This window comes from Helianthus annuus, chromosome 4 (assembly GCF_002127325.2).
Source record: "Helianthus annuus cultivar XRQ/B chromosome 4, HanXRQr2.0-SUNRISE, whole genome shotgun sequence".
Lineage (NCBI taxonomy): Eukaryota > Viridiplantae > Streptophyta > Magnoliopsida > Asterales > Asteraceae > Helianthus > Helianthus annuus.
The window spans coordinates 53,708,571-53,769,518 of record NC_035436.2 but is presented as its reverse complement, the minus strand read 5'-3'; the positions used below and the strand labels follow the sequence as shown (position 1 = coordinate 53,769,518).

Below are 60,948 nucleotides of genomic sequence, written 5' to 3'. Positions count from 1 at the left end.
GGTGAGACTTGATAATGCTGGTGAATTTACATCACATGCTTTTAATGATTATTGCATGTCTGTGGGAATTGTTGTCGAACACCCTGTTGCTCATGTACACACACAAAATGGCTTAGCTGAATCATTGATCAAACGTTTACAGCTAATCGCTAGACCATTAATAATGAGAACAAAACTTCCTGTGTCAGTTTGGGGTCATGCAATTTTACATGCTAGATCACTGATTCGTGTGAGACCAAGTGCAAATCATAAGTACTCTCCATTACAACTCATTTCTGGCAATGAGCCAGACATTTCCCACTTTAAAATTTTTGGGTGTGCAGTTTATGTTCCAATTGCACCACCACAACGCACAAAAATGGGACCTCAAAGAAGGTTGGGAATATATGTTGGATATGAAACAGCCTCCATCATATGATATCTTGAACCTTTAACAGGTGACGTATTTAAAGCCCGTTTCGATGACTGCCATTTTAACGAGGCAATGTTCCCAGCATTAGGGGGAGAAAATAAAAAAACGAGAAAATGATGTCTCATGGTGTGTGCCTTCATTGTCTCATCTTGATCCAAGAACAAAACAATGTGAGACAGAGGTTCAAAAGATAATACACTTGCAAAACATTGCAAATCGATTGCCTGATGCTTTTACTGATACAAATAGAGTTACTAAATCTCATATACCAGCTGCTAATGCTCCAGCTCGAGTTGAGATCCCAAGTAAGGCAATAGATAATAAGATAGCTCATGAATCTCAAAAACGTTTAAAACGTGGAAGACCAATCGGTTCAAAGGATAAGAATCCACGAAAAAGAAAAGCACTTGTAAAAGAAATTGACCACAAAGAGAATGATCTTGATAAAACAGTAAATACCGAAACCTCTCATGAGAAAGATGTTGATGATACTAACAAAGAGATATCAATCAACTATGGTCATACACATATCATATGGAACCGATATGAAATGGAAAATATTGATGAGATATTTTCTTATTCTATAGCGAGTGACATCATGGGTGGAGATGATGATCCTGGACCAAAATCTATCAATGATTGTCAAAATAGACATGACTGGGATAAATGGAAAGGCGCTATGCAAGCTGAATTAGATTCACTCAACAAACGAAAGGTTTTTGGGTCTATTGTTGTTACACCTAAGGCTGTAAAGCCTGTAGGGTACAAATGGGTTTTCGTACGAAAACGAAATGAGAAAAATGAGGTTACAAGATATAAAGCGAGACTTGTAGCTCAAGGTTTTTCACAAAGGCCAGGGATTGACTATGAAGAAACATATTCTCCCGTTATGGATGCAATAACCTTTAGATACTTAATCAGCTTAGCAGTTTCTAAAAGGTTAGAAATGCGTCTTATGGATGTTGTTACAGCGTACTTGTATGGATCACTTGATAGTGACATCTATATGAAAGTTCCTGAAGGATTTAAACTTCCTGAAGCGTTAAGTTCAAAACCCAAAGAAATGTATTCGATCAAATTACAAAGATCTTTATATGGGTTGAAACAATCTGGAAGGATGTGGTACAATCGTTTGAGCGACTATTTGACTAGTAAAGGTTATATAAATAATCTTATCTGTCCATGTGTCTTTATTAAGAAGACAACATCAGGATATGTGATCATAGCTGTATATGTTGATGACCTAAATATAATTGGGACGAAAAAGGAAATTCATGAAGCAATTATTCTTTTAAAGAAAGAATTTGAAATGAAAGACCTTGGAAAAACCAAATATTGGCTTGGTTTACAAATTGAACATATGAGCAATGGCATACTTGTGCATCAAACGAATTATACTGAAAAGCTGTTGAAACATTTCAATATGGACAAGGCAAATCCTTTAAGCACTCCAATGGCCGTTAGGTCACTTAATGTCGAAAATGATCCATTTCGTCCTTGTGAGGACAACGAAGAAGTTCTCGGTCCAGAAGTACCATACCTCAGTGCAATTGGAGCACTTATGTATCTTACGAATTGTACGAGACCTGACATTTCTTTTGCAGTGAACTTGTTGGCAAGATTTAGTTCAGCTCCTACTAAAAGGCACTGGAATGGGATTAAACATATTTTTCGATATCTTCGAGGCACTGTTGATTTAGGCTTGTTTTATCCTAACGATTCAAAAGAAGGGTTAGTTGGTTATGCGGATGCAGGTTATTTATCTGATCCTCATAAAGCAAAATCTCAAACTGGATATGTATTTATGAACGGAGGAACCACGATTTCATGGCGTTCTCAGAAACAAACACTTGTCGCAACATCCTCAAATCATGCTGAAGTCATTGCACTACATGAAGCTTCAAGAGAATGTGTATGGCTAAGATCTATGTCACAACACATAGTGATTTCTTGTGGGCTAAAGAAAGATCGAAGTCCAACTCCTATCCATGAAGATAATGCCGCCTGTGTCTCTTAAATGAAAGAAGGGTATATCAAAAGTGATAGAACAAAACATATACCACCAAGATTCTTTGCATATACTCGGGACCTTATTAAAGACAATCAGGTGGAGATGAGATATGTCCAATCCAGCAATAATTCAGCCGATCTTTTCACAAAAGCACTACCTACAGCAACTTTCAGGAAACATGTTCATAACATTGGCATGCGTCATGTACGGAGAATGTGATTCTTTGCAAATTGCAAACTTGAGGGGGAGCTATAGACTGCACTCTTTTTCCCTTAGCTAATATTTTTTCCCACTGGGTTTTTCTTTAGCAAGGTTTTTAATGAGGCAGTACTTAAAGACCCCAAAGTTTGTAAAGTGTCATCCAAGGGGGAGTGTTATGAATATGGATGACATGATGCGCACAGTAAAAGCACACAGTAAAGGAAATAATTCGAACGAATTATAATTTATAGGCCCCACCAGTTTTGTTTTATTTCTTTTATTTTCTGTATAACGAATGTAATAGATTCGATAGAATACAGAATTGTGAAAAGAAGAAAGGAATACGGAGAAAGATATATTGAGAAAGTTTTAATCTCAATCTCTTTGTTTTATAACAATAAGTACTTTTTTACAAAATTATTATCATTTAATAATTTACATACCGAGGTTTAATCTATACACCCCCCAAATGTAGCAGTCGGGCTATCCAAGAATTATACATATTTTGACGTGATTCAAATATATTCTCCCAGCCAACTGCATCATTTTCTCTCATTAATTTCCAGAGGTTGTTTGTGCTGGCAATTGGATACTCTCCTTGCAATTCTACCATTATAAAATGGTTACCATTCACGTGTGCAATTGTAATTATTTTTTTTCTGGGAACTCGTGAGGGCCTCTCCAAAGCGAAAAACAAGTAGAACTGTTTCTTTTTTCTTGAGATAAAAAATGAACGATTACATTAAACTTGTTCGCAATCAAGAATCCTGCCTCTAGCATAATCATCCAGTGTTTTTCAGGTGCAACCCCCGATCCTGACCAAGCCAAGGACGTGAACACATCTTCGAATGAGCCTAAGAAAGCCTTAGTGTACTTATTTCTAAACTCGAGTAGCTCTTCCATCAGTGATCTCCGGATAAATAACCATTCATCTTCACCGTACCCGAGAGCAGAAGCTGTCGCCCGAAACCCACAATTTCCATCACCTAACACGTTATGTATGCGTGTAACATATGCATGGAAGATTTTTGGAATTAGATGAATATAGTTGTGTATCACCTTTGATGCTTGATCTTGGTTCAACCCCATGAAGTCATAGCCTGGCGCACTTGTAGAGTTGGCGAAAGAACTTTGTCCGACAATATCTTGGTTCAACCCCATGAAATCATATCCCGGTGTGTTTAAAGGGTTGGCAAAAAAACCTTGTTCGTCTGTATCTTGTGTCATGAACGGACTTGGTTCACTAGGAACTTGGCAGTTTACAAATGGACTGGCGTAGTAGCCCATATTATCATCATAGTCCTTGAATGGTTTTTTTCCGTAAATATCTTGATTTATGAACGGACTTGTTTCACCAGGCACTTGATAGTTCACGTCTGGACTGATGTAACCAACATAATCATGCTCTTGATAGTTCGTAAATGAACTATGCCTTGCAGGTTCTTGAGTGTAATCCTGCTCTTGATAGTTCGTAAATGAATTGTGCCTTGCAGGCTCTTGAGTGTAATCATGATCTTGGATTGGTTAATGCTTTTAACTTTTGTAGTAAACTTTTCTTTCCAGGCTTGGATCGATTATCGAAGGCTTTTTTAAAACTTTCCAACTCGACGTCACAAGTAATATCCTCACAATATACTGGTAACTCGAGTTTCCTCCAAAATTCATCGACCGAATCTAAAGGAATAGATTGACCTGCATTAAAGCATAAGTTGTCAGCTTTTAAATATTACCAAGCACATCGACCGAATCTTAGTTTAATACACTGACCTACTTTCTTATACTTTGAGATTTCACAAGCACATGGTAATCCATAACACTTACGAACTTGACAACGACAATGTGAACGCTTTAAATGATGCTCTGCTATTATTATATCAAGTGCTTCATGAGAAACAGAGCCATGTAATAGCTTCAACATTGGTAGATTGTGTTTATGCATTAGAATAGTTCTACTTTTTTCGAAGCTATCTTTAACTATTGTATATTGCGAGTTCACTACTTCATCAATGTGACGAACAATCTTATCTAAGGTACAATTTGCTGAATTCAAGAATTTTTTTAGCTTGGCATGTTGGCTTTCAGCTCTGTTAGTTGTCTGATTTCCGAAATGTAAGCATTCGTTAGTCCATACGGACACAAACATTTCTTTATACTTGTTTAACCAAGTACTATTCAAGTAATCCAAAACATCTGCAAAGATAATAATGATGATAACGATGGTAACAATAATACTAACAACAACAACAACAATAATAATAATACTAATAGGATTATAGTAATAATACAGACCTTGATGATGGATTAACATTGACTGAAGTTGCTTGTAATTTTGGAGGAATGATGTCCACGTTTGAGATTCAATGAGTGCATTCCACATTATATTGAAGATATTCCAATCATGGTCCGTGGTGAAAAATGATTTGCAGTTTCTAAATATACTTTGAGAAATGTGCCACCTACAAAGTAATCGGGTAGCATTCGGAAAAACTTTCTCGCATGCATTCATCAGAGCTAACTCCCTGTCCGTAACTATAACACGTGGTTGCATGCTCTCATCTAGAGTTGATTTTAAACAGTTTAATGCCCAAAGATATTTCTCCTCGGTTTCTGTACGCATAACTGCAAAAGTTATGGAGATTGTCTTGTTGGTAGAAGTTACACCAACAATTTCAAGAAAAGGCAATTTATACTTGTTCGTATTGTATGTGACATCCATAAGCAACACATGTGGAAAATCAAGGAAGTACTTGTATGATATTTTAGGAACAAAGAATAAGTCTTCCAACTTGTTTGAAACTCTATTGGTAGAAATTTCAAAAGTATACCCTTTTTCATTTAAAAGAGACATTAGCACCTCCATCAAAGATTTCCCTTTATGATCCGTTGCTCGAATTTTATCACGTGCGTTATATATGTTTTTAATTGTAGAGACATTATTTTCATCACGCTCCTTCATAACACCTAAAATATCTTTTGGGAACACACCCTTCCCCGTCAACTCTGCCACCAATTGGTGTTCATTAGGTGTCAATCGTTTGAAGATCGGGTGTCCCTCCATATATTCTCCGGGTGGATGATTATGTTCACCAGCTTTTACTTTTAATGTCCAAGAACCATTCTCTTTTGAAAATTTCCCTACCATTTCAAACGGGCAATTTATCTTTCTAGTGTCGGTCTCTCTACTTGAATCTTTAACTGATTTATACACACCACCACAATCACACATAAGTACAACTTTAGACACGTAGCCATCTTTCGCTTTCGATCTTTTAGTCACAATAGCGTAACCAAGACTACGTCCGGTGTTTCTAACCCATTCCATCAACTCTTCACGAGACTTGAACACCTAAAAGTGAACTAATATTAGTTACAAAATATTAGGTGAACAAGCTTTAGTAGTTACAAAATATATATTATCCAAATGGCGCATTTAAACTATACAGCATAATTATTTTCCAAACAAACTCATTTAAACTAAAACAAGACCCTTTACCTAGCTAGATTATATAACTAAGTTGAAACTTGAAACATGGGAATTAAAAACTATACCTGATCTGTTGAAAATCCAAACATCTCTTTAACTTTTCTGAATGCTATGATGAAGCATAAGTAGATCACTCTTTGAACAAGTAAATTTATGCAGCTCTTTGAATAGCTTTCTCAAGTATATCTTAAAGAAACTGAAGTGAATGCACCGATAATATGAGAATTATGAAACTGAAGTGAATGCACCTTTTTTAATCTAAGAATAAATAAATATATGATGTTTTTTTATAGTCAAACTAAATAACTACTACTTTAGTTGCATCACATATTTTTTGGTTTAAAATAACAAATCCAAGAAAATTTAAGGCCACACGGGTTGATGGACTTCGTAGCCAGCAGTATGTATATTTTTCATAGAAAAAAAGCAAATTTCAAATGCCTAATGCTCTTGGCCAATGAGGTTCCGCCATGTCATATGGGTAGCCCCGCCCAACGCCCAGGCTGAAACCCCCGCCCAAAGGGCCACGCCCAAACCCAAGCCCACCCGGGGTGGTGACGTGGGTGTTTGTACCCAATCCACGCCCCAACCTCGCCCCATACCCCATAGTCTAATTTTAGATTTAAGAAAAAAAGGTAAGAGGACAAAAGGGTGTTTTCCCATTCTTCAAATAGATGGCATTATTCAAAAGCAGACAAGAGATTGTAAGCAGGGCTTTCATTGGACCCCCAAGACAACATGTAATAATTCGAGATTTCTTCTGGGTTTCCAATCTTGCAAACACCCACTTCCTACAATTTCTTCTCTCTTTTCTTTCTTTATAAGGAAGTGAAACATTACCTGATGGAGAGAGTGCTCAGATGGGGAGATGGACAGAATGCTGGAGATTGAGACGGTGAGAATGGTGAGAGAGAAGGGGGTATAAGGAGATATTTTGATAAAGACCATTGTGATGGGGGAGTGACAAATGGATAAATGAGAACCACAAAAGTTTTTTTTATATAGGTTTTAATAATAATAATAATAATAATAATAATAATAATAATAATAATAATAATAATAATAATAATAATAATAATTCATTACTAATAACAAAAAGACCAAAAAAACAATAAAATATAATAAAAAAAGACAACAAAAAGACAAAAAGACTAAAAATAAAAAGCAAATGATTGATGGATGTGATATTTTTAATAGGGGGTGTAATTAGTAAATAGGGTGGTGTAAATAGTATCACCCGTAAATAATCATCAAAAATATACTACTGCATCTAAAAAATGACCATGCAGCAGATGGTGTGTGTGTGAGAGAGTGAAAGTATAGAGAGAGACAAGTAATACGGGGACGGATACGAAACTTGGTTATCATAGCTCCCCATTGATTAGAAGTCGAAAGAAGAACCCTGTAAAAGAACCAATTACCAAATTAGTTGGTTGATGATTAACTAGTTTTAACACATGTTATTTACTAAGACCGGAAGGTATGGGGGACGGCCTCAGGCCCATCCCCTTGCTGCCGCCCCAGTCACCCCACCCCTTGCTCCGTCACCGCTTCAGGCTCGTTGCCTCCGTTCGCCCACAGCCGCCCAAGCCGGGCCTCAACCCCTCACACACACCTATACATATATATACACATATATAAAGGGATTCATCCCCCACCCCCTAGTTCCATCCCCTTTATGCCCATTCTCACACCCGCTTACGTAGCGGTCAACGTGGCGGCCCATCCCCTTGGGGATGAGCCTTACCATACCTTCCAGCCTATGACTGTGGGGTGTGGGGCTTGGGGATGAGCCTCACCATACCTTCCAGCCTAAGACTGTGGGGTGTGGGGCTTGGGTTGGGGGAAAACGCCCAAGCCACCACCCCTTGGGGCTTGGGTTGGGGTGTGGCCCTTGAGGCTTGGGTTTGAAGCCGGGCGTGGGGTGGGCTTGGGTTTGATGTGGCGGCCTCCTATTCGCCTTGGGTTTTAAATTAAATATATATATATATATATATATATATATATATATATATATATATATATATATATATATATTAATAGCCTGCCAACCCACGCGGTGCACCCACGCCCCGCCATACCTCACGGACACGTCACTAGACAGTGGGAGGGTTCGAATTCCACGTGTCAACTCATGCCCCTAACCAAGCCCCACCATACCCCACGATCTAAAAGAAATCAACAAAAAGTATCTTCAAGCCTAAATAAATAGGCTGGCTGCTGTACCTATTTGAGGGACAGAAACTCAGAGAGGTGACTTGACATCCCAAGTGAAGCTCCTTGCTCTGGGCACAATCATCTATGTCCCATACTTCTACTATCCACACCTCATAATTTTTATGCTATGAGGTGTGGATGGAGCTTTATGGGGCTTTATCAAGTTCACCTAGGATCCACGTCACCTATTGAGTCTTCCTTTAATTTACATGGTGTGGATGGAGCCCCTATTAAACAAAATTAAAAAAAATTATTTGATTGGTCTAGAACTAGTGGACCCCACCTGAATATGTGCATATGAGCGCTACCGGGTGTTAACCTAATGGAGCCCCATCAATGGCGCCCCATATGGGTGTGGTGATAAAGCCCTTATGAGCGCTATAGCTGGTGATGTGACGGGGATGATGCCCCCACACCTCATAGCATTACTTCCCCTACATTAAAAGGAAATGGTGTCGAATTCACAAACGGGTAATTTGGTTTCTGAACTGGCCCAAATTCTATAATATCTATACTATATTATAATGCATTTACAAAAGCCATTTTAATATACCCAAAAGTTAAAAGTTTTTTTTTTGAATTTAATGAATAAAGTACAATCCTAAAATGAAGGTAAATAATCTTTTAAACATTAATTACACTTAATCCCCTATATTGATTATACTATAATCCCTCATCTTGAAAAAGTTCTGATTAATTAATTAGTAGTTACAATTTATTCTCCTTATAAAAAAACAAAATACATAATTTATTTTTTTTGGTATGTTAATATATATATATATATATATATATATATATATATATATATATATATATATATATATAGGGTAATGCAAGACAAAAAACCCTAAAATTCTTAGAAAACTCTGGAAACCCAAATCTCCCCCCATTTTTACCCAACCTCCCGACATTTTTTTTTTTGAAAAAAATTACACATGTAATATACATGTTTTAGAGTGTTTTGGGCCAAAAAAAAAACAAAAAAGCGCCGAATGGATTTTTTTAAAAAAAATAAACAAAATTCAGCGCCTAACACGTGTTAGACAAAAATGCTGAAAGTTGCTGAAATTTTATTTTTTTTTAAATTATGCCTTCGGCGCTTTTTTGATTTTTTTGGCCCAAAACTCTTAAAAACATGTATATTACATGTGTTATTTTTTTCAAAAAAAAAAAAAAGTCGGGAGGTTGGGTTTTCTAGGGTTTTTTATATAGATAGGGTTTTCTATCTAGCCCTACCCTATATATATATATATATATAGAGTATCATGAGAAAACTACATCTAAATGAGAAAACTAGAAAACTAACTAAAAAAGCCTAAAAAAAGCTAAAAAAACATACCAATTTTTTTTACAAATTTTTATAAAAACGTCGCTATTTTTTATATATAAAAAAAATTTCAAAATTTCTTTTTTTGTTGTACTGCACTTGTGCATTATATATATACTACACATGTGCATTATATCCGTATTAGTGCACATGTGCAATACAACAATTTTTTTTTAATTTTTACATACACAAAAAATAGCGATTTTTTATAAAAAAATTGTAAAAAAAAATTGGTATATTTTTTAGACTTTTTTAGTTAGTTTTTTGGTTTTCTCATTTAAATTAGTTTTCTCATGATCCATCCCCTATATATATATATATATATATATATATATATATATATATATATATATTAAATTACACCATAAAAACGAGCATTTTATTCTTTTTAATTTGAGTATAGCATTGCAATAATTTTCTTAATTAAAAATGATACGTTACGTTATTAATAGTGTCTAAGGATGAGCAATAACTGAAACGAAATCAAAACAGAAGAAACCGAACCAAAATCAATCAAAAATTAAATTAACCGAATACCGATTAAGCAACCGAAAACCTAATTAATCAAAAACTAATTATGGTTTTTTTGGTACTCTTGTTTACCGAAAATTAATCCAACCATTCAAATTTATTATATATTACGTCCTGCTTGTGGTATGCGCATATAATGTATATATGTGTGGGCGCTTGGGGGGCAAAAGTGAAAGTGCACTAATTTTAACTTTAATTTACTAATTTCGTGAAAATAATGTTAAAAGAGGGGGATGGTTAATCATGCATCATGTGGTGGCGTTGACAGCCGAAAGACAAGGGAGTACATGCACTAATTGGCCTTTGTCTTAATTGCCGAGTGTTATGTGCCTTATGTCCAAGGCTTGATACAAAACTACCATTGAGCCGGGGGTCTCTGGAAGCAGCCTCTCTATTCCTACGGGGTAGATGTGAGGCTGTCTATATCTTACCCTCCTCAGACCCTACCTTAGCTTTGCTATTGGTGGGATTTACTGAGTACGATGATGATGATATATACATATAGGGTGGGGTTCTAAAGTGAACACTAGTGTATCTATGAACTGAGTGAACAAATCCTGACCATTGATTTACATTATCAAATCGTAAAATATACTAGTGTATTTTCATCATCAAATCCTGATTTACACTTGTGTTTACATTTGTGTATTGATTATCAAGTGCTAGGATAAGTTCACTAGTGTTCCCAATCAAGGGAGTTATTGACACATGAACCTAACCCTATATATTTACCTTCAATTCATGTATTTCATATTTTATACCTTCATCTCATGTATTTATACATTCATTTCATGTATTTATACCTCTATTTCATGTATTTCTAAGCAAAACTGTTTGGTTTTGGCTTTTAACATAAACTAAATGAACTAAACCAAAGACCATCAATATAACTGAATACACAAACTAATTAACCCGAAAACCCATTGTTTAATAAAATAGGCTAACCGATAACTTTAGTTAATAGCTGAACGACCAAACCATGCCTACCCTGTCAGTGTCTATTTCCCCCGCCGCATTGTACAAGCCCCCTTCTAGTTATACATATTATATTATATTATATACTTATTAATAGAAACAAGCCATGAATAGTATTTTTCGATTGTTTCAATATTGTTTTTTTAAAGGTTTTCATTATTATATTGTTTTATTAGATTAATTGATTTACACACATATTTTTCTATAACTTTTAAGATACGATCAAAGTACCAGTTATCAAACAAGAAATCATACAAATGAATGTATACTGGTACTGATGTTGTTTAGTACGGTATGGTAGCGATACCATATTAATTAAACAAAAGCAAAAAACACTAAAAAAATATTGATATGGATACAGATGTTATACAATCGGTTTTGATTGAATTTGGTATGATAGCGACACAATATCCGTTTAAAGAATATACATCGTAATGTTGAAATAAAAAGAGAGGAACAATTGTTTTTGATTTTTTTCAATATTGTTTTTTCTAAGGTTTTATTATTTTATTGGTTTATTACTTTAATTGATTTAAGTATATCTTGTTCTCTCATATAACTTTTAAGATACGATCAAAGTACCTGTTATCAAACAGGAAACAATAAAACGGAATGTATACCGGTACCGATGATTTTCGGTACAATATGATAGCGATACAGCATCAGTTTATTTATTGAAAGCAAAAAAAAAAAAAAAACTAAAAATAAAAAAATATTGGTACCGATACAAATGTTGTTCAATTGATTTCGATTGGGCTTGGTACGATAGCGGCAGAATATCCGTTATCAAAAAAATATCGTAATGTTGAAATAAAATAAACATAAAATGAAAGCGAACCGAACAGATATCAATTGAACAACATATATGTTTTTTTTTCGATCGATGTAGTGCTTTCTCTTTCAATTACTATATCGAGTGCAGGTACTGTAATGAACCAAATTGATAGCGACTTAATCCCCGCCGCAAAGCGCGGGGAAATATCACTAGTTATACATATTATTTTGAACTTAGGATGAACAGTGACTTGTTTTTTTTAATACTTGATTGTTTAAATAATATTTAATTTTTCTTTCTAATAATATTTGAAATGTTATATCATAGTTTTTTTCATTCTATTGACTATCTTATTAGGTATGAAATACGTTTTCAACTCATTTTTTTTATCAATTTGTATTTTATTTGATGACTTGCCTTCGTTAGTTTAAAAATACTAAATATGTAGTGTTTGTTTTTATAAATTTTATTGAAAACGAGTTGTGTTCGAAATCAAGTATTTTTTTTGGTATCAAAGGCTTGATCAAGTATCGGTGTCATAATGGTACCATGATGAATAAAACAAATACTGACAAGGTCGATACCCATATCGGTATTATAGAAACCAGTATCGGTATATACTTTAAAACTACACCTTTAACCGAATTAGTTTTTATTTAATTTGATTTTCCTTCAATAACTCGCGTTCATTGTCTTTTTTGTAAAGCTGAATACATGACTACGTTTTTCTTGAAAAAGTTTTATTCAAAATAGTACTGTGTTGAACTACCAATATTCGTTCTTAATCTAAAAGGCGTACAGACATATCTTGATTTTAAACCGAGTGCAAGTCATATACCGATACGAATCGTTACCACCTCGAATCCCCTGCGTAACGAATCGAACCAATACGGATGACTTCCCGCCGCATAGCGCGGGCAAATCCCGCTAGTTATATTATATAGTGTTAGGATCAAATACTAACAGCTTGTTCAGCGCAAAGTGTTTGAGTAATTACGATACTAAAAATTGAACTAGAGCAATTAACTAATTATTGTTACGCTACTTTAAAACTTTAAAACTGTAGCGGAATAACAATTACTATAGTTTAATATTTAGTAGCAATAATTACTCTAGTACTTCGCATGTTAAAATCTATTTGTACAAGATCCCACCCTTGTAAATGTATACATATCCTTGTTTAGGCTTTTGTAAGAGAAATTCTTTTTGGAACTTTTGAACTTCAACATGTATTTTGAATACTATGGACATTGGTGAAATTCGTTTAACGGATTGAAAGCAAATTTGGTTCGGTTGGCTGAACATTTTCAAACCCATGGAAACCAGTGAAAACTGCAAACTACATGTGTATAAAAGAAGAAGAAAATTTAATATATCATGGGTTAATCTCCATCCAAAGAATGCTTAAAACTTACAGAGCTATATAACTTCCATCCGCGCTGATTGACATTACACAAGCATGCTTTCTAAGATCTTTGACCTCAATTATATTCCTCGTACTGATGTCCCAGATGACTGTGGCTGGTCGATAACCTGCATACATGAACATCCAGCTAAAGAAAACTGAATCATATTTCCCTTCATGGCTTATGCACATGTAAATATACCTACCTTCTTGGAGGGTGCAAAATAGGTATGGTTTTGTTTGATCCCTAGAAAATCGACATAGCTCAAATTTATAAGTCTGCATGGGAAAAAGCACAGAATTATTATGACTAGAACTAACTGGTGCCGTTTTTCTCTAGTTTTTTTTTTTTTTTTTTAATAATTATTACAACTTACTGAGCCTGGTCGAGTGACTGCACCACCATTAGCAGTACTGTCCCAAATCCTAAGAGAGCCATCGGTGTATGTTGAAGCCAAGTACCTTGAGTCTAGGCTGAAAGATTAAATTTGTAGGACAGGTAAGTTTCATTATATATCAAATGAAAAACTTGGGTACTAGGTTTCACATGATGATGATTCAAAAGTCACCCACCTGAAATCTATATCATTGACTGAGTTGCGAGCTTCCGATACATCTACTATGGTCTGCATGCCTGGCCACTCGTGTATTCTAAGACGCCCATCCTTCAATTACTTAATGAAATGATAAACATGCTTAGTGCCCACAAGAGAATTTTTTTAGCATAATCATTGTGAAAAATGCTTACCACCCCTCCAGTAGCAAATCTAGATCCGTCAGTCAGTGCTGAAGACTAGGCACTTTTTGTTAGATATATATGGATACATATATGTCCGGCATTTGCATATATGTATATAAATATAGATAAGCTAGATAGTTATTATTATTATTATTATTAAGTTATATTATAGGGCAGTTACAATATATATATATCCCTATGTATGTACGTATATATATCTCTGTATTATCACATTTGTAATTATCAATTCATTTTTATATGAACAATATCTTTTAGAAATCTGCAGAACCCCATTCAAGTTTCGAAAGATTTCCAACAAAGTGGTATCAGAGCCACAACATCCGATCCAAGAAACAGACATCCGTTTACGTTAACAGTTATACTTCTTTATCGAATTCAAGATCATGAATCGAACGCACACGCAAGGAATTCAAACACAGATCCCCAAACTGATTGACTGGACAAAATTATTATCATTGGCACATTCAAATGAAGGTATTGCTTGAATCACAAGAATTGTGGACGGTTGTCGATGAAGGATATCAAGAACCGGGACCGAATCCGTCTGAAGAAAGATCCGCTGCATATCGAGAATCAATTAAAAAAGATAAAAGGGCACTACACATCATATTTCAGTCTGTAATCGATACAGTATTCGAAAGAATTTCGCAGGCAAGTTCAGCGAAGGAAGCATGGGTTATTCTTCATAAATCATACAAGGGTGAAACACGCGTAAAAACTGTAAGACTCCAATCCCTCCGATGTGAATTTGATTCTTTAAATATGAAAGATGGTGAATCTGTTGAGGAATACTTCAACAGAACGATCCATATAGTGAATCAATTGCGGATGAATGAAGAAAAATTAGATGAACAGAGGATTGTAGAAAAAATCTTACGTAGTTTGACTAGGAATTATGAATCGGTTGTTATAACGATCGAAGAAACAAAGAATTTGGCAGAAGTATCCACCGAAGAGTTAATGGGGATACTTCAGTCACATGAATTAAGATTAAAAAGATATGAAGATAATCCGGTTGAACATGCATTTCAAATAACGAATGCAAGCCAAGACCGATCTAGGCAGTTGTTCAAGACTGAATCTGCAGGAAGGGGACGAAGCAAAAATAGGGGCAAGAATTTCAATATGAATTCGATAAGATGCTTTAACTGTCATAAACTTGGGCATACAACCAAGTTTTGTCAACAGAAGGATGAACGTGAGAGAATGGATAACGTATTAATTCATAAAGAAGATGAAGCCGATGAACAAGATGACACTATGTTCATGATATTCAATATGGAGGAGACAGTCAAAAGTGACTGTTGGTATCTTGACAGTGGCTGCAGTAACCACATGAGTGGTAACCGAGAATTCTTCTCTCACCTTGATGAATCATTAAAAAAGGAGGTGAGAACAGGAGATGATAAACGGTTGGAAGTATTAGGCAGCGGAGATGTCTCTATTACTATTAGAGGAAGAGAAAGGAAGATACCAGATGTATTTTATGTAAAGGGTTTGAAACATAACCTGTTAAGCGTAAGTCAACTCATAAGGAAAGGGTATGAAGTTACATTCAAAGAAGATAGATGCGTTATCAAAGATTCAAATAATGAATTTCATGGTATTGTCAAGATGACCAACAATAAGATGTTTCCATTACATCCCGAAAGCGATCTGCAATGTGCCATGAATATGACTATCTACGACTCCTCACATCTATGGCACAGACGCTATGGACATGTGAACATGGATACTCTGATTGACATGAAAAACAAGGAATTAGTATTTGGATTACCAAAGATGAAGAAGGACGATAGTGTATGTGAAGGATACATATCTGGAAAACATGCTAGGAAACCTTTTCAAAGGAAAATGACCTGGCAAGCAACTGAACCACTACAATTAGTTCACTCTGACATATGTGGTCCAATGAGAACAGAATCCATCGGTGGATGTAGATACTTTATCACATTCATCGATGATTACACTCGAAAGACATGGGTATATTTTCTCAAATTTAAATCCGAGGTACTATATCACTTCAAGAATTTTAAAGTCATGAATGAGAAGCAGTCGAATCATGTAATCAAAACATTAAGGACGGATCGCGGAGGAGAATATTGCAGCAAATCATTTCAAGATTATCTGAGACTCAATGGAATTCGGCATCAACTTACTAACAGCTATACTCCTCAACAAAACGGAGTAGTCGAACGGAAGAATAGGACTTTAATGGAGTTAAGTAGGAGCATGATGAATATTAAACAATTACCTAATTGTTATTGGGCGGAAGCTGTAGCATGCACTACTTACATTCTAAATCGAACAATTACGAAGACTAGACCAAACATTACTCCTGTTGAAGCCTGGAATGGACAGAAACCAAACGTAGAACATCTGAAAGTGTTTGGTTGTCTAGCTTATGCTCTTGTACCCAAACAACACAGCGACAAATTATCCAACAAAACAATAAAAACAATATTTGTTGGATACAGTGAAGCTAGCAAGGGTTACAAGCTATATAACCCTCAAACTAACAAGATTATCATCAGTCGCGATGTGATCTTTGATGAAAATAAAAGATGGGTTTTCGAAGGTGAAGGATCAAACGTACCATTTGTTATCACTGATGGAGAGGAGATATCAACTCAAGATGATGGTAAGAATAACAAGAACCGAGAACAGGGAATTGATAACTCCACAGCCGATAACATAAACGGAGAACAAAATCAAGAAAAAACCAATAAAGATCAACAAGTTTTTAGTGACTCGGGGACAGATGAAGCACAACAGCAAAATACTGATCAAGATCAACAACACAATGATGAAGCACAACAGCAAAATACTGATCAAGATCAACAACACAATGATGACACTTCATCTACAGACTCAGAAAATGAAGTTATTAAAACTAAAAGCATCAGGAATGTATATCGCAATACTAGAAAACTCTCAAATGAAGAGGTGTTACAGAAATATAACCAAAATCAAGTGGTGAATTTCGTTCTCTATGCAAGTACAGATCCGACGAGTTATGAAGAAGCAAGTAAAGATAAAAGATGGATAGAAGCAATGGACAGGGAAATGGATTCCATTAATAAAAATCAAACTTGGGTACTGGTGGATCCACCAAAACATCAGAAGCCAATAGGAGTAAAATGGATTTATAAAACAAAATATGATGAAAAGGGAAATGTAGACAAGTACAAAGCCAGGTTAGTAGTGAAAGGATACAGGCAGAAGTATGGTATAGATTATCAAGAGGTATTTGCACCTGTAATAAGGTTTGAAACAGTTCGAATAGTGTTAGCTCTAGCTGCACATTATGGATGGTATCTTCATCAAATGGATGTTAAGACAACTTTTCTGAATGGAAAACTGAACGAACAAGTCTACATAGAGCAACCTCAAGGATACATTAAACAAGGAGAAGAACGAAAGGTATGTCATCTCCAACGAGCTCTCTATGGTCTTAAACAAGCACCAAGAGCATGGTACAGTCGCATAGACTCATACTTCTTACAACATTAATTTAGAAAAAGTGCATATGAGCATACTTTGTATATAAAAGACACTAACAAAGGAAAATTAGTGATATGCTTATATGTCGATGATTTAATCATTGCAAGTAGTTCTATGCACTTAATTACGGAATTCAAAGAGTCAATGAATAGGGAGTTTGAAATGACTGATATGGGAAGATTGCATTATTTCCTGGGTATAGAAGTACTTTATGAGAATGGAAATATCATACTGTCTCAAAGAAAGTATATGAGAAATTTGTTAGATAAATATAAAATGACACAATGCAATACTGTATCCACACCTATGGAATATGGATTAAAGTTGTCAAAGGATGACCCAGAAGAGTTTGTAGATGAAGGTGTGTATCGAAGCCTAGTAGGAAGTCTGATGTATCTTACCAATACGAGACCAGACATCATGTTTGCAGTAAGCAAAGTCAGTAGATTTATGGAAAATCCAAGGAGGAGTCACTGGGAAGCAGCTAAACGAATACTTAGATACATCAAAGGAACACAAAACCAAGGAATTACATACTCCAAAGGAGGAAAGAAAATTCTTGTAGGTTTTAGTGATAGTGACTATGCAGGAGATGTGGATGATAGCAAGAGCACCTCCGGGTATATATTTCATTTAGGTTCAGGTCCCATCTCATGGCAGTCAAAGAAACAAAAGGTAGTAGCTTTATCTTCAACGGAAGCAGAATACATGGCATTATCATTGGCAGGTTGTCAAGCTTTATGGATTAAGGGAATTTTAGATGACTTACAAGAAAAGAATGATTCCTCAATTCCTTTATACTGCGACAATAAGTCTACTATATGTTTGGCTAGGGGTTTATCATGGAAAGAGCAAACATATAAGGGTTAAGTATCATTTTATCAGAGATCTTATCAAGAAAAGGGAATTAACTGTCATCTTTTGTGCAACAAAAGATCAGATAGCTAGCTGATATTATGACAAAAGCACTACAACCAAAGGACTTCATTCGACTTAAGGAGCTTCTTCGCATGTCACCCGAAGTAATCTAGCTTACGGGAGGGTGTTAGATATATATGGATACATATATGTCCGGCATTTGCATATATGTATATAAATATAGATAAGCTAGATAGTTATTATTATTATTATTATTATTATTAAGTTATATTATAGGGCAGTTACAATATAAATATCCCTATGTATGTACGTATATATATATCTCTGTATTATCACATTTGTAATTATCAATTCATTTTTATATGAACAATATCTTTTAGAAATCTGCAGAACCCCATTCAAGTTTCGAAAGATTTCCAACACTTTTGTGTTCCTGGTCCCACTTGTTTGAGAGATGTTAATTAGCTCTTGGGGCAACAAACTAAAATTCCCCCCTTGGTAATTTAATTCAAACAGCCTGCACATAAAACATAAAAAGTGTTGGTTGAGGCCCAATCACACACAAGAAAAACTCACCAACAGCCGAAAAAGAAAACATCCTACCCTCTAACCAAACTTACACACTAACCCGGTTTAGAACCCGTACCCATCAAGATTAACCTACAAGGCTACAATAATAAGCACCAAATACACTTTATCTTCATATTCAAACACCCCTAGAATTTATGTGAATAACACTAGCTGCTAAAATAAAAGTCTGGCTCACTGGATCACACCCGTCTTCAAAATCATATTATATACCTGCAGCCGCCTGTAGTTGTAGAGCATATAATATAACTACCGTTTGGATGCACCGCTAGGCTCACTGGATCACACCCGTCTTCAAAATCATAAGTGACATGTTCCTCCACAGATTCGCGCCTTCATACAAAAGATCAACATATAAATGTGTGTGTAGGTGCTTTACGGTTTTAAACACAAATAGAGAGAGAGAGAGACCGACGGAGTAGACGAGAGAGATTTGGTGGTTGGATCAAATTTGAAAATTTGGAGAGATGCAAGGTGGTCTCCATACTTGGACTTCCCTAAGGCAACTAGATGAGTAGTCCTCCCCCGACAGATCCAGGACGAACAAGCCACCATCCCTCGCTCCACCACAAAGCCACCGTCCATTCTCGTAAAGGTAAAGATCTGAAGAACCAAACCGATTGATTATAGCTAGGATAGGTAAGTAATCATAAATATCTCTCAATAATCCATTTTCCCAAATCTTATTATTATTATTTTGAACCTAAAGTATATAAAGATCATAATCACAATCACCATATCCAAACACCATAAACAAATTAGTTTAATTTTCACTAAGCCAAAATCCATATAAACCAGCTAACCATTGACGAGGATGGAATGCCTCTGATTGCAATGATAACAAAGGAGCGGCTATGACTGAAGAAGTCAACGTGATTTATTTTTAATCTAAAATTAATGAAAATTACACACACACACACAAAAAAAAAAAAAAAAAACCCAGTTCCGACTTGCATCAAATTCAACAAGAAGCTGAAAAAATGAATAATCCAAATTAATTAGGCCATAAAAGATGGCAAAAGATCAAATACAAATAATCTTAACATACTAAACATACAAATTGAAGGAAAACCCAAAAAGACAAGGTGACATTTTTGTAATTACCACCAACTATCAAAGTTACAACCAAAAATACCTAAAAAAACACAAATTTTTTTTTTAACATTTTTTATTAAAAAATCGCTACATTTCGTTAGCAAAAAAAAAAATTTTTTTTTTTTGGCTGCTACTAAAAGTAGCGATTTTTTAATAAAAAATGTTAAAAAATAAAATAAAATAATTTGTGTGTTTTTTTTTTATAGATTTTTTTAGGTTTTTTGGGGGGTTTAGTTTTTAGCATTTTAGCTTGGGGGGGGGGTTAGGTTTTTTTTAGGTTTTTGGGGGTGGGTGGGGGGGGGGGGGGGGGTGGAGGGGTTAGGTTTTTTTTAGGTTTTTTTTTTTTTTGGGGGGGGGGGGGGTTAGGTTTTTGGGGGGTGGGGGGGTGGGGGGTTTAGGTTTTTTTTGGGGGTGGGGGGAGTGGTTAGGTTTTTTTAGGTATATTTGTAGAGTAACTTTGATAGTTATTGATAATTACAAAAATGCCACCTTGTCTTTTTGAGTTTTCCTTCAATTTGTATGTTTAGTATGTTAAGATTATTTGTACAAGAACTTTACCCATAAAAGATATCCTTGAAATAGTAAACAACGAGGATTAATAGGTGATAAACAGTTGAAGAAAAGATAGAATATAAATTAATATTCTTGATACAATAAGAAGAAATTATACCCTTTAATTAGGAGAAAGATTGATGGTCTGCAGGCAGATACACCTAGAACTCTAAATTGGGTTTGTTTGTTACTTAGTTTTATATGCGATTTTGATTTCATTTGGTGAATATAGGCGTCAACTCAATATTATAAAGAATGTTAACAGGCCCTACTCCGATGGACTTTGGAGGGAAAGCATACGCGGCCTCGAATTTTCAAATGACCCCCTGACGTTTCTGTTTTGACAAACTTAATCCATACCTTTATTATGGTGTTTCAAATTCTCATATTGTTAATTGCAACTAGAGCTAGGGGTGTTCAATTTTCGGTTTCAAATATTCTAAAACTTACAGCTCATGTTTTGTACTCTTATAAGTTGTTATTTGGTTAAATGATATGTTACCAACTTTATTTTAAACTTTTTCGTAGTTTGTATGTGTTATTTTGGATATTTGTATTTTATGTTTTGCCTTTTTGACAGTCTGGTTTTAAACTATGTTAGAAATTTGTGTTGTTTGAAATTGAAGCTGCCCAAACATAAACTGGATTTAAAAACTTTGGTGCCAAAGTGGTTTATTTGGTCGAAAACAAGAAACCAAGCCGAATTTGGTTTTTGTTTCTGTTCTAAACAACTCCAATTCGGTTCTTTTTGGTTCTCCTGTAAACAACTAGAGCTTAAGAACATCTAGTGAGCAATAATGGAACCATTGACTGAAAACGATCCAAAACCAAAGCCGAACAGAAATCAATCTAAAACCAAACAAACCGAAAATTGGTTATCGGTTTTTTGTACCCTCATATTTTCATATATTTCTAGCTTTTATACCTATATTTCATGTTTTATACCTCCATTTGTCACATCCCGCCAAGGCGGAAACACGATGGTGCAACCAAAAAGGTTTCTAGAGCATATGATTAAGAAAACACTTACATGACATCCGAAGGTTTTATATATTTATTAATATCTCATATTAAAGGCGGGAAGCGTGTACACAATTTAATCTAACTAAAAATCCAGTTGGTGATCTAATTGTGATTCGTATAAACTATTAACACAATCATAGGGTGGGGTGTTTGAGAAAATCATATGATGATGATGACGACATTTTGATCTACCAACAGTTGCCGGTTGGAGTTTGGATAACAATCAAGGACGGTGAAAGTGACTTATCAAAACGGGGAGGAGGATTCATTGACGATGGACGAAGTGCTGAACACAGATAGACTACACCTTCTTGAACAACTCTGTGATTTAGCACCTTCGCATGCTGCAACATCCGGGATTGTGATTATATCTAAATATAGGATGCGAGACAGGCTAAACCAGTTGATGGTGTTATACGCCAATGACCTATATGATGATGAGTCTGAAGAAAGTGATGAGCAAAGCGATGGGTACATCTTTGATGTAATACCATCCACAAAAGAATATTAGTTTAGTTCGATTTCATCTTAGTTGTAATATTTTGAATTATTAATGAATTATAATGAATTTGGGAACGCCAAGATATTTACTTTTATAAGACAAAAAAAGGATTAATTCAACAGGACAGATCTACAAAAACGCCAAAAAAATTGTAATGTTTAAATTATTAAAGGTATATAATGAATTTGGGAATGCCATGGACACCAAGATGTTTACTTTTATAAGACAAAAATGATTAATTCAACTGGACAGATCTACGAAAAAAACAAGAAAATGCCAAAAACAAAATGCAATGTTTGAACTATTAATCGATTATAATGAATTTGAGAATGCCACTCCAAGATATTTACTTTGTAAGACAAAAACGATTAATTTATCGCGGCAAATCTAAAAAAAATAAAATGCCAATGAGTTTTTGTTTTTAACTACACGCCAAAAAATCCTACACGCCACAAATGAGAACGGTGTGTGAGAGATGCATTGGAAAAGAAAATAAAAAGACAAAAAAGCCCCTCCGCCAGTGTAACACCCCAAAATATGCAATTTATTTATGTTATTTGAAATGTCTAGACATGTTATATTTAACCTAGTTAAATAGTTATACTAGTGAATGATTAGAAGGAAGGTTAAATGATAAATGAGCAAATTAAATAAATAGGGGGACTAAACTTGTTAAAAGATGGAAGTTATAAGTTTACTAGTACATAAGAATTAACAAAAAAACAAAAACACACATACGTGTGTTCTCTGGAGATCGACCAAGAAGGGAAAGCAAGGGGGAAACCCTAAATTCTGCAAATTAGCTAAATTGAAAGGGAATTCAAGGCCAAATCACATGCATGAACTCGAAACCTTAACCATCTAAGCTAGTACAACAAGCGGTAAGTCGAATTTTCTATTTTGGATGAATGGTAGAAAGTGGGTTTTAACCCAATCATGAATTCGTGTGGAAGTCTTGTGTAATTGTGAGTTAGGAATTCATAATAGACTGAGGATTTTGCTTAATTTTGATTGTTTGATGATTAGGGTTCATACCCACTTGTTGTAGGAAGAAGATGAACATGATGATTTATAATGATATGTTTATGGAAGTGAATTGATACATAATCTGAATGTGATAGAGAAATTAGATTAGTTAAGATGGTGTAGGATGAAAGAAAGTCATGAACTTGATTGATTCTTGTTAGATTAGAAGGTGAATAAGTAGGGTTATGCAATAAATACTTGTACTTTGTGCTTTGTTGATAACATGCACATCAAGTGTTTGACAAAATGCCTCAACGAAAATGCTAGTCATATAAGCCATAAACCTTGTGTGAATTGAACATGTTTATGAAGTAAGAGTAAATTGTATGATGTTTTATCGATTGATATGTGTAAATGAGCATGAAACATGAATTAAAAGAATGAATGGTTATATGTAGGCGTTAAGGAAGAAAGTTCGAGTCAAGTGAAGCAACAAGGGGATCAAGACCGAGGTACGCTACTTGTACAATTTTGGTTTTACTTTAGACATGTGTTTATCCATAATTGTGCTAATTTGAATCAAGCATGGTTGAGATATATGAATGGACCCTTCTCTTGAATGGGTCGAATGATGAAATTGTAAGACTAGAAGATTGGCATGAAGTTCCGTTGGAACTCACTACCGTACTAGTATGAAAGAATGTAGTTTAATACAAGTCGTGAATGTCACGTTTATTTCAAGTCCGTAAGTTAATTTCTTGGGTTAAAGAAGAAAACTTTGTTCTAATGAGTTTTGATGTTGTGGTCATGTAGGTAAATCTCATGTCTAGCTATCAAGCTTTGCCCGGATCGAACACACCTCAAGCCCGTCAAGCGCTCCGCATTTTGTATAAAGTCAATGTCAAATTACTTAGTTACTTATGTCTATGCTTTGTACTTAAAACTAGTTTGGTCATGGTTGTCTTTTGAAAAGTTGTCGTAAGTGCGTACATAAACTTAATGGTTTCGAAACTAAAAATAGGTCATCTTTTGTTGTATATGTCATGTCTTTTGAATGTTTGCGTATAGTTTGAATGAAATTTGATTATGAAAAACAGGGTACCGCCCGTTTACAAACGGGTCATGCCCAAATTTTGTTAGAAAAGTATGTTGTCATTTAATAAATTTAAAGGAAAAATTATGGACGTTACAAGTTGGTATCAGAGCGTAGGTTTGAGGGATTCAAGCATCAAATGCTTGAACTCAAACCGGAAGCTCATGTGAAGAGTGTGTTCGACCCGCGGCGCGAAGCAAGTAAGTACCTTTAAAGTTGATTTTGTATTATGAATGAGATGGTTAGGGAATGTTAGGAAAATCATCACGGGATGAAGTGTAAAAGTTTGGGACGAAACGGACTGGTACGGGTTAAAACGGGTTGAACAGATAGCTGCAAAATAAGAAATTCATCAAAGTATGCTGGGCGTCACCGTAAGTAAGTTACGGTGACACCGTAACTTACGGTAGACACTGGGACGAAATTCTTCTGCCGTAAGGCAGTAGCCTTACACCGTAAAAGAAATAATGCCACCGTAAATTACGGTGACACCGTAATTTACGGTGGAGACTGTTTTCAGCCTTTTTCAATTGCGATATTCTGCTTAATGTTTTCTATCATACGTGAAGTATTGCAAACGCTATAATAAGACTCTAAAGAATGATAGAATGCATGAATGTTAACTTTCAAAGGAAGCTATGTACTATTAGAATGATTATATGATGGAAAGGATGATTGAATGCTTAAAATAAAGAATGATGTTTATGTTTAGATGACGGATACGAATGAGGATGAAGCCACGCAACAAGAGCGACTGAAAACTATGATCTCGGAAGAGATTGGAAGGGCAATGCAAGCAAGTATTCCTCATTTAGCCCAAGAAGTAGAAGGTCATGTGCTGGAAGTGGTAGAAACAATGATGGCGGGTAAGATGGAAGAGTTGAAGGGAATGATTAGCGAAGTGCAAGAAAAGAAAGGAACTCGCAAATGCACATACAAAGAATTTATGGCGTGCAACCCGTTACCGTTCAAAGGAGAAATTGATCCTATAGCATGCCAAAGGTGGATTGCAAGTACTGAAGCGGTGTTCATAAGGAGTCATTGTGAGAAGAAGGATCAAGTGATGTTCGCCACCGGTTTGCTACAACTCCGAGCTAAAGATTGGTGGGATGTTTATAGTAAAGAGATTGGGGAAGAAAAAGTTCAAGTCTTGACATGGCAAGAGTTCAAGGAACCTTTTCTAAAGTACCACAGTCCGCAATCTGCCATTGACAAGATCCAAGAAGATTTCTTACATCTTTGTCAGAAAGATGAAACCATTGATGAAATCACCAACGTGTTCCTTGACAAGCTGAAGTTCTGTAAAGATATAGCAGGAACGGAAAGAATGAAGATAAACCGTTATTACGGTATGTTGAAGGCTGAATATCGGGAGTTCATAATTCCCGCTAAATGTGAAACTTTGAATGAGCTCATTGACTTGGCCCGAGATAGGGAGATTGAAATAAGAAGACAAGCAGAAAGAGGCGAAAAGAGAGTATCTGAAAATGTTTCCAGCTCGAGCCCTTCAAAGAAACCAAAATTTCAAGATCAAAGCAAGAAGGATAAGGCGAAGGGTAGTGTTCCGAAATGCAAAACGTGTGGAAAGTTACACACGGGGGAGTGTTTGAAAGGGAAGAAGGGCTGTTACAATTGTGGTCAAGAGGGGCACCCATACTATAGGTGTCCTAATCCTTCAAGAACGTGTTACAACTGTTTCCAACCGGGTCATATTAAGGCTGAGTGTCCCAAGCTTCAACAGAAAACCGATAAGGAAGCAAGAAAGGAGGAAGCCCCAAGAGCTAAGGGGAGGATGTTTCAGATCACAACCAAGGAAGCGAAGGACCACCCGAATGTTGTATCAGGTATATTCTCATTGAACTCGATGCCTACGTACGTGTTATTTGATACCTGTAGATCGTTTGTATCAAGTGAATTAGTGTCACACCCCTCCTTTAAAATCGAAAGACTGCATGTACCATTAGAAGTAGAAATAGCCGATAGTAAGAGTTATTTGTTGCACGAAGTTTGTAGAGATTGTGAAATAATCATTGAAGACGAGAAGTTTGCCATTGACCTTATTCCCATGATATTGGGGGAATTTAAGGTTATAGTTGGCATGGATTGGCTAGCTAAACATCAGGCCGAAATTCAATGTGAGAAGAAGGTAATTCATGTGTTAACATCGGAAGGAAAACGAGTAAGCATACAAGGGGAAAGGAATATCAACTTGAAGCTTTGTTCTATAGTCCAAGCATACAAGTACGTACGAAATGGAAGCAAGGCATTTCTAACTTACGTGGTGGATACTAAGCAGAATACCCCTAAGATAGAAGAGGTTGAAGTCGTGAACGAGTTTCTTGATGTTTTTCCGGAAGATTTACCGGGGCTTCCACCAGAACGCGAAGTGGATTTCAAGATTAAATTGTACCCTGATGCCAAACCCGTAGCCAAGGCCCCTTATAGGTTGGCCCCAACTGAAATGCGGGAGTTAATGGTACAAATGCAAGAATTACTCGACAAGGGTTTTATACGCCCGAGTGTGTCGCCATGGGGAGCGCCTGTACTTTTTGTCAAAAAGAAAGATGGTTCGATGCGCATGTGCATCGATTACCGAGAGTTGAATAAGCTGACAGTGAAAAACCGATACCCATTGCCCCGAATCGATGATCTCTTCGATCAGTTACAAGGGGCAAGTTGGTTTTCAAAAATAGATTTGCGGTCCGGGTACCATCAGTTAAGAGTGCGAGATGAGGATGTAGCGAAAACGGCTTTTAGAACGCGATACGGGCATTATGAGTTCTTAGTAATGTCCTTTGGATTAACGAACGCGCCTGCTGCATTCATGGATCTTATGAATCGAGTTTGTCGGCCCATGTTAGACAAATTCGTTATAGTTTTTATCGATGACATCCTGGTTTATTCCCGGAGTAAAGCCGAACATGCATGCCATTTACGTGAGGTTCTTGAAGTACTTCGCAAGAAGAAATTGTACGCGAAATTCTCCAAGTGTGCTTTTTGGCTTAGAGAGGTACAATTTCTCGGTCATGTGATTAATGCGGATGGTATCTTAGTAGACCCGTCAAAGGTGGAAGCCGTTATGAAGTGGGTACCTCCCAAGAACCCAAGTGAAGTAAGAAGCTTTTTGGGTTTAGCAGGCTATTATAGGAGGTTTATCCAAGACTTTTCTAAATTGGCCTTGCCGTTGACCAAGTTAACCAAGAAGGATGAGAAGTTTTCATGGGGTGCAGATCAAGAAAGGGCGTTTCAAACCTTGAAAGAAAAGCTGTCGAGTTCCCCGGTACTAACCTTACCAGATGGAACGGAAGACTTGGTGGTGTTTACGGATGCGTCACACCAAGGGTTGGGATGTGTTTTGATGCAAAGGGGTAGAGTCATTGCCTATGCTTCTAGGCAATTGAAGACACACGAAAGTAATTACCCAACCCATGATTTGGAGTTAGCTGCAGTAGTATTTGCTTTGAAGATATGGAGGCACTATCTTTACGGTACGAAAAGCGTTATTTATTCTGACCACAAAAGCCTTAAATACTTTTTCGAGCAAAGGGAATTAAATATGAGGCAACGAAGGTGGTTAGAACTTCTTAAAGATTATGATTGTGAGATCCTTTATCATCCGGGTAAAGCTAACGTAGTAGCCGATGCCCTGAGCCGAAAGGATTACCCGCCTCCAATTCAAGTAAAGTCCATGAAGATGGTAATTACACCTCGATTTTTCGAAATGGTTAAAGAAGCCCAAATCAAGTCACTAAGCGGAATGGATTCTAAAAAGGAAAGAACAAAGGGGTTTGTGGATAAATTCGAAGAAAGATCCGATGGAATTAAAACCATGTATGGTCATATTTGGATACCTCGGTTTAGCAAAGCAAAGGGTGTATTACTCGAAGAAGCTCACAAATCCCGATTTTCGGTTCATCCTGGAGCTACAAAAATGTATTTGGACTTGAAGAAAAGTTATTGGTGGCCCGGCATGAAGCGTGATATTGTCAAGTATGTTGCCAAATGTTTGACATGTCTGCAGGTAAAGGCAGAACATCAGAAACCATATGGGAAGTTGCAACCGTTAGAGATTCCGGTATGGAAATGGGAAGAATTGACGATGGACCTAGTGACCAAACTTCCTAAGACAAGGAAAGGTCACGATGCTATATGGGTGATCGTAGATCGCCTCACCAAGAGCGCGCATTTCTTACCCATTCGGGAAGCTTTCTCTTCCGAAAAGATGGCGGAGATCTATGTTAACGAGATAATATCACGACACGGAGTTCCTGTATCTATTGTGTCGGATCGAGATACCCGATTCACATCTCGATATTGGCAAGGTTTTCATGAAAGTATGGGTACAAAATTACATTTCAGTACCGCTTACCACCCCCAAACGGATGGTCAGTCTGAGCGGACTATTCAAACACTTATCGACATGCTGCGGGCATGTGTGATAGACTTCGGGGGAAGCTGGGATGACCACTTGCCGTTGGTGGAATTTTCGTACAACAATAGCTACCACAACGGCATTCGAATGGCACCGTACGAATTGTTGTATGGAAGAAAGTGTAGAACTCCAATTTGTTGGGGAGAGGTGGGACAAAGAGAAATTGCACCCAACGAGGTAGTGGTTAAAACTAACGAGAAGATCGATCTTGTGCGAGCCCGTTTAAAAGCGGCTCAAGATCGACAAAAGGCCTATGCAGATCAAAGGAGGCGACCCATCGAATTTCAAATAGGTGATTATGTGTTATTAAAGGTTTCCCCATGGAAAGGTATAATCCGTTTCCGTAAGCGAGGAAAGCTAGGTCCGCGCTACATAGGACCTTTCAAGATTGTAGCCCGGGTTGGGGAGGTAGCATATCGGTTGGAATTACCGCCAACTTTGGATGGAATACATGACACATTCCATGTGTCACAATTGAGAAAGTGTTTAGCGGATGAGACGGCATATGTGCCCCTTGACGATATTGAGCTGGATGAAAAATTGAATTATATTGAGAGGCCGATAGCTATCAAGGATTCCAAGGTAACGCACCTTCGGAACAAAACCATAAAGCAAGTCTTGGTGCAATGGCAACATCGGAAAGGATCAGACCTTACATGGGAGCTAGAAGATGAAATGAGGAAGCTCTACCCGACATTATTTGGTACGTATTAAGGTTTCAGGGACGAAACCTCTTTTAAGGGGGGTAGACTTGTAACACCCCAAAATATGCAATTTATTTATGTTATTTGAAATGTCTAGACATGTTATATTTAACCTAGTTAAATACTAGTGAATGATTAGAAGGAAGGTTAAATGATAAATGAGCAAATTAAATAAATAGGGGGACTAAACTTGTTAAAAGATGGAAGTTATAAGTTTACTAGTACATAAGAATTAACAAAAAACAAAAACACACATACGTGTGTTCTCTGGAGATCGACCAAGAAGGGAAAGCAAGGGGGAAACCCTAAATTCTGCAAATTAGCTAAATTGAAAGGGAATTCAAGGCCAAATCACATGCATGAACTCGAAACCTTAACCATCTAAGCTAGTACAACAAGCGGTAAGTCGAATTTTCTGTTTTGGATGAATGGTAGAAAGTGGGTTTTAACCCAATCATGAATTTGTGTGGAAGTCTTGTGTAATTGTGAGTTAGGAATTCATAATAGACTGAGGATTTTGCTTAATTTTGATTGTTTGGATGATTAGGGTTCATACCCACTTGTTGTAGGAAGAAGATGAACATGATGATTTATAATGATATGTTTATGGAAGTGAATTGATACATAATCTGAATGTGATAGAGAAATTAGATTAGTTAAGATGGTGTAGGATGAAAGAAAGTCATGAACTTGATTGATTCTTGTTAGATTAGAAGGTGAATAAGTAGTGTTATGCAATAAATACTTGTACTTTGTGCTTTGTTGATAACATGCACATCAAGTGTTTGACAAAATGCCTCAATGAAAATGCTAGTCATATAAGCCATAAACCTTGTGTGAATTGAACATGTTTATGAAGTAAGAGTAAATTGTATGATGTTTTATCGATTGATATGTGTAAATGAGCATGAAACATGAATTAAAAGAATGAATGGTTATATGTAGGCGTTAAGGAAGAAAGTTCGAGTCAAGTGAAGCAACAAGGGGATCAAGACCGAGGTACGCTACTTGTACAATTTTGGTTTTACTTTAGACATGTGTTTATCCATAATTGTGCTAATTTGAATCAAGCATGGTTGAGATATATGAATGGACCCTTCTCTTGAATGGGTCGAATGATGAAATTGTAAGACTAGAAAGATTGGCATGAAGTTCCGTTGGAACTCACTACCGTACTAGTATGAAAGAATGTAGTTTAATACAAGTCGTGAAGGTCACGTTTATTTCAAGTCCGTAAGTTAATTTCTTGGGTTAAAGAAGAAAACTTTGTTCTAATGAGTTTTGATGTTGTGGTCATGTAGGTAAATCTCATGTCTAGCTATCAAGCTTTGCCCGGATCGAACACACCTCAAGCCCGTCAAGCGCTCCGCATTTTGTATAAAGTCAATGTCAAATTACTTAGTTACTTATGTCTATGCTTTGTACTTAAAACTAGTTTGGTCATGGTTGTCTTTTGAAAAGTTGTCGTAAGTGCGTACATAAACTTAATGGTTTCGAAACTAAAAATAGGTCATCTTTTGTTGTATATGTCATGTCTTTTGAATGTTGCGTATAGTTTGAATGAAATTTGATTATGAAAAACAGGGTACCGCCCGTTTACAAACGGGTCATGCCCAAATTTTGTTAGAAAAGTATGTTGTCATTTAATAAATTTAAAGGAAAAATTATGGACGTTACAGCCAGCCTTGATTATATCGTGCGCCACGTGTTCGACTAGGATCCGTTCTCACCGTTTTCTCCTGATCTCGTTTCTATATATACATATACATATATATACACACATATATATAGGGATTGGGTAAAATGAGAACCAAGTTGAGTTGTGAGAACTGTAGGAACCAATATAAGCCATTGATCTAATGTGTTTTAATGGTTGAGATTAAAAGACAAAAAAAGTGTGATGATTTCACTTTCATTAATGAGTTTTTGGTTTTTATTGACATAAGGGCTCTTTGGTAATTTACTGTGGGAGAAGTTTCACATCGTCATTAATCTTCCCTGTATGAATATCAGAAGTTAAATTTCACTTCCCTCTTCAAACTCCCTTCCCTCTCCCAGTGAATTCCAGGTCGTCTTCAACAAAAACTCCTTTTGTTTCCTTATCACTTGGGACAGTAATCAGAGGGGACAGAGTAACCCCTGGTCATAATTCGTTGGCACCTACATCCTATATTACCTCCGAGTACCAAGCAACGTACTCAGAACCACAAATTGTTCGCGACAACTGATCGACGAAATCGGATCATCATTTTTGGAAACGCCCCTGCACTAAGTTCAACCGGAGAAAAAGTTTTGGCCCAGTGCGAAATAAAAATTTGGGCCCTATTCGCAAAACCCTTGATTCAATGTTCCAAAAAATTCATGCACCGATGATGATGATATCCTGGTTAACCTTCAATTTCGCCCTTAAACAAAACCCTTTACGTCGATGATGATGATGATCGCCTGGTCTGGTCACACAGTGTCATAGCGAACACAGCGTCTGATGGTCTTCTTTTCCCGCAAGTCTGGATTCTGATTTCAACAAAAGGAGAGTTTGATGGACTTGGTGGATCAAAGACTAGTTCATTAACACAGGTACATTTAAACTTAATAAACAGGCCCTGTAACATTTAAACACAGGCCTAATAATTTTTTTATAAAAACATACAATTTTTTTTAGATATATATATAAAAAAGAAAATTTTGGGCCTCATATTGGTTTGGGTCATGTGCACAGGCCCATTCTGCACTTGGCCATAGACGGGGCCCTATTACTAGACCCAAAAATGTGTTATTCATAATTGGTTTCTTAAATTTATACAAGGTTTTGTGACATGAAATTATTATTGTTAATTTATAATTTAAAAGATAAAAAAAATCCACCACTAGTGATAGGCATTTCCACTAAAATCCATCACTAGTGGTGGAATAAAGCTCGATTACATGGCGGAACTTGATTGGATGTTGTAAATGATGAAATTTCATCACTACTGGAGCGCCCCTACCCCTTATGGAGAAACGTACAAGTTTTAAGACATATTAACTCTAAATATTAATTGATATATTTTAGAATTAGGCTGGGAGATGGTGTAATTCAGGGAAATTACATATATGAAGGCAGGTAGGGTGGAGTTATTGTAAAAAGACCAAAAGTGTGAGAAAGGTAAGAAAGAATCTCAACCATTAGATCTAAATTAATTGAAAAGGGTAAGATTGTAAATGCATTAACAAATTCAAATATGGTAATCCTTGATTTAAGGATTTGGAGAGAGAAAATCTTTGATTTAAGGAATATAACCGTCCATAACATTATTCATTTTAATTTTTTTTGCATCATTCGCAGAATCAGAGTCATGTTCATGACATGGTGTTTTAAAAAATTCATAGTTCAATTCATGGTGTTTTTACGAAAATAATATAACACCATTCAGTAAACAAAAATATAACACCATTCAGTACACAAAATAACACCATTCCGTACAAGATATAACACCATTCAGTAAACAAAAAATAACACCATTCAGAAACAAAATAACACCATTCAGAAACAAAAAAAAAAACATCCAGCAAACAAAAAATAACATCATTCAGTAAACAAAATAACACCATTCAGCACACATATAACACCATTCAATAAATATATATCACCATTCAATAATTATATAACACCATTCAATAACTATATAACACTACAAATGACTTATAACACTACAAATGACTATAAAACACTATGAATGGTATATAACACCATATTACCATTTTCTAACTCTGTATAACACTACAACCCATCGTTCCAGTGCCGGCGAAGACGTCGATGATTCAGAGCGGCAGAGACGTCGATGATTCAGATCGGCGGAGATGTTCAATCGGCGGAGATCGGTAGAGATGTCAGATCAGCGGAGGAAAATCGATGGAGATCAGAACGGCGGAGATGAGATCGGCGGAGATGTCAACCGGCGGAGGAAGGCGGAGATGTTCAATCGTCGGAGTGTTAGGGTTTTAATTGAAGCAACAGATGGTGATTTGATGATGTTGTTCGTAAAATTCTGAAAGAAGAAAGAGGAACGAAATTGTAGGATTATGATTTGCAGTTTCCTAAATTCTAGTGGATATAAAAGACTATATTACCCCTATAATTTACAAATTAGTCCAAAAATAAAAACACATTTTACAATTTGGTCCCTATTGATCTCAACCATTAGATCAAAGATCTAATGGCTGAGATTCTTTCTTACCTTTCTCACACTTTAGGCCTTTTTTACAGGATCCTCTACCTATGAAGGCATGCATATATTGTCTTGTCGCATGCTTATGCAAAGAAATGTTTTTTGAGAAAAACGTTTGATTAAAGAAACTTCTTTATCAAGAAATGTGAATTCACTTCCTAATCTAATTAATTTGCTAAAATCACTTTTTTTTGTTTTAGTTATGACATGAAAAGTTTATTAGAGAAGTATTTTTCCGGAGAAATATGCAGAAAGGAAATTGGAGGAAGAAAATTTCATCATTATGAATCCTGATCGGTTACCTCTTTTAATCTTCGATGTCGCCTTACCTTGCCAGAAATTTAGCTTCAAAATTTTTAAAGACCATGAAAAACTTATGGTGAGTCTTTTTTAACTGATTTTATATATAGCTGAATGAACTATTATAGAAGGGAACCTCAATACATATAGGAAAAAGTGTTGGGTTTCAAGCTTCAATCACACACAAACACACAAAGATAAACTCACTAATAGAGATTTGTTTTTACTGCTTAAAACCCCCACTCTTTATTCATCCTCAAACTTTCATATATATACAAACTCATGCTACGTAAATAAAGGAAAAATACTAACCAACTACTTGACTCAATCAACAAAACGTAAGCCATGACTTAGCCCACTACTTTACCATTAATTAAACATATAAAACATGTGACTAAATACACTAACTGCCGGCGCGTTTCAGACCCGTATCCATGACCCGACCCGACCCGAACCGAACCGGTCAAGATTATCCAACAAAAAGACTTCTATTTGATGATATATTGTGGTAATGGTTGACCTTCCTTTATGCCTAAATGACAGTTGAGGAGAGTCCTACGTGGAAATCGACGAATGGGAATGGTAGATATCTGGGTGATCTCTTCCTTTTCTAGAGGTGGCAAAATCTGTGGGCCGGGCTGGTTAAGGAACCAGAAAAACAGATTCATCTTCGTAACTCGAAACACTTTTTGTCTAGAATTTTTACCTTTTTTTATTAAAAAACTTTTTAAAGACTCAAAATACTTTTCAGAATTTACCTGTTTGTCCTGTTTCCTTTTTTAGCTAGATGTTTTTTTTTTTTTTCCGTTGGGATAAAACATAAGCCGCATCTACCTTTTTAAAATAATTGAGTAAAAATTGCCACCTCTATCTTTTCCCATTTGATTAAGGTGGATCGGTAAAGCCATCTCAACTCATTGTTCTTAGATCTGATATCTGTTTTGCATCATGTAGGTTATACGCGACTCCACAACAGGAGATATAGCTGATTATGCATGTGAAGTGGAAATAATTGAGTATTTTTCAGTCATCTGTCTAGCACTAGTTGTGTCTTACACAAGATTCTTTCAAGCTCATTATGTTGTAATTAACAATCTCTTTTTAATCATGCAGTTGGGAGTCATATGAAGATGCTTTCGACCTGCAGGTGAAATTGCTTTATTTTCTACCTTCTGTGTGATTGTTACGTATCTATAAAAAATGTGTATATATGGTGAAGATCAATACATAACACTAAATTATTGCGATAGCAAATCTAAAATATTTATATTTGTGATCAGTAGTTCCTGTTCAAAATGTGTGCTTCTACCTACACATGCCTGAGGTGTGTATAAACACACCATGCTTAAAAATTTAAATCACCATGAAATTTAATACACAATAGCTAGGAAAAGTCTTTTTACACTTCTCAAGCAAAATTTTCTTTTTAGCCTATCCATACCCTACATACACACATATATGTATATGTAGTGTTAGCATCAAATACAAACAACTTTTAAAGCGCGGATGGTATAAATAAAAAGAGTAATTTTTTCAAACACTACAATTATAAAGTAGCGTAATACTAATTACCTTAGTTCAGTTTCTTGTAGTGTAGTTATATATTTAGTGATTGAGTCAAATACAAACAACTTTTAATGTGCGAATGATACAAATAACTACTAGAGCGATTATTATTATTATGCAGCGTAATAATAACTACTCAAGTTCAGTTTCTTGTTGTGTAATAATTATTAGGGTCAAGTTATTCTACAAAGGCTTCTAATTGTAAGAAGTGTAAGAAGGATTTATAGAGTGACAAGTGTCCAATAACCTAAAACTAAATCCACTACATCACCACCAAAAACCTAAACACCCACGCCCACCCCACCCCACCACCACCCAAAAACCTAACCCCCCCCCCCCCAACCAAAAAACCTAAACCCCCCACCCCCCCCCCGGGCAAAAACAAAAAAACAAAAAAAAAAAACTATACCTCACCAAAAAACCTAAACCCCCCACCCCCACCCCCCAAAAACCTAACCTCCCCCCCCCCCCACCCCCCAAAAACCTAAAAAAAAATCTAAAAAAAACTAAACACCCACCCCACCCCCACCCAAAAACCTAAACCCCCACCCCCCACCCCCTCGGCAAAAAAAAAAAAAAAAAAAAAAATTAGGGTGGGTGATGTGGGGGGGGGGGGGTTTAGGTTTTTGGTGGTGGTGGATGTTTAAGGTTTGTTTTTTTTTTTTTTTTTTTGGTGGGGTTTTTTTGTGTAGTGGGTTTTTTTAGGTTATTGGACACTTGTCACTCTATAAATCCTTCTTACACTTCTTACAATTAGGATCCTTTGTATTTGATCCTAATCCATAATTATTACTCTAGAATAAAATGAACTGTGATAATTGTTATTGCTCTACTTTAAAACAGTAGTGTAATAATAATTACTTTAGTTATTCGTATCATTTGCACGTTAATCCCTATTTGTACCTGATCTCACCCTTATGTGTGTGTATGTGTGTGTGTATAGGTGTAGGTTCATTTGAGAAGAAAATTTAATTGAGAAGAAAAAGAACAAAAGGTACAGTTGTAAAATATTAAGTAGTTTTTCTTTTATCTCATCTAATACTATATTAGACTAATTAGTTAATCATAAAAAGTTAAAAACTATCATTTTCTACACTAATTTTTTTTACCTACACACATAAAAAGTTATCCTACACATTTAAAAATTTATCCTACACAACTCGTAATTTACCTTACACGCCTAGTAATTTGTCCTACACTCTATTTTTTTTTTTTTTTGAAAAAAATATATATTTTTTAAAAATAAGTTGCAAATATAAAGTAGTTAGCTATTAAAGAGGAAGACTAGAAATTATTGATCTATGTAATTTTACAAATATATCCTTACACTAAAATTAAATGCAAATATTAAATAAAGTAAAATGAAGTATTCTTATTGGTTAAACTTCTTCTTTTTTGTTCTTACAAAAATTTCTTCTCATTTGAACTCTTCACTATATGTATGTGTGTGTACACTATACGTAATTACGTACATATGTATGTATGGTTTTTCCTTTCGTTTTTTATAGCTCCACCTGTTCAGTCTATAAAGATAAAAAATTATGCAGGTTGCAAGTCGGCGAAGATGTCGTGTCCTTAGAACGCAGGTTGAAAACAGGTTAGCATCCTTACCATTCTTGTTTAATTTTTTTATTGATAAGAGTGGTATGTGACCTTTCGTTGACTAAAGTTTTAACTTGTTTAAGGTTTATCATAAGTAATTAAATTTTCTTGGTTAAATATGGTTATACAATTTGGTCACATTCTCACAAGTCACATCCATTTTTAATATATGAAGGTTGATTGTAGCTGAGATTGAATGGGTGCAGGCATGGCCGGCCCTGGGGGTGGGCGGGGAGGACCACCGGCCAGGGCTCGATATTTTGAGGGTACGTTTTTTATGAAAAAAACCCAATATGTATATGTAAAATATTTTTTTATTCGGGTACATTCATACAAATACCAACATAGGCCCCCTCACAAAACTATTCTTATGGTTTAGATTAGTTATTAACCCCTATGGCATTAGATTTAGACCTTTAGTGAGCCAAATACCCAATTTCTTTTAGGCCTAAGGGCATATTTTTTCGAGCTCGAACAGGGTACATGAATTCTTAGGGCCGGCCCTGGGTGCAGGATTTGCCTCCAGCAGACGAATCAAAAGAGAAAGAGGTGGACTTATTGTTGTGATCACAATAATTTTAGTAATATTTTGGCAACCAAATCTAGGTTTAAAATGAAGGGTATGGTGGGAATAAAAGCAAATTCTTTTGGATTGTTTTTGTTTAAGAAAACATTTAGAAACAACTTATATATTCTTTTATATAAGAAAGGAAAAGAAAAGAAAAGCTTAATGTATACGCCTAAAATGGGTTCGTTTATAACTTTTATAGCACTAGGTGTGTTAAACGGGCCGTGTTCACGTGTTGATGGGCCAAACCGTGTGTTCGACGGTCATGGGGGCGATTTTTTGATGTATTTTATAGGCAAAAGTCCCGATCGCACCCCTTGAAAGTTTGGTTGAACCCCTCATTTGCACCCCCTGAAAATAATTCTTGGGTCCGCCCACAACACGACCCGTTTAATCTGAAATTTAGCAAATTATTACACCAAAATTACAAATTTACATAAAAAAAAACACAAAAGGACCCCTTCAAAAGTTTATGAATTATAAACAGGTCAACCTGTGAATCTGCCAGGTTGACCCGATACCACCCGTTTAGCTAAACGTTTTCTTGGTTCTATCCAAAACTGATCCGAATCTGTTGAGCCTAAGCCCAAACCGTGAATTTCATGTTAGGTTTCTATCATGTTTACATGTTGTGCAAGAAAATTACCCCTAACAAAAATGTGTGCAAATCAACCTAATTTAATTTGACCCAAGTCCCAACCCTTTTGAACTGTATAGAAGATGACCTGGTTCATTCCGAGCCCGTTTTTACATGCTATCCATCTGCACAATTTGCAACCTCTAGTCTGTAGTACATTATTTTGGAAAGTATCCCCAAATGCATTACAATTAAGAGTCAATCTGTTGAATTGATGATCTGATGTGTATATCTTTAAATTTTTGTATAGATTGTTGTTTCTTGCATTTTCAATATTTCTTAACTTGCCTTGGAAGACAACCATTTTAATCATATGGTATTTCTTGATGCTTATAGTTGAAGGATATGTCCGATAGAGTGGCAAAATATGCTCAAACATGGATAAAGCCAGCTCAAAAAGCCGCACGAAAAGGTAGAATCATACAAATTAGAGGTGTCAGTTTTGAGCCAATACAGTTATCAATGGGTCGATTTGGGTTATGTTTCCAAAAAATCCACCAACAATTGAAACCGGTCAAATCTAATAAATTGTTTTATTCAAAAAATTAGATAGTTAGTGAAATAATATGACCCATTTCAACCCAACTTGACCCATTTCAACCCATACACTATCTATCCATTTTTATCTTAACCCGTTTGACCAACTACCCAAATTTTCTGACATATATATTTTGCCACCTCTAAATTATTAAAAAAAAAAAAAAGTGGTTTTTTTACACCATTCTTACATGCAAAAATATCTTGATGTAACTCACAATGCTTAAAAAATTTATACCATAGTAGAAAGTCATACATGAACATGAACTATCAGTTTGTCTTAGGTTAAAAAAAATGTTTCATCTTCATAAATATGATTAGGATTTTTCATGCAGATGAACGAAGACTTGCAGAATTGCATGCAGCATAACGTTTGATGCCTACAACGACGGATCTTGAACGCTTCAGTTTTTGGGTATGCATTGTTGGAATTTCTAGGGTTTCAGAGAATAAACTTGTTCATACGTAATATGAATTGATAATTGAATCGTACAGAATGAGTAATACATATATGAGCGGCCGAGAGTATAACCGCCACCGACTATAGGTTATAAATAAATAAACATAATATGTCACACTATCTAGATTATAATATAAATGTAGTTATCTAATACCCTCCCGTAAGCTAGATAGTATCCATGTTTAGACGGATCTTTAATCTTGAGAAGTCTTTGTACTGCAGTGCCTTGGTCATAATGTCTGCGGTTTGATCTTTAGTTGTACAGAACACTACCTCCACTTCTCCCTTCTTGATTAGATCTCGTATAAAATGATACTTTACCCGAATATGTTTGCTCTTCCCATGATAAACTGGATCTTTTGCTAGGCAAATGGTTGACTTATTGTCACAATAAACTGGTATTGGATATTCTATCTTACCTTGGATTTCATCTAATATGCCTTTGATCCAAATCGCTTGACATCCTGCTAATGATAATGCCATGTACTCTGCTTCTGTAGATGATAATGCCACAACCTTCTGTTTCTTGGATTGCCAGGAAATAGGACTTGACCCTAGAAGAAATACATGACCTGATGTGCTTTTGCTGTCATCTATATTTCCTGCGTAATCGCTATCACTATATCCAATCAGCTTTCCTTGTCCACCTTTCGAGAATGTGACACCTTGATTAAGAGTTCCTTTGATGTATTTAAGAATTCGCTTGCCTGCTTCCCAGTGATTTTTCTTTGGATGTTCCATGTACCTGCTGATCTTAGTTACTGCATATGTGATGTCTGGTCTGGTGTTTGTGAGATACATAAGACTTCCAACCAGACTTCGATATGTTCCTTCATCAGCAAATGAATCCGAATCCTCTTTTGATAATTTGACTCCATATTCCATAGGAGTAGAGACTATATTACATTGCATCATCCTATATTTTTCTAATAGACTTCGCATATATTTTCTTTGAGAAAGAATTATGTTTCCATCTTCATACGAAACTTCCATTCCAAGAAAATAATGTAATTTTCCCATATCGGTCATCTCAAATTCCTTTTTCATCATGTTTTTGAATTTATTGACTAAGTTCATAGAGTTGCTTGCTATAATCAAATCATCAACATATAAGCATATTACCAACTTTCCCTCATCAGTATCCTTGATGAATAATGTGTGTTCATACGTACACTTCTTAAAACCATTTAACTTGAAATAGTTATCTATTCGACTGTACCAGGCTCTAGGAGCTTGTTTTAATCCATACAGGGCACGTCTAAGAAGACATACCTTTTTTTCATGTCCTTCCTTGATGTATCCTTCAGGTTGTTCCACATATACTTGTTCACTTAAATTTCCATTTAAAAATGCCGTTTTTACATCCATCTGATGTAAATACCAATCATTCCTTGCTGCTAGTGCTAGAACTATTCTAACTGTTTCAAATCGAATTACTGGAGCGAAGACTTCTTGATAATCTATCCCATACTTTTGTTTATATCCTTTTACTACCAGTCTTGCTTTATACTTATCCACATTCCCATGCTCATCAAACTTAGTTTTGTAAATCCATTTTACTCCAATTGGTTTCTGATTTATTGGAGGATTTACCAGTTCCCACGTTTGATTTTTGTGTATGGACTCTATTTCTTTGTCCATAGCCTCTCGCCATTTCTTGTCTTTGCAGGCTTCCTCATATGATGAAGGATCTGTATTAGCATAGAAAACATAGTTGACTGATTGACTGTTACCATATTTTTGAGATATTTCTTCTTGAGTGAGTTCTCGTGTATCTCTGTACACGCTTCCAATACTTCGAGTTTTGATGACCTCATTCTCTGAATCAGTGGATGAACTGTCATTGCTTAGAGCTGAGGAGTTAGAATCTTCTGCAGGTACGTGATGATTACTTGATTCTGAGTTTTCAACTGTTTCTGTTACTTCAAGTCCACCGGAACCGGAATTTGTATTAGAACATTCAGTAGTATCTCCCATTTCATTCGAGACACCTGGTACTGGTTCTTGATTCGCTTGAAGTCTTGTAGCTGAACTGTTATCATCATCTATTATCATTGGTATTGTTGAGGTGTTGGATTCGGGTATCCATGTCTTGTTTTCGTCGAATATAACATCTCTACTGATTATGATTTTGTTCGTGAGGGGATTGTATAGTTTGTATCCTTTTGTAGTTGTACTATACCCTACAAACACGGCCTTTTCTGATTTTACATCAAGCTTGCTACGGAGCTGTTTTGGAATATGCACATAGGCCAAACATCCGAATGTTCTAAAATGCTCCACACTTGGTTTTCGTCCATTCCAAGCCTCATATGGTGTAATGTTGGGCCTTGTTTTCGTAACTGTTCGGTTCAATATGTGTGTAGTGCAGGCCACTGCTTCGGCCCAGTACTTATTTGGCAGCTTCTTCATATTTATCATGCTTCGACTGAGTTCCATCAAAGTTCTATTTTTCCGTTCTGCCACCCCATTTTGTTGAGGGGTGTAGCTATTTGTCAACTGATGATGTATTCCGTTTGATGTTAAATAGTCTTGAAATGCTTTGCCACAGTATTCACCTCCCCGATCAGATCTTAGCGTCTTTATTTTATATTCCGACTGTTTTTCTACAAGCGCTCTAAATTGTTTGAAATAACTTAGAGCTTCCGATTTGAGCTTTAGAAAATAAACCCATGTCTTTCGCGTAAAATCGTCAATAAATGTGATAAAATATCTACATCCACCAATAGACTCTGTCTTCATAGGGCCACAAATATCCGAGTGAACTATTTGTAACGGTTCCTTAGTTTGCCATATCGATCTCTTTGGGAACGGCTTTCTAGCATGTTTACCCGAGATGCATCCTTCACAAATATTCGAGGTTTTTGTGATTCTAGGCATTCCTCGGACTAATTCTTTATTCCCCATTTCTAGTAAAGTGTCATAGTTCACGTGCCCAAATCGTTCATGCCATAGTGTAGAGACATCAGTTGTCGTCATGGACAGAGCAAGTGATATGTCATTTCCAGGATTCAAAGGAAACATCTTGTTGTTGGTCATTTTAATGATCCCTACAATCCTGTCGTTCGTATCCTTAATAATACATTGTTCCTTAATAAATTCAACTTTGTAACCTTTTTGTAACAGTTGACCTATACTTAGTAAGTTGTGTTTTAAACCTTTTACATAAAACACGTTTTGAACTTTCTTTTTCTGACCTTTTATTAAGATCATTACTTCCCCAACTCCTTGAACTTCTAATCTTTTATCATCGCCCGTTCTCACTTCCTTTTGAAGTGGATCATCTAACTTGACAAACAAACCTTTATTGCCTGTCATATGATTGCTGCACCCGCTGTCTAAGTACCAGCAATCTTCCTTATTTTTTTCTTCCATGTTAAAGATCATGAACATGGTATCCTCTTGAGGCTCATCTAATTCATCTTCCTTATGAATTAGTACATTGTCAGACTTATCATCTACGTCTTTCCTTGGACAAAACTTTGCCGTGTGTCCAAGTTTCTGACAATTAAAACATCGAATGGAGCCCCAATTCCGACCTTTATTCTTACCCCGTTCCCTTGTTTGTCCGAATTTGTCCATATTCGAATTCTGCATTTGAAATGCATGTTCCATGGGAACATCATCATATAATTTCATACGCAGTTCATGAGATTGAAGTATACCCATGAGTTCTTCGGTGGACAAATGTTCCAAATCTTTCGTTTCTTCTACAGTAATAACTACGGACTCAAAATTTCGAGTCAGACTTCTTAAAATTTTTTCTACCACTCGTTGTTCACTAATATTTTCTTCATTCATCCGTAGTTGATTAACAATCAGAGTCGTTCTGTTGAAGTAATCTTCAACAGTTTCGTTTTCTTTCATTTTTAATGAATCAAAAATGCATCTAAGAGTTTGTAATTTTACCGTTCTTACGCGATTTTCTCCTCTGTAGGATTTGTGTAGTGTGATCCATGCTTCCTTAGACGTTTTTGCCATTGCAATACGTTCGAAGACCGTTTCGTTTACCGACTGAAAGATAATGTGCAGCGCTCTTCTATCCTTTTTTGCAGAATCTCGGTATGCGGCTATGGCTTCTTCCGAAGAATTTGTTCCTAATTCTTGATATCCATCTTCTACTGTATTCCATAATTCCTGAGATTCTAACAAAACCCTCATCTGAATATTCCAGTGATAATAATTTTGTCCTGTTAATTTAGGGATTTGAGTTTGATATCCGGTTGTTGGAATCATCTTGAAACTGATAATAATTGTGACAAGAAACGAGATCTGGAGTCGTTATTGATAGAGATTTGATCGACGTGTGTGTGTGGCTCTGATACCACTTTGTTGGAATTTCTAGGGTTTCAGAGAATAAACTTGTTCATACGTAATATGAATTGATAATTGAATCGTACAGAATGAGTAATACATATATGAGCGGCCGAGAGTATAACCGCCACCGACTATAGGTTATAAATAAATAAACATAATATGTCACACTATCTAGATTATAATATAAATGTAGTTATCTAATATGCATATCTATGTCATAACATAGAGGTGCCAGTTTTGACCGACTTACTTGTGAACGGGTCAATTTGGGTTATGTTTTCTCTCTAACCGGTCACACGGGTAAACTAAAAGTTCATGAAAATGCCAAACGGTTCAAATTGGTTAAAAGTGTGTAAAACCTCCGAAATCATTTTATTCAAATAATTAGATCATATATGAAACAATATAGGTTTTGTAATAATATTTGACATTATATATTTTAAAAATGTAGACGTCCTGTAACAAAAATGTTTCGGGTCAAGAAATTATTTGTTTTGCCCCGTTACTCAACTCAATTGACCCACTCTCAGTTTCAACCATGGTTGTAAAAGTCCCGCCAAGGCTCCGAGTACTCGCTACAAGGTAGGTTGCCGAGGCCCGAGTACTGTTTGCCTAGGTCAATTACTCCCCGAGTAATCTCCGTCTAGGCCGAGTACTCCCGAATCCGACTAGGGAGCGCCTAGCGACTTTTGCAACCACGGTTTCAACCTCTAGTGAAGTGGCATCCAGCCTCTGATATATTTATGCTTCTGATTAATTAATAGAAGCAGGTTGTAATCTTATGAATAACTGTTGTAAAACTTCATGGATGCAGCTTGCTACTTTAACACATCGTAAACCAGAAGAAAGATTGGACTTACTTCGCATTAGAGATACAAAAGTTGTACTGGACTCTAAATTTTTTTATTCTTTTATACACCACCACCACTAATAACACCGCCCCATCTAAGGCGTTGAGAGGGCGTTGCCCTTTTTGAGGTGGACAGTGGCGGATCTAGAAAATTCGCCAAGCGGTAACGTTTTATAAAAAAGCGGTAACGAAATCGAAAAAACGTCAAATTTTTCCAAAATTTACACTAACTTTACACTACCGCTGGAGCGCCAAGCGGTAGCGGGCAGTAGACATGCCCCTGGAGGTGGAGATCTCCACCGGCATTGCCCCTTTATTATTTCTTTGACGTGGAGGGCAAGCCCACATGCTAATGAACAAAAAAAGTTGACGGGTCAACCCAACTGGACTTATGTGGCCTGCAAAATCTGCAATCAAACATTACATGCTGTGATTTAAACCTGTTAATCAGCTATACAATGCATTAAATTAATAAAAGCCTTTACTTCTATATTTTATTTTCTTTAAACATCCAACAGCTTGATTATTCAAGGTTAATCTAGAACGGCTAACCAAGTGTTCTTTGTTGCAGAGGTTAAGTGCGGCATATAAATTCATGAGATCAGAGGAATAAGGTTGTTGTAAATCCTGTATTTCATATTTGTATTTAATAAAGAAAGAATTATAGCTGGTAAGTGGCAGCCAGCATGATTTTCTTTGTGGAAAGTTTAAGTTTGATTATTTGTACCCAATCACAAGAATTATAATCCATAATCAGATGGTGTTTGACTCCAATTATATAAGCAGACTAGCTTATGACCCGTGTATTACACGGGTTTGTTTTAGACTATGAGATCAATCTTTCAATCAAAGCAATCATAAGTCCATAATGCTTTACGTTTTATTCATTAATCCATACAAATACAAAATGCCATATGTTGAACATTATCAATTTGCTCACAACATTACAACGCTAATCATTGTTAAAAAAAAAAAAAGGTGTCGCATTATATGGTTCATTCATTGTGTCCTAAGATTAAAAAAGATGCAGGTTATTATTAGTTGTGTGATCTGATACATTTGGTTCTATTATGTGCAGTTAAATAAGTCCAGGGCTCGATGTGGAAGTTTCAAGGGTGCTATGTGAAAAATATGAGGGCTGCGATCATTTTTCTATATTCTCTGGGGGGTCTAAGTGAAACATGCAATGTGCAGAGATATAAAATGGTAGTTGGCTGATCATTCAGTCATTCTCCCCAAAAATCTTCACACATACTTTTCTTGTTTCTCTGTATTAGTTTGTTCGAAGTTTGTTGAACACGGTTGTAGCCTTGTTACAATCTCTCATTTGTATCGTTGAGAGATTGCAGTATTTTGTGTCGATTGATCATCAGTTGATGATCATTGCTGTATTGTTGTATTTGTATTGTGTGAGATCTAGGGTTTCTGGGGGGTAATCACTTTTGGGTTGGTTAAATAAGATTTTCGTCACGTTTTTTTCGCTATTTCTTGTATTGTTTGTTGTTTCATCAGTAGTTCATAGATCTGTACCATTTTTTACATGGTATCAGAGCTTGATAGCTTCTGATTTGTTTGTTTATTGTTATCCGCTGCGTTATTTCTGATCGCTTTGTATTTTGTGTTAGGGTTTCTGTTCTTGGAAACTGTGCTTGACGTCTGGTCTTCAGATCTGGTGTCACGAGTGGCGTTTGTGTTGTTATTGGACGAAACCCTAAACTTAGGGTTTGGTATCTTCTGTGTTTCTTCTCGGATCTGACTTCTGCGTTAGTCTCTGAAACCAGGGCAAACTAACCTGAAGTGTCTTGGTGGTTTTCTGTATCGGATTTTGTAGTTCTTGAAAACTACAGATCTGATATTTGTTGAAGATTTGCACCCGCTGTAAGATCGTTCTGATTACTCCTTTTAATTTCTGTCATTGGTTAGTTGAAGTCGGGGTAGTGAGGACCGGCACTTATTACTTGTTGTTTATGTGTTTTTTTTAATTGATGTTTTGTGCTAGCATCTGTGTTTCTTGTTTGTTGTTTGTGTTTATCTTTCTTGTCTTGTGTCTTAAGTCTTCTACGTTTAGTGTGGGCTCCTGAGTAAAGGCTTGTCCAGGCACCTCTGAGTGACGATCCTGGAATCTGGTCCCTGACTCAGCTTCGCCTTTGTTAGGTGGTTTTGTTTTGTATATTCTGTTGTTTCTTCTTGTCTGTTTGTATTTTGTGTTTGTTTTTTGCATTGTTATCATGGGTGATAGTGAAGGAACTTCACAAACCTTAATAAGTAAACTGGATATAGGAGATCCTCTGTATTTGCATCCAAGAGATTCTAGTTCATTGACTATAGTTGGAATAAAATTAAAAGGTACAGAAAACTACAGGGTCTGGTCTAGTGCTATGAGATTAGCTTTAGAAGCTAAAAATAAATTTGGTTTCATAGATGGTAAATGTAAAAAATCAACTGATAACCCTGTTCTGAGTAGTCAATGGGATAGATGCAATTCAGTTGTGCTGACCTGGTTACTTAATTCTGTTTCTGAGGAGTTATATTTAGGTCAAGTCTTTTCTAAACTTGCGTCTGAGGTTTGGTTAGATTTGAAAGAGACTTATGATAAGGTCGACGGTTCTATTGTTTATGATTTATATAAAAAAATCAATTGTATCTCTCAAAATGGGAACTCTGTCTCTGAATATTATCACAAACTGAATACCATGTGGAAACAGTTTGATGCTATGGTTCAGTTACCCACATGTTCTTGTAATGCAGCTAAAGATTATAATGATTTTTCAACTCTTATCAAGTTAATGCAGTTTCTTATGGGTTTGGACGATGTATACCAGCCTATAAGAACAAACTTATTAACAAGAGAACCGTTGCCCTCTATCAAAGTTGCTTTCTCTATTGTATCTAGGGAGGAGTCTCATAGAAACACTAGTGGTAATTCTAAAAGTCAAAGTGTTTCGTTTGTTTCTAAATCTAATCAGCTATATGATTCTAAGAAGAAACCATTTAGAGGACCTAACCCTAATCTAAAATGCACTAATTGTAACATGTTAGGTCATACTGTTGATAGATGTTATGAGTTGATTGGATATCCTCCAGGTTTTAAAAAAAGGGTTGGCCAGGTTGGGAAGAACGTGTCATCCAACAATAAATCAAACTTGTCTTCTGGTTCTTCTATGTCTCCTTTTTCTTCTGAGCAGATCGCAAAACTCTTAAGTCTTGTGGGTGAGAAAACTGGGTCTGATCCTCAGAGTTCCAATATGGGGGGTAAGTCTAATTGTGTGTATGATGTGAATGGTGGATTTATTTGATGTTCCAGTAGTATAAACTTTGGTTTTGATTATAACTGGATTGTTGATTCGGGGGCGAATCAACACATGGTTAATACTGACAAAGATATGTTTAATAGTATTGATGTTTCTGAGTTTGATTTGAAAGTGTGTCATCCTAATGGGACTAGTGCCAAAGTGTCTAAAATTGGTAATATTAAGTTAGCTGATGGGGTGATTTTAAATGATGTTTTCTTTGTTCCTGATTATGGAGTTAATTTGTTGTCTGTTTTCAAGTTGTCAAAAGATAATCAGATCACTGTTGTTTTTAATGAGAATACCTGTTCTTTACAGGATTCGAAGTCAAAGAAAGTCCTAGTGACTGGTAATCAGGATAATGGTCTGTATTTTGTTAATAAAAGTGGTAATGCTGCTAATTTTTGTTTTAATAGCTTGAATAATAGTAATCTTTGGCACAGTAGGTTAGGACACCCTGCAAACCAAGTTCTAACTGTTTTAAAAGATGTCTTAGGTGTTAATAAAGTTGTTAATCATCCGTGTGATATTTGTCATAGGTTTAAAAAAGTTAGAGAACCTTTTCCAATGAGTGATCATAAAACTAAATGTGTTGGAGAGTTGGTTCACCTAGATGTTTGGGGTCCGTATAGGGTCACAAGTAGAGATGGTTATAAGTATTTTTTAACTGTGGTTGATGACTACTCAAGGTCTGTTTGGTGTTATTTGTTGAAAAATAAGTCAGAAGTATTTGAAAACATCAAATTTTTTTATGAGCTAGTGTTAACTCAATTTGGTAAAAGGATAAAGATGTTTCAAAGCGATAACGGAACTGAGTTTGTTAACAACCAAATGAATGTGTTTTGTAAAATTAAGGGTATAATCCATCAAACTACCTGTGCTTATACGCCACAGCAGAACGGCATTGTAGAAAGAAAACACAGGCATCTCTTAAACATGGCTAGGGCTCTTATGTTTCAGGGTGGTCTACCTCTTCGGTTTTGGTCTGATTGTGTCTTGACTGCTGTATATCTGATTAACAGGTTGCCTTCATCTGTACTGTTAGGTAAAAGTCCATATGAGTTGATGTTTAACTTTAAACCCTCTTTAATGCATATTAGGAACTTTGGTTGTTTATGTTTCAGTACTATCTTAGATGATTGTGATAAGTTCTCATTTTGTGCTGAAAAGTGTGTTTTAATTGGTTATTCTAACGTTAAAAAAGGTTATAGGTTGTGGAGTTTGGATAAAAAAAGGGAGTTTTACTCTAGGGATGTAAAATTTTTTGAAACTGTTTTTCCTTTTAAATCTGAACAAATGAATAACCAAGAAAAAACTGTGTTTAATGATCTGAATCATTTGAATTTTTTTGATAGTATTGATATGTCTTCTTCCATTGTTCCTGTCACTCCCGATGATGAAGAGGGGAATACTGATTCTCACGAGGTACCTTGTGATGATCAGCAGCCAGTCCCCTCTACATCTACCACCACTAGTAGTGTTGATGAAACTCAACATATTGAGTCTAGGGTTGAGGATAGTAGTAGAGGTGGATCTGGCATGGCAGAGGACCCAGGAACCTCAAATGTTGAGACTGTCCCATCTGAGGGAAACAGTGAATCTGTTAGAAGGTCTTCTAGGGTTACATCTTTTCCTAAACGGTTTGATGATTTTGTTTTAAATAATACAGCTAAGTATGGGATACAAAAGTATGTGAGTTATGCTTTTTTGTCTTTTGAAAATAAATGTTTTGTGTCTAGTTTGAACAAGTCTGTTGAACCTCGTAGTTTTAATGAGGCTGTTACTGATCCTAAGTGGGTAGAAGCTATGAATCAAGAGATGGAGGCTTTACTTAGGAATAAAACGTGGGATGTTGTTGATTTACCTATAGGGAGAAAGCCAATAGGTTGCAAATGGATTTATAAAATAAAGTATAAATCTAATGGTGAGATGGAAAGATACAAAGCTCGCTTGGTTGCCAAGGGGTACAACCAGCGGGAAGGTATAGATTTTGGTGAAACGTTTTCACCAGTCGTGAAAATGGTCACTGTTCGTTGTGTTTTAAGTCTTGCTGTCCAAAATGATTGGACTTTGTTTCAATTAGACGTGAATAACGCTTTTTTGTATGGATCTATTTCAGAGGATGTTTACATGACTCTTCCTGAGGGTTATTATAATAAAGATGAAAATAAAGTATGTAAACTTATTAAATCATTATATGGCTTAAAACAAGCCCCTAGAAAGTGGAATGAAAAGCTTACAAAAGTGTTACTTAGTGTTGGTTTTATTCAAAGTATGTGTGATCATTCTTTGTTTACATATTCTAAAGATGAAGTATTCATTGTGTTATTAGTTTATGTAGACGATATAATTGTCACAGGGAACAATAAAACTGAAATTGATAAAATAAAAACCTTACTTAGTAATACGTTTCAAATTAAGGACTTAGGCATATTAAAGTATTTTTTAGGTTTAGAAGTTGTATATGATAAATCTGGAATTTGTTTAAACCAAAGAAAATACTGTCTTGAATTGTTAAGTGAATTCGAATACTTAGCTTGTAAACCTGTTTACACTCCTATTGAATTAAGTCAAGTAGTGAATGCTAGAACAAGTACTTGTAAAGAGAACTTAAAAGATGTTACTAGCTATCAAAAATTAATAGGAAAACTGATTTACTTGTCTTTGACCCGTCCTGATATCAGTTATGCTGTCCAATATTTGAGTCAGTTTATGCACTCTCCACTGGAAGTTCATCTTAAAATCGCTTTGAGATTGTTAAGGTATTTAAAGTCTAGCCCAGGTAAAGGTCTTATGTTCAACAAGGGTTGTGGTACTGAATTAACATGTTATGTTGATTCAGATTGGGCTAAGTGCTTAGTGACCAGAAAATCAGTCACTGGGTTCTGTATATTTCTTGGTAAAAATCTGGTGTCTTGGAAAAGTAAGAAACAGAGTACTGTTTCGAGGTCCACAGGGGAAGCTGAATTCAGGGCGATGTGTTCAGCAACCTGTGAACTGGTCTGGATTGTTAATATGTTGAAAGAGTAAAGAGTGGATTGCACTTTACCAATTAAGTTGTTTTGTGATAGTACAGCAGCTATTGCAATAGCTGCTAATCCAGTTTTTCACGAAAGGACTAAACATTTTGAGATTGACATGTATTTTTTGAGGGAAAAAGTGTCGATTGGTTTTATTACTACAGAAAAGGTTGACTCAGAAAGTCAATTGGCTGATATTCTTACAAAAGGTTTGAGTATAAGTCAACATGAATGGTTGTGCGAAAAATTGGGGTTAGTTGATGTGTTTAGGACAAATGAATGAAGGGGGCATGTTAAAAAAAAGGTGTCGCATTATATGGTTCATTCATTGTGTCCTAAGATTAAAAAAGATGCAGGTTATTATTAGTTGTGTGATCTGATACATTTGGTTCTATTATGTGCAGTTAAATAAGTCCAGGGCTCGATGTGGAAGTTTCAAGGGTACTATGTGAAAAATATGAGGGTTGCGATCATTTTTCTATATTCTCTGGGGGGTCTAAGTGAAACATGCAATGTGCAGAGATATAAAATGGTAGTTGGCTGATCATTAAGTCATTCTCCCCAAAAATCTTCACACATACTTTTCTTGTTTCTCTGTATTAGTTTGTTCGAAGTTTGTTGAACACGGTTGTAGCCTTGCTACAATCTCTCATTTGTATCGTTGAGAGATTGCAGTATTTTGTGTCGATTGATCATCAGTTGATGATCATCGCTGTATTGTTGTATTTGTAGGGTTTCTGGGGGGGGGGGGTAATCACTTTTGGGTTGGTTAAATAAGATTTTCGTCACGTTTTTTCGCTATTTCTTGTATTGTTTGTTGTTTCATCAGTAGTTCATAGATCTGTACCATTTTTTACAATCATTAATTGATAAAAATACAAAATAATTACGGGAGGGAGTGTTACAGGGACCTGAAGTTAACACTCGAAATAAAGTACTTAATTTTAGGGGAGTGGGGGTGGTCACTAGTGATAGAATTCTATCACTCACAATATCCAATCAACTTATGCCATGTCATCAGCCACTATTCTATCACTCACAAGCATTATGTAGTGGCGGTGGTCATCATTAGTGATAGAATTCCATCACTCACAAATTTTTTTAATTTTTTTTAAATTAGAAATTAACAATAAAACACTAAAATTATAAATTTCATTAAAATTAAAACATACTAGTTTAATTTAACATACTAGAAATATTTTAGGCTACAATTTAAAAAAAAAATACTAAAAAAACTCTACTCCTCGTCCGACTCATGAAACTCCAAACCTAAAGAACCTACTAGTCCGATTAAATCGTATCTCAACTGAAACTCCAAACCTAACTCTACCCGTCGTCCGACTGAAACTCACGCAAGTCTTGTTGGATATTTTCTGAAACTTGAACTCGTGTAGGAAAATCCTGCATCCAATCCGGAGATATTGCATGATATTCATTAGGAGTAAAAGATTCTTTTCTTTTTCATCTATCTTTTTTTAAACAATAAATTAAATGTTAATGCATGATATTTCTGTCAAACGTACATATAAAAAACAAAACAAAATTAAAAAGAAAAAGAAAAACAGATATAGAAGCAAATCAAAAGAAGGCATTCTGATTGGCTACAACATATCACCTTATCCCATTACCACGCGTGAAATTTTTCACTCGTTTTAAATTTAACGAGTGATAACATAGGTGGCAGCGGTGTGCATTTTGTTTTCAACGCGTGGTGGGTGGCCATCACGGACCACCCCCACTCCCCTTAGTAATGAAAATACAAACAACTACGATAACTATCTCATTGACTTATATGTTGCCCAAACATAAGAGGTTGTGGCTTATAGTAACTAAATAGTTCAAAATTCATGATGTACTATTATTACAAAATAAGTAGCTGATATGGTTGTGGGTATTACTTGTTGAAGTAGAGAATGATTGTCTTATTTGAGGGAGTCATGGTTGTGTTTGAGTGAATCATAATTGGCCTTAAGCACACCATAATCTCTTTCCAGTTGCTTGGTTCTCTAGCGTGCATGGTGGTGGTTCTTGAACAAAATGACCACCTGGTGGGGATGCAGCTACCGTTCTTGAGCGAGCTTCAACTTCCTCTCCGGGTCCAGTTTGTTCTCCATTTCAAAGTACGATACACTAAATTAACTCACTTGTACAGTTGTATCAACATTCTCTAACTGTGGTTGCAACAAAGGAAACAATGTAGAATCAGAACAATAATATAATAATTCATACATGGCTTGAAGTTGGAAATAAGTTAATCAGAATCTAAGGATAGTATACAACTTATTATCAATCAAACAATGTTAATTCTTATCCACACTTGTATAAGTGAAAGCCAAGGAATGAAACTTAGATGTATGTGTACATCTGTGGGGTGTATATATATATATATATGTAGGGATGAGCAAATGGTAACGGGTACCGGTTCGGAATCGGTACCGGTACCGAGTTTCCCGAACCGGTTTGATTTTCGGCAACGACATTTAGTGTTTTCAGTGCCGTTCCCATACCCATTTTTATTTTCATATACCCGTCTGTACCGATACCGGACTGTACCATACCAGGTATTGTTGGTACCGGTGATCAAAATTAGGATGCATTACCTTCTTATTTCTAATCGATCAAATGATTAAACCAAATAGTTTAGCTAAAACGAAAACATAAGATAGATCAAAATTAACGGGTTTGGAAAACATATGATGCATTACCTTCTTATTTCTAATCGATCAAATGGTTAAACCAAATAGTTTAGCTAAAAAGAAAATGGGTCGAATCGGTCAAACGTGTTGAAACCTAGTATAAGATTAACGGGTTTGGGTTACTTTCGGGTCGAATCTGCAACCATATTTAGCTAAAAGATTCATGTTAATGCCAACCTGATGGATCCTTGGGTTGAGGTTGACCTATTTAACCCAGTTTTTAAGTTCTTTTTTTCAAATGTGTTTCTATAATAAAAAAAAAATATTTGTGTATTTTTTATGCCAATTTTCAAAAGTTTTAGAGATAAATTGGCATATACATAACTACTTTAAAAATAAAATTATAAAATTATATGTTTTGCATTGCATTAGAGGTTGTACACCATGTTATGTTGGTGTCTTATGCATGCAATGATTGTATAAAAGCTTTTTTTTTAACGGTAAATTTGAATCACTAGCAGACTACTGGAATATTATCGTGCCAGCAGCTATACTTGCATTAGAGGTTTACACCATGCTATATTGGTGTTTTGTGCATGCAATGGTTGTAGAAAAGCATTTAATTTAAATGTTATAAATTTGCAATTTACTTGTGCTTAGGAGTGTTGTACCTAATGCTTGGAGAGTTTAAAAAAAATTGATTTTTTTTTTTACTTTTAGTCCAAAAGTTTTGATAAATTACTTTCAACAAAAAACTATTTGAATTTTTACTTTTAATCCAAAACTTTTCTTCTTTTACAATTGAGTAAATTGCAATTTTACCCCCTGAGGTTAGGGGTCATTGGCACCCTTACCTCCCCTAAGGAAATAATTACAATTTTACCCCCCACTGTTTGAGGTTATGTCGCAACATTACCCCCCGGCTTCAATTTTGTTGACTGGTCTTTTGACTTGGGGGTGAAATGACTATTTTACCCTTTTATTTTATCCCCCAACGTTTGCTGTTATGTCGCATGTTTACCCCCTGGCATCAAATATGTTGGCTGATCTGTTGACTTGGGGTAAATTACTAAAATGCCCTTTCTTATTACCCCCTATACTTTGTGTTTCGAAGCAAAATTACCCCCTGCAACTTCCAAAACCTTTCCCGCCACCATCCATATTCGATTCCACCACCCTTATAAACAGCCTGGCATCAAATATGTTGACTGATTCAATTCAAATTCATTTAAAGGTTGTAACACAATTCTTACTTCATGGTTGGAATGAAAGGTTGTAACAGAATTCTTACTTCATGTTAGAATTCTTAAAACTGGCATGCAAGGTTGAACCATTGCTATATCAGAAGCATTAAAACTGGCATGTTAAAGGAATTCTGTAATGCAAATGCATCAGAACCATTGCTATATCAGAAGCATTAAAACCATTGCTAAAGGTTCTGTTCTATCATCAAACCAACAGCAGCAACTAACAGAATCTATATCAAAAGCAACTTAACATGCCAGTTTTAATGTCATTTACCAAACAGCAGCAACTAACAGAATCTATATCATCAAAGGTTCTGTTCTATTACCATGCCAGTTTTAATGCTTAACAAGGTCTCAACCATTAAAACTGGAATCTATATCAGAAGCAACTTAACATGCCAGTTTTAATGCTTAACAGTCAATCTGTTCTGTTATATGATCAAACCAAACAGTCAATGCTTAACAGTCAATCTGTTCTGTTCTATGATCAAACCAAATAGCAGTAACTTAACAGTCAATCTGTTCTGTTCTATGATCAATAACCAAACAGCAGCAACTTAACAGTCAAATATAACCCACATAACCTGTTCTATGATCAAGCATACCAAAATATAACCTGTACAATCAAGCATACCAAAAGATCCTAATATACAAGTATATAACCCACATTAACAGTCAACTACACTACATATTAACCCAAAACATCCTAATATATTAGAGTTTTACACAACCATTTCCTGCTGCGGGGGAAACTGGAAGTGCAGGAAAGGGTGGCCCCGCATTTTCACCACCACTAAGACCATAATCGATCGGACTGACCACCGAATCCTCATGTCCACTGCAAACACATAAAGATGGATGTTTCAATAACCCCCTGTTTTTAACTTGTTCACACAGATCGCTTTATCCCTGACAGCAGAGACCAAAAGGAGGATCGGTTGTTGTCGCCGGAAACCATGTGCACCGGCGGAGGTGTGGTCGCCATTGTGGTCGCCGGAGGTGGAGGTGGAAGGATGGGGTTCTCTTCACTCGTTGTTAGTTGGAAGCCGATGGTGGAGGTGGAGGTGGAAGCCGGTGGTGGAAGTGGAAACAGGTGGTGGAGGTGGAAGCCGGTGGTGTCGCAATAAGCCGGTGGTGGATGTGGAAGGATGGATGGTGGTGGATGGATCGCCGGAGGTGGATGGATGGAAGAAGGAGTGGATGGAAGAATCTTAGGGGGTAAGATTATGAGATTATGTTTAGTTTAAGGGTTATTATAATATATAAGGTACTAATTAACGTGAAATTACCTATTTGCCCTTTGACTCTCCCATGCTTTTATTGACCAGTTAACAAAATTGAAGCCGGGGGGGGGGGTAATGTTGCGAGATAACCTCAAACAGTGGGGGGTAAAATTGTAATTATTTCCTTAGGGGGGTAAGGGTGCCAATGACCCCTAACCTCAGGGGGTAAAATTGCAGTTTACTCTTTACAATTTAACCTCACAATTATTTTACTTTCAAATTTGGTCCCTTATACTTTTTATCTTTCGCAAATTTTTTGTTTTACGCTTCGTTCTAAATTTTGCGAGTTAACACGGTGCAACGTGTGTGTGGGGTTCAAGGTTTTTACGCTTCGTTTTAAGTTTTGCGACTTAACACACGCAACGTGACTGTGTGATTCGACGTTTTAACGTCGTCTATTTTTTTACCCGTTTGACAGGTTCGTCATAACGTTTAGATCCTAGATCGACTTAGTTATTATTTTCTATGTTTTACGTTTCGGTATAATTTCTTTGCATTAACACGCCGCAATTTCAGTGTTGGTTGTCGCTAGCGGTGGTGTGATATTGATGCTATTTGAGACAGTTTTACGCCCCTACTGTAACACGAGGATGCTTAATACTAGTTAGAATCAAATTGCGAGTTTGGTACGAATACCAAACCTCTAAGCACTAAAAGTTATGGTACCACTTCTCTTGATTTAATGGAAACATACATGCACCAAATCCTTAGGGTCGAAGGGGTGCTCCCAAATAAGGAGTGGTAAACTTTTTCCTTACCCACTAATCTCATATCATGTCAATTCTCCTTTTACTTCTCATTTTGCACTCAATCACTAGGAGTGCTCAACATGAAAAGTGGTAAACAATTTTAAAAATAAAAAAAATATGTAATTGGTTGAAAGGGGTTGAGGTCCACCATTAACCCCCTCTCTCTATTCTCTCTCTCTCCTCTTCTCACATCGGTGAATACTCACCGTAATAACCACTCACCGCTCACCGATTTGAGGGTGGCGGCCCCTCACCGTGCGGCAAACATGACTCACCAAAGGGTCACCGATGGTGCCCCTTCCACCCTTATCGAGCGGATGAGTCAATCATCGAGTTCGTTTGTTATTCTTTAATTCTTTATCTTTATTGAGTTCGAAGATCATTTCATGTAGCATATCATGCATACGTTCATTATAGCAAAACAACGTCACATCAGTTAGTAACCCTTGTAACCAAATGAATCATAATAATTAAGAAGAGTATTATGATGTGTACCCGAGTTTTCACAAACATCTTACTTGAATAATCGAACCACCCTTGTGATCACATAATAAACAAATTAAGCCTACAATTTACGAGGGAAATTCGACTTATAAGATTTATCATTTATATACAGCTATTGTTGTTTTAGGCCTATAATATATATATATCGTATATGGATATAATCGGGTGGTTCCGCTAGTGACACAGTAATACTCTAGTGGGACGTAGTGATCCAAATTTGTCGTTCAAAAATAATAAAAAGTAAAATAAGAAACGCAATGGTAGAACTTCCCTTTTACCCCTTCCAATCTATCATTTGTCTCGTTTAATTCTTGTCTATAATGTCAAATTTCATTCTTCATCCCACCATCCCACCACCGCCCCCATTGCTGCTGCCACTGTAAACCCGCAACCTGCCCCATCAAGTTACCCAACGCGACGTCTACATCATATTCTCAATGATCAATGATATCCATCTCTTTAAAGACGATTTATCAATAGATAATATTATATAGTGGGCCGATCATTGAAAATATGGTATTGATATCGCGTTTGGAATTAACCTCATGGAGGAAGACGCAGGTGTAGAGTGGAAACAGCAATGGCGCCTGCGGTGGGTTGGTTGGAAGAAGATAGAAATTTGGAGAAATAATATTGTTCTATTCTATTGGAGTTCATGTTAGTTATATTGGAGGCTTAACCGAATTTTCGGCAAAAGATAACGGAGTCGACCACGGATTACACATCTATTAGAATTTGAATACATTTATAACTCACTTTACAATGGAACTTCAAAAGAAACATTGAAATATAATAATTTGTAGTTGATAAAATAGAAAATTACGAGAATGATCGTTTTTAAGGCCATGTTTGGATGATCTTATTTTATCTTCTTATGACTTATTGACTTTTTGGAAAAATGAGTTTGTGTGAAATGGTGTTTAGGTAATAAGGTGAAAAGAAGAAATGAAAAAGTCACTTAGTTGTGATTTTTCCAAAAAAAGGATAAAGAGGTTAAAAATTAATAAGAAGAAATGAAAACCCTAATCCAAACATGCCCTAAATATATACTTTAATGGAAATACTTGATGTATTTTAATCTACATAGTTATCACATTCATAACTATTTCAAACATTTTTTTATTATTTTTTTGTTGTCATAAAGTAGATTGAATTATAAGAATAGACTAGGTTATAACCTCGTGTATCACACGGGTTAAATAAATGAATTTTATATACCAATTTTAAAAGCCTCTTTTATTGCATGGGTTGAAGAAATGTAATTTTATATATTAAATAATAAAATAAGTTATATCTATAAGAACCATATGTATTGTACGGGTTGAATAAATGTAATATTACATACCAAATAATAAAAAAAATATATCTTTAAAATCATTGTATTACATGGGTTGAATAAATGTAATATTGTTTACCAAATAATAAAAAAGTTATATTTTTAAAAACCCCTACACACAAATAAAAAACTCATAGTTGCACAAAATAAAAAAAAATCAAAACTCATCAGCATTCAAAACAACGATCCACAGAAAACAATCACTAATTCCTCCAATTAGAACCTAACAATAATCCACATATTTCGCACTACAAAATCACAAAACGTACCGATGTGATGGTTTGTAAATTCACATTGCGGTTGCAGACAATTAAAGGGTCGTGAGTTGTGACTTTTTGATTTATATTACTGTCTACAATAGCATCAGTTGCTAAAAACATGAAAATAGTACATAAAGAAGATGTAGAGTAAGAATCTAATAACCTTATCATATATATATATATATATATATATATATATATATATATATATATATATGTTGAAAGAAGTTGAATATATGATTGAAAGATATTGGCGGTGGAAACGGCTTGGACCAATCAATCAATTCTTATTAGATTTGATTAAATATTATTGATAATAAAAATTTGTATTAGATTAGATTTGATTAAATATTATTAATAATAAGAATTTGTATTAATTTAGATTAAATATTATTATTATTAGTATTATTAATAATTTTAATCAATTAAATGAGAGAATGATAAGTGTCCCAAAACAGGTTTCTTTTATTATATAGTATAGATAGATTATTACCTTATGTATTTATAAATAAATAATTCTCATGTGTTTGTATAAATAATTAAGATATAATTCGTTATTTAATAAAAAATATATGGATACATGGTGAGTTCAAATAATGAATTTGGAAGAGATATATTATCCACACGTAATTTTAGTAATAAGATTGAATATAACTTTTTTTTTAGAAAGGGCGTTCATGTTATTATATATATACAATTGAGGTATGTTCTTAGCAACACCAACTCTTTTGCTTTTTTTTTCTTTTTTTTTTTTAGTAAAGATCTTTTTGTCTTTTATTTTTGGAAGTTAAGGTGGTTTACATTTTAAGTCCTTAAGTCTGTATGTTTTATTTTCAGGTGTTAAGTTTTGTCCTTTTTATCTTTATGTTAAAGATTCTTTGGTATAAATTCGAGTCGTTCTCCATTTGTGTCACCTCATGTTATAAGTTTGTCATTATCTTTGCCTACGTTCTACGCCATGTGGCGGCATAAATTCATATTTTTGTTTTACGATTTCTACCCTACGTTTTATGTCACATGGCGGTATAGATTCACGTTTTTTACGAGTTTCCCTAGGTTTGGCGGTCGTTTGCTTACTACTTAGCACGGTTTTACTACGTACGTGCCCGCAACGCGGGGCTTGAAAACTAGTTATCAATATTTAAGCAAGCCACTTGAAAAGCACAAATACAAGATAAAGTAAAGGAGACATAACAGTCCTCATGTGTTTATTACATGAGGCATACAATACACGTTTACAACGGAAACATTTTGAAGTCAAAGTATCTCTATTTCGTCCAATCCAGCTCACGTACTTTAGCTCCCACCTGAATCACAAGAAGGAGGTTGTTTTTACTTCACGAATTATGCTCGAGTAGATTGCATAAGTGCCTTAGAAAATAACTTCGTTGCGTGTCTTCCATAAGATCCAGCACGATGTGGACAAAATCAATATAATTGCATTATTGTTGGTTTTGCATACCGGGTGCGATCTAGTTGTTTCAAATAGTTCCACAACGATAAGAAGGAAACGTGGGAAGGGAACTTTTATTTGGTAGAAAACTTGTTGCCAAACATATCTAGCGAAGTCACAAGTGATAAGTAGGTGACATCTGCACCAAAGAGGATACAATTCAGACAGTATTGAAATGTTTATTTTTTTTTTTACCAAAATGTCCCTCGTTAATATGTAAATTAGAACTTTAAAGTATTAATAATCTATTATATAGTGGCTAGATGATGAGAAAACCAACCTTTTTAGTTTAGTTACTTTCTAAGGAGTAATTAGTCGAGGAAAGAAAGAAGATTAACCTTTGTGAACGAGACTAATCCCACAAGTTAACCTACGGATTAACTTGGGTTGTTCAATCTCGTGTTTGATCAAGGGTCTGATTTCTAACACTCATTTCACCCTAATTACTCACATAACTACCCTAGTTACTAGTGTAACTCAATCTGATGGATCAGACAACCACTTGTGTAATTCATTCTTCAAACCGGTTGATCACACAGCTACTGGTGTGATTCAGTTTGTCCATAAAGATCACACAACAACCCATGTGATCTATTTCAATACCCTCCACCCTTAGTATTTTTAGTGCCAAATTCAGTTTATTTGGTCGAAACCAGAAACCAAACAGAATTTGGTTTTCGATTTGGTTC

General features: G+C 35.7%; 5 protein-coding genes and 1 long non-coding RNA gene across 6 annotated transcripts; 4 read left to right on the top strand and 2 right to left on the bottom strand.

The window, feature by feature from the left end:
- Window positions 1–5,000: 5,000 nt before the first annotated feature.
- LOC118491495 (protein FAR1-RELATED SEQUENCE 5-like) lies at window positions 5,001–7,056 on the bottom strand. The gene is made up of 3 exons (XM_035989316.1): window positions 6,949–7,056; window positions 5,199–5,970; window positions 5,001–5,080 (listed from the first exon to the last, which is right to left on the bottom strand). Exons 1-3 carry the CDS (start codon window positions 7,054–7,056, stop codon window positions 5,001–5,003), a joined length of 960 nt encoding a protein of 319 aa, XP_035845209.1.
- Window positions 7,057–13,261: 6,205 nt separating this feature from the next.
- On the bottom strand, window positions 13,262–14,038 carry LOC110933550 (SEC12-like protein 1). The gene is made up of 4 exons (XM_022176767.2): window positions 13,912–14,038; window positions 13,716–13,812; window positions 13,545–13,617; window positions 13,262–13,466 (listed from the first exon to the last, which is right to left on the bottom strand). Exons 1-4 carry the CDS (start codon window positions 13,968–13,970, stop codon window positions 13,345–13,347), a joined length of 351 nt encoding a protein of 116 aa, XP_022032459.1. The 5' UTR covers window positions 13,971–14,038; the 3' UTR covers window positions 13,262–13,344.
- Window positions 14,039–14,566: 528 nt separating this feature from the next.
- Window positions 14,567–15,645, top strand: LOC118491494. The gene is made up of 2 exons (XM_035989315.1): window positions 14,567–15,517; window positions 15,616–15,645. Exons 1-2 carry the CDS (start codon window positions 14,567–14,569, stop codon window positions 15,643–15,645), a joined length of 981 nt encoding a protein of 326 aa, XP_035845208.1.
- Window positions 15,646–17,746: 2,101 nt separating this feature from the next.
- On the top strand, window positions 17,747–18,472 carry LOC118491493 (secreted RxLR effector protein 161-like). The gene has a single exon (XM_035989314.1). It carries the CDS (start codon window positions 17,747–17,749, stop codon window positions 18,470–18,472), a length of 726 nt encoding a protein of 241 aa, XP_035845207.1.
- A 4,507-nt stretch (window positions 18,473–22,979) lies between these two features.
- LOC110934753 lies at window positions 22,980–27,935 on the top strand. Its single transcript, XM_035989313.1, has 5 exons — window positions 22,980–23,122; window positions 23,666–23,719; window positions 25,013–26,804; window positions 27,354–27,799; window positions 27,927–27,935. Exons 3-5 carry the CDS (start codon window positions 25,013–25,015, stop codon window positions 27,933–27,935), a joined length of 2,247 nt encoding a protein of 748 aa, XP_035845206.1. The 5' UTR covers window positions 22,980–23,122; window positions 23,666–23,719.
- Window positions 27,936–29,694: 1,759 nt separating this feature from the next.
- On the top strand, window positions 29,695–30,950 carry LOC110934754. Its single transcript, XR_002588595.2, has 3 exons — window positions 29,695–29,837; window positions 30,382–30,435; window positions 30,738–30,950. It is a non-coding gene; the product is annotated as an uncharacterized LOC110934754 (long non-coding RNA).
- The last annotated feature ends 29,998 nt before the right edge of the window (window positions 30,951–60,948 follow it).

What these genes read in the sequence shown, in the direction of transcription:
- LOC110933550 (XM_022176767.2), bottom strand. Translation starts at nt 13,970, where the DNA reads ATGCAGACCATAGTAGATGTATCGGAAGCTCGCAACTCAGTCAATGAT. An exon ending in GTCAATGATATAGATTTCAG is followed by an intron (nt 13,813 to 13,911) that starts GTGGGTGACTTT and finishes TTAATCTTTCAG; the next exon opens with CCTAGACTCAAGGTACTTGG. An exon ending in ATTTTGCACCCTCCAAGAAG is followed by an intron (nt 13,467 to 13,544) that starts GTAGGTATATTT and finishes TCATGTATGCAG; the next exon opens with GTTATCGACCAGCCACAGTC.
- LOC110934753 (XM_035989313.1), top strand. Translation starts at nt 25,013, where the DNA reads ATGACGGATACGAATGAGGATGAAGCCACGCAACAAGAGCGACTGAAA. An exon ending in GCAAGAATTACTCGACAAGG is followed by an intron (nt 26,805 to 27,353) that starts GTTTTATACGCC and finishes ATGGTATCTTAG; the next exon opens with TAGACCCGTCAAAGGTGGAA.
- LOC118491493 (XM_035989314.1), top strand. Translation starts at nt 17,747, where the DNA reads ATGAATAGGGAGTTTGAAATGACTGATATGGGAAGATTGCATTATTTC.
- LOC118491495 (XM_035989316.1), bottom strand. Translation starts at nt 7,056, where the DNA reads ATGGTCTTTATCAAAATATCTCCTTATACCCCCTTCTCTCTCACCATT. An exon ending in CTGAGCACTCTCTCCATCAG is followed by an intron (nt 5,971 to 6,948) that starts GTAATGTTTCAC and finishes GTTCACTTTTAG; the next exon opens with GTGTTCAAGTCTCGTGAAGA. An exon ending in ATATCTTTGGGCATTAAACT is followed by an intron (nt 5,081 to 5,198) that starts GTTTAAAATCAA and finishes ATTACTTTGTAG; the next exon opens with GTGGCACATTTCTCAAAGTA.
- LOC118491494 (XM_035989315.1), top strand. Translation starts at nt 14,567, where the DNA reads ATGAAGGTATTGCTTGAATCACAAGAATTGTGGACGGTTGTCGATGAA. An exon ending in GAGATGATAAACGGTTGGAA is followed by an intron (nt 15,518 to 15,615) that starts GTATTAGGCAGC and finishes TAACCTGTTAAG; the next exon opens with CGTAAGTCAACTCATAAGGA.